At 37.9% G+C, this 72,089-nt stretch overlaps 2 protein-coding genes, 1 long non-coding RNA gene, 5 other non-coding genes and 1 pseudogene across 11 annotated transcripts; 3 read left to right on the top strand and 6 right to left on the bottom strand.

Moving 5' to 3' along the window:
- Window positions 1-13,242: 13,242 nt before the first annotated feature.
- LOC125192295 lies at window positions 13,243-16,685 on the bottom strand. 3 transcript variants are annotated; one of them, XR_007171357.1, is made up of 6 exons: window positions 16,472-16,685; window positions 16,209-16,279; window positions 15,932-16,090; window positions 15,160-15,497; window positions 13,655-15,079; window positions 13,243-13,550 (listed from the first exon to the last, which is right to left on the bottom strand). It is a non-coding gene; the product is annotated as an uncharacterized LOC125192295 (long non-coding RNA). The 3 variants fall into 3 exon arrangements; XR_007171358.1 differs by having other exon boundaries at window positions 13,655-13,769; window positions 16,472-16,663; XR_007171356.1 differs by having other exon boundaries at window positions 13,655-15,497; window positions 16,472-16,684.
- Window positions 16,686-23,209: 6,524 nt separating this feature from the next.
- Window positions 23,210-23,283, top strand: TRNAI-AAU. Its single transcript has one exon. It is a non-coding gene; the product is annotated as a tRNA-Ile (tRNA).
- Window positions 23,284-23,799: 516 nt separating this feature from the next.
- Window positions 23,800-26,707, bottom strand: LOC125197020 (nuclear transcription factor Y subunit C-1-like). Of its 2 annotated transcripts, none has more exons than XM_048095710.1 (2): window positions 26,042-26,707; window positions 23,800-24,079 (listed from the first exon to the last, which is right to left on the bottom strand). In XM_048095710.1, exon 1 carries the CDS (start codon window positions 26,647-26,649, stop codon window positions 26,044-26,046), a length of 606 nt encoding a protein of 201 aa, XP_047951667.1. In that variant the 5' UTR covers window positions 26,650-26,707; the 3' UTR covers window positions 23,800-24,079; window positions 26,042-26,043. The 2 variants fall into 2 exon arrangements, with proteins under 2 accessions (XP_047951667.1, XP_047951666.1); XM_048095709.1 differs by having other exon boundaries at window positions 23,800-24,048; window positions 26,042-26,706.
- A 3,181-nt stretch (window positions 26,708-29,888) lies between these two features.
- On the bottom strand, window positions 29,889-30,008 carry LOC125197709. The gene has a single exon (XR_007172235.1). It is a non-coding gene; the product is annotated as a U5 spliceosomal RNA (small nuclear RNA).
- Window positions 30,009-30,152: 144 nt separating this feature from the next.
- LOC125197708 lies at window positions 30,153-30,272 on the bottom strand. Its single transcript, XR_007172234.1, has one exon. It is a non-coding gene; the product is annotated as a U5 spliceosomal RNA (small nuclear RNA).
- A 143-nt stretch (window positions 30,273-30,415) lies between these two features.
- Window positions 30,416-30,535, bottom strand: LOC125197705. Its single transcript, XR_007172232.1, has one exon. It is a non-coding gene; the product is annotated as a U5 spliceosomal RNA (small nuclear RNA).
- A 1,614-nt stretch (window positions 30,536-32,149) lies between these two features.
- Window positions 32,150-32,231, top strand: TRNAS-UGA. The gene has a single exon. It is a non-coding gene; the product is annotated as a tRNA-Ser (tRNA).
- Window positions 32,232-32,300: 69 nt separating this feature from the next.
- Window positions 32,301-35,041, bottom strand: LOC125197407 (CBS domain-containing protein CBSCBSPB5-like). Its single transcript, XM_048096144.1, has 13 exons — window positions 34,883-35,041; window positions 34,673-34,805; window positions 34,424-34,594; window positions 34,279-34,354; window positions 34,063-34,176; window positions 33,907-33,973; window positions 33,729-33,834; window positions 33,604-33,662; window positions 33,441-33,544; window positions 33,239-33,372; window positions 33,061-33,146; window positions 32,710-32,799; window positions 32,301-32,601 (listed from the first exon to the last, which is right to left on the bottom strand). The coding sequence occupies exons 1-13, from the start codon at window positions 35,012-35,014 to the stop codon at window positions 32,425-32,427; spliced, it is 1,449 nt and encodes a 482-aa protein (XP_047952101.1). The 5' UTR covers window positions 35,015-35,041; the 3' UTR covers window positions 32,301-32,424.
- Window positions 35,042-49,618: 14,577 nt separating this feature from the next.
- The window catches only part of LOC125195046, a 31,587-nt pseudogene continuing 9,116 nt past the window's right edge, over window positions 49,619-72,089 (top strand).

Raw genomic sequence — 72,089 nt, forward strand, 5'->3', positions numbered from 1 at the left:
AAAGTACCGGGGGCGTTGCATAGGCCAAATGGCATACGCCTATACGCATAGGTTCCAAATGGGCACGTGAACGTGGTCTTATCCTAGTCCTCCGGGTTCACATAAATTTGAAAGTATCCACTGTAGCCATCCAAAAAGCAGAAGTACTTCCTCCCAGCCAGTCGCTCCAGCATTTGATCGATGAATGGCAAGGGGGAAGTGGTCCTTCCTGGTTGCAGCGTTCAGCTTTCGGTAATCTATGCACATTCGCCAACCAGTAACTAGTCCGGGTGGGCACTAGCTCATTCCTCTCATTCTTAATTACCTGGATCCCCTGACTTCTTGGGGACCATATGGATTGGGCTAACCCATTCACTATCTGGTACCGAGTATATAATGCCCAGTGAGAGTAACTTCAAGATTTCCTTCAGTATCTCTTCCCGCATGTTTGGGTTCACCTTTCTTTGAGAATCTCTATGTGCCTTGGCTCCATCCTCCAGCCTAATGTGGTGCATGCAGATGTCCGGGCTTATACCTAATGTGGTCCATCCAATAGCCTTCTTGTTTTTTCTCAGCACAGTTAGTAGTCTTGCCTCTTGCTCTTCAGTCAGCCCGCTATTGATGATTACAGGGAACGAGTCTTCCTCCCCAAGGTAGGCATACTTAAGGTTCGCTGGCAACTTTTTCAACTCCACTTGCGGGGGTAGTGTGTCCGTGGGTAGAGGGTTCTTCTTTGAATCCTCCTCTTGCTCTTGTTCAAGCATCTGATTTTTCCTCCATACTGGCCGGTAGCACGGCCCCTACGGATCATGCCAGTTCCGACTTCTGACAAAATTCCGTAATTGCTTCTTCGATCTCCTCGTCAGTCAACCCTCGGCTACTGATCAGATCACACCATGCAGCTGCTTCCACATCAGCCTGGGCATACACATCCAAGGCTTGGAGTTTTTCCCGCAATAATTCGGTCTCAAGAAATTCTTGGACTAAGGGGTCAATTACATCAACATAACATAGATTTTCAGAATCTATTGATTTTTTCATGGCTTCATTGATGTCAAAGACAAATTTTTCACCATTAAAGTCAATGCAGATTGTCCCCTCAGCCATATCCACAATTGTCTTAGCCGTTCTTAAAAATGGTCTTCCTAACAATATCCCGCTAGACTCCCTAGCTTCTGGTTCACTCATTTTTATGACATAAAAATCAGCGGGATAAGTAAAGTTTTGTATCCTGACCAACATATTTTCTAACACACCCTCAGGATTTATACATGACCTATCAGCCAGTTGGATCAACACCCTAGTATTTGACAATTTTACCCTTTTAACCGATTATAAATGGATAACGGCATAACATTGATAGATGCTCCTAAATCACACATTGCATGCTCGATTTTCACATCTCCAATTGTTATTGGTAAAGTAAACATACCTGGGTCGGCTCTCTTGGGTGGTAGTTTCTCCTGTACAATGGCTGACGCTATTCCTTCCACCATGATTTTTCCATCCTCCTGGGCCTTTCCGGCTATAAACTCCTTTATAAACTTCCCCAGAGGGGGCAGTCTCACGGCTTGGAGGAATGGTATGGTGACATCCAGCTTTCCAAAGATCGACATGATATCCACAGGGTTTTCCTTCTTCCTCTTCGTCACAAACCGATATGGAAACGGTTTTTCTCCTTTAGCCTCTCCAGTTAGTCCTTGTGGACTTTCCCTTGGTGCCTCCCGGGTTTGAGGTTCCGATGTGGGCATTGCTCCTTCCGGTTGCTCATTTCCAGGTTGTGTTTCTCCCTCCTTTCCTTCCGCAGTAGGCTTCTCGTTTAGAGAGAACGGATCCTCCATCTGAGGCAGAGGCCTCTTGAGTTCTTCCGCTAAGATGGTGTCACTCAGCATCCTTTCCTTACTAGATTCCCCAATAGGGTTCTTGAGTTGAGGTCCATTATAGGCTGTTTCGGACCGCAGTGTAATCTTACTCACATTTGCCTTTTCAGGTACATGGACTGTAGATGGGAGTTTCCCCGAGTTCCCTTTCATTTCGCCCACCGAGTTAGCGAGCTGGGCCAACTGCCTGTTCATCATATCCATATTTGCCCTATGCTCCTTCTGGGCACTTTGCATTCCTTGCATTGTTTCATTACTGGACTGCAAGTTGTTTTTAATGCTTTGCTGCGAGGCAAGCATCTCTCCCATCATGTCCTCCATGGACCTCCTCGACCTGTTTGGGTGATGGAATTGGTTCGAGCCCTGGTGCTTGGTTATACTTTGGGGTGGTATGTTTGACCGGTAGCCCGAGAAGTTCTGTTGGTTTTGGTTGTGTGGGTACTGGTTATACTGGGCGGGAGGGTTGTACTGGTCGTGGTTGTGGCTGGTACTGATTTTGGTTTTGGTTGTGGGTGTTGTGTTGAGACCCTGGTTAAATTGGTTCTGGTTTTGGTTCTGGTTGTTTCGCTGATGGGGTGGCACATAGGCGGGGTTCGGGTTACTGGTTTTGAGGGTTTTGGTTACGAGGATGCTGATTTCTTCCTACCCGGTTAGACTGGTAGTCAGGGTTTGTTGGGCCACGGTTGGGATTTTGGTTCGGGTGGGGGTTGGGTTGATTTGGAGCCTGATTTTGGTTCGATTCTGATTTCCATCTCCCCATCGAAAATTTTGGTGGTCCCTCCACGGTGCATCCCTCTACCTTCCCGGAATCCAATGAGTTGTCCCAGTGATCATATGGTAGTTCTGGGGCCTCTTTGCCTCTAGTCGGAGAAGGTGGTGGAGTGTTCTGATTGATTGCGATCAGAAATTCCTTCTTTATTTCCTCCATCTTCAAATCCATCCGCTCCTCCCTGGTCAGTAGCCGAAGCACTTGCTACCCTTTCTCTGCTGTACCCATCCCTCGCGTTGTCGTACGTCTTCTTCGCATTCAACAGCTTGCGTAACACCTTTTTGGCTTCACTGACTCTCAACTGGGTGAAATCGTCTCCGGATGATGAATTCGCCAGATCCTTGGTTTCCTTGTTCATCCCCTCATAGAAAGTGTGGTGCACCTCTATCTCTTTCATGCGATGGTTGGGGTATGACTCCAGAAGACTCATGTACTTCCCAGTACTCGCTCAGGGTTTCATCATATTCTTGCCTTATGCACGATATTTTCCTCTTCAATGCACTTGTCTTTGAAGACGGGAAAAACTCGGCTAGGAAAACTGACTTGAAATCGGCCCATGTATTGATAGAGTCGAGGCTGGCAGGCGCATGAACCAAGTGTTGGCCTCTCCCTTTAGGACGAAAGGTAGGGCCTTCAGTCTATAATCGTCCTCGCTTGCTCCCGCTGGCCGCCTCTGCGCCTTACAGATTTTGCAGAACTCATTTAAGAATTCGTATGGTTCTTCGTAACTCTTCCCACAGTACGTCGGTAGGATTGCAATCACGTGGGGTTTCACATCACAGGCGGTCTGGCCTGGGTGACCACTATGGCTTGTGGGGGATCTCCGTCGGCGTGTGCGGTAAGTGTTGCGAGCTCGGGATCGTCCTCACCTTGGTCAGCCATCCTCACTAGTGTTCTTACTGGTTGGGGTGGGAGCTCTTGGAGTTGGTACTCTAGATCGTCTTTCTCCTCGTCGCTGCTCGTGCCTAGGTCGGACAGTGCTGTCGACAGGCCAGAACGAGTGGTAACGAGTATTGTTCCTCGGGGAAGTATCCTTGGTCTCCACTGGCCAGGAGCCGAGCCACTTCTCATAAACTGAAAACAAAAAGAAAAGGAAAATTATAAACAGTATGTACACCAAAAAGATCACACACAATAACAGGTATGAACGCCATCCATCCCCGGCAACGGCGCCATTTTTGAAAGTGCCTCCTGGTCTATTCTTTATATTCGGTTTTCGTATGTAATTTGGAGTGTATCTAACTGATCAGGAAGAGATTCCCGACCCAGCTGAGTCGTTGGTACGAAAACCGGGATCCTGGCTTCAAACAAGTTTCCTCAACCCACTTCTACTGATTAGTATAGTGGAGGTAAGGGTCGAATCCCACAAGGATGGACACGTTTAGATAACTGCGGTGACTTTCCTGGGTGTTTTTGGTTAACTACCACGCTTGGGTTGAGATTTTACCTAGGCAAGAAATAAAGGTGGTACTCTACTGACTAGTAGGCGTGAAAAAAACAGGCATGTGATGGTGTTCGTGAAAATAGGGGACAAGGTGTCTCAGAGGCATATGAAAAGTAGACAGTTACTAAAAGAGGAAATCTAGACAACAAGGTATATCTGGTGGCTGGGTGGCTCTCTGACAGGTCTGGACAGTACAACTGAAAAGTAGGGAACAAAAGCAAAAGTAACTTAAAAGTAAAGTGGTTCAAACTAAAGTTGATTTTGACGTTTTCTTCTTCACCAATCATTAACAAAAATCAGATGAACTCAAACACCATAACTAAACTCAGATTCATAACCTCAAACTTACGATCCATTGATTAAAATGCTCAAACTCAAAATAAACGTGAAACTGCAATTTTACTTCTACTGACTAACATGCAAGGCGTTGATTATAATGCAACACGAAGACTCAAGCACGAAGATTAGACTAGAACATAACTACAACTTCAGATCGACAACTACAGATAAGAAAACACTTAGAAATTAAAAGCAACAACTAGATCTAACTTTCCTAAGCAGAATGAAGCAAACTTGAACCAAAGCGACATACGAAATAGAAACTTCATAATTAAAAAGTTGGAACTTCGCAAAGTACTTCAAAAGGCAACAGCGATGAGTGTTTGCAACAAAACCAACGACGAAAACAAGTAAAGATTAAACTAGAAAGCAAAATAACGATTGTTTGGCCACTCCGGGTGATGATACTGCTATACTACTACGAGCAATCTGGCTGGAACGGTGGATCGATGACTTCTCCGGCAGACTCTTGGACGTCAAGTGACCATAGCTGTGGCGAGGAATTAGAGGTTGGACAATGCTGAAGGACTGATCTTCTAGAGAGAATTCTACTAAGTGTATTTGAGAACCGAGAACCAAACGCCGAACTCCTTCTCTCTCTCCAAGTGGCTTCTTTTATAGGGAGGCTTGCCCTTGCTTTTAGGGTAGACTTCCTTCAAGTTTTGACTTTTATGCCCTTGTTAATGATCATCCCAGCTATCCTTCTTCTCCATCTCGAGCCTTTTCTCTGGCATGCATCCTGGTCAGTATTGCACCCTTCTAGCGCCCTTTTCACTTGCGTCACCTGAATCGTCTCCTACTGACTGGGATTCTTTAATCCTGCACACTTGAGCAACTGTTTTGCAGATAATACATGCAATTCACGACATACTGACCAGTAACCAAGGCTTAGAATACGACTTATCACTGACCGATGGGAACTAAATCGACAAAGAGGAAAGAGAAGGGGAAGACCGCTACGAGTTACCCCACTATGCCTGTGACACCCAACCCTATCTGACATAGCTACTTATAGTAAATAAATTTAAAATTTTAAAAATAAATAAACCACTCGTCATGTAAATAAAACACACATATTATATAATTTCAAAAACCAACATTTAAAAAGTACATATTTCAAAACATTCTAAATCGTAGTCGGACATTCTCACCACTCTATATGTTATACATTTATCTACATGCAAAAAATGATGAGAAGGAGAAGGTTGCCAAAACGTGTCAGCCGCTGACCCTTATAATAATTGTAACTCACATCAACCCAAGTATCATTGATATCTTATTCCTGAAAAATATTAGTGGTTTATATGAGTCACAACTCAGTGTATATAAATTTCACCTTTAATTTCACGTCACAGAAATATCAAGCATATTCTTTAAAGATAATGTCTATAATTAGAAACAATAAATATCATAAACAATTTCATATTCATATGCATGTGCCTTTATGATCCTTTTTAATATTATGTGACTAATCAAGTCTGGTATCTGCCCGAGATTTCCATTCTATACGACCCGTAGGTCCCTTAAATTTATTTGACCTTTCCACGAAGGCCCCTTTTTGTATTGACCTTCCCACGAAGGCCCTTCTTTGCATTTTGACCTTCTTTGCACATTTTCTTTGACCCGTAGGTCCTTTATCATTGAATATGACTCGTAGAACCCCGGGCAAGACTGTCACATATCCTCTTTAATCCAACGATTCAAGATATTCTAATGCCATATAAAAACATATTAAAAACACCACTCACATGTCCATATCATATTCCACCATCAATATCAAATAACATATAGCCATTTAATCTCGCATCATATAATTCAAATATTCATTCCAATTTAACATATGGGAATCAATCACATAAAATATGTAAAATTAAAAGTGTGATTTATACACACTTGATTACGACAAGGTAATTTTCTAGCTGAGCACTTGTTCATGCTTCCCATCCACAATCTTCGATTCTAAAAGTGTGAGTGTGTGCGCGAATTAATTCCATAAAAATAAGCTCATCTTTTGTTTCTGAGCATTACCCGTTAATTTTCTTTTCCTTTCCCCAAAACTTCCTATCTTATTTTCTTCCTTTTTTTTCTTATACCTCATCTCCCCCCACAATAAATACATCTATAACAATTTATATATATGTACACGATAGAAACTAAAGTCGGCTAAACCGACTAGTCACTATTAAAGCACCTAAGCATCAATCACATGTATCACATCTCGTAATTGCACGTGTACTCCTTTTCACATGCATGAAAATCACTTATAGCATTCTAATCCAAAATCAAGACCAAATCTCCACCCTTAAATTTTAAAATGAGTAGATGAGATTAAATCTTACGAATCTCAATAAATAGTAGACAAAATATCAACAAAAGGGTAATATCGACATTATGTTATCATATGATAATTTCTCGTGAATGTTTTTTTATATCAACATAGTGTATTACAAATATCAACAATATGACATAAGAATATCAACACTAGTACAAGAAAATATCAACACATATTTATTGAGATTTTTACATGGTTTTATTGAGATTTTTTGATGTATTTGTTGATAAAAATTTGGTTATCAACATTTACGAAAATCAAATAAAAAACATCAAATTTCATCATCCGAACGTCGTCGAAACATATGCAATTGAGATCTCGTTGGAATCCTTATAAAATTATCTTTAATTTGTTATATTTTTTGCGAAAAAATAATTTAAATCGAGAGAGTTACGTAAATTTAAAGTTTCAAGATGATTTTAATGAGAGAGAATTGACATTAATACCCATACACTAGATCTTCTAATCTAACGGCTAAAATTTAGTCTTAATTTTAGATTGCTAATTAGTTAGCAATTGATCACTCCCCTACGTAATATTACTCATTCATTATGATATATTACAATAAATTCTTAAGTTATATATAATTTTATTGCCATGCATATGTATACTTCATATTATATTGAAGTATATAATTATATTTTTATGCAAAAATTATGTATTTATTAGGTTAGGGATGTTACAATGCCGCCACAATCATCCAATCCTTCTATGGATAGGATATCTAACTCTATATCGGATATGAGTGGTACCTTGCGGATGGCCGACTAACAGAATTGACATCAAGGGATACCTCGACAATGTCGGAGTTCAAGCTCCAGTTGCACCATGTGACGATCGCCTAATTTCGCGCACAAATGAATTTTTCTAGGACTTGTATTTTTTAATTTCTAGGATTTGTAATTTTTAATTTTTTTTATTTTCAACAGAAAAATTAATTTTTCGTGTTTTAATTGTTCAGCGTTTTTTTATGTCACGCGTAAAATAGGTGGTTAACTGTGAATAATGAAATTTAATAGTTGTGGCCTGGATGAGGCATGGATGGGGACTGGAGGGTTATAGGAGTTGTGAGCTGGGCCTGAAAATTAGAGGAATGATGACGTGGGGGAGGGGGGAGGGGAGGGGACTTGGGGCCTGAATTCGGGCCGGGGTTAAGAGCATCCACAATAGAAATAGGCTAGCCATAGGCTAGCCACAAACTCTTCCTGCCACATCATCAGCACTAAAATTCCTCATGCCACATCATCAGGACAAGCAATAGACTAGCCATAGGCCAACAAAATTATAAAATATAAATAAATTAAAATGACGCAAAATACGAAATTAAATTTATGACACAGATATGGGAAAGTGCAATAATTTTATTTAAATTATAAAAAAGTACATTAAAAAAATTATATAATTAAAAAAAAACCCCTCCAGCTTCCACACACGAGCCCCGCATCACTCCTCGTCGCCGCCGTCGCCGCTACGTGCGCTAGCCGCTATTGTGGCCCGCATACTCTGGAGGAAATAAAAAAGAAGCCCCTTCTTCACAGGGTCAGTTGCCACCTTCCATTCACCTATGATTTTTCACATGTCCACCTGCGTTTGTAGACGCGCGTGGCGGCAGAGCTTGGCTGGAGGAGAGTCGTTGTTGTTCTCCATATCGCGATATTGGTCTTGTACAGAAATTCAGACAGAGAGAAAACTCGTTAAAACAAGTGACAAACACGGATTTTGCATGTTTTTAAGGGCTAGATTTGACTCGTTTTAAATTTCAATCATGCAAATTATGTTCTTAAATTGCATATGTTATACATTTGATATTTTTGATGTGTTTGTTGATAAATGATAGAAAAAGATAGAAAAAAGGTGCAAAAAGGCCAAGGTGCAGCAGCTTCTATTCGAGCCCATTCTGCCATCAGATTTGGAGTCCAATAAGTGATTTATTCATATCATTCTCTTCCTCTTCGAAAGATCTTCGCGTGGATATCTCGCACGTCTCAATCGGAGTTCTGTGGAGAAAGTTATGACTATTCTACGAACGTTGCGCAGTGCAGTCAAAGCTGGCGGAAATTTAGGCGGAAATTCACGGAAGAAAATAAATTATTATATTGTGAAGCCAAATCTCTCCCATATCTTGAAGGCCACGAAAATTAACCTTTTTCCAGCCTATAAATACCTCTAAACCTAATTTTAATCTCCATCTCAGAGCCTCCAATCCCTCTCCATCTCTACCCATTCTTCCATCTCATATACCACACATAATCATCCATCTTCCATTGGAGCGGAGCTCTGCAGATCCAGGCAAGAGAAGACTAAAGATTGAAGATTCAACCTTGGGTTTTATCTATTTCTTTCATGTCTCGTACTTTATTTGTAGTTTTTACTTGTCTATGAGTAGAACAACTTTTGTGGATTTTTTGGTGAAGATATTAAATTGATTTTCCTTGTTAGCTCTTGCAGTTATTTGATTTATCCTTGTGCCTTCTATATTCAATTGATTAGCTACCTCTTGAATACATGTTAGAGTTGATTAGAGTACTCGGGAGACGAAATAGTTGACTTGGAAAAGGGATAATTCACACTTTAATTCAATAGAACTCGGGAGAGTTGAGGTTTCACGTGAGGTCATTGGTCTTTACAATCTTTTAGGAGTTAGGTCTAAGAATTAGAAGGGGACTTCAATTATTACACCTAATCTACGGATTTCTCACCTCGGGAGGGGGTTTAATCTAGTTAAGTGACCGACTTAATAACTCTAGAGACCGTAATTCAAGGAAGTCAATTGTGTTTTGAATCCTAAAATTCTACTTTCTTACGCCTGTTTTGTATCATATGTTTTTATGCTTTCTTTTATTTGTTTATTTATTTTCTGTCTAGTTTAATAAACCAAACCCAAAATCTCCGTGTCTCTAGATAGTATATGATGCTTAGTATATGGTAGTCAGTTGCAATCTTATTCTCTGTGTTCGATATCCCGGTACTGACCTTTAGCTATACTAGATCTACCATGTATACTTGCAGGTATTTTTAGTGCTAATAAATAGTGCATCAAGTTTTTGGCGCCGTTGCCGGGGAATATTATTGCTTTAAGCTGATATTGTAGAACGGTTGATAATACTAATTTAGAGTGTAATATTTTGTATAGTTTTATTTTGATTTTTTTTCTTTGTTTTGCGAGGGCTGCAATCTAAGGAAAGCACTGAGAAGAATACGGAGCACAATAATGGATTATTCTACTCTCCAATAAGCTCCGTCGAGTTCGAATGAGGTACAAATATACATGTGTTTTCTTATTAGATTGTGGATCTGTGGTAGTTTTTATTTTTTTATTTTTTATTTTTTTTATTTATTTTTTCCTTCTCTCTGTACGTATTTTGTATTCTTCTTTTTTCTTTTAGTTTTTAGTTTGTCTATGTTAGTATTGTACGTAAATGTTTATATGTATATATATATATATTCTTTTCCTTTTTCTTAGTTTTAAAAAAAAAAAAAATTCAAACCTCATATTTTCTCTGAATGTGCGTACACCCTCACTTCAAGTTCACCAACTCCATCCAAAGTTCTAGGATTTCTATTGATTGTTTTTGAGCTAAATCGTTCTCCAACACAAGGTACGTTCCAATTATAATTTCTAAGCATTGTTCTTGAATTCTTCCATGGGATTATCTTGTTGTTGATTTATGTCAGTAGAATGAATCGGAATTTGACGGTGGTGATGCTTTTCTTTTGTTAATTCATGGTGAATTTGTGAGTATTGGACTTTTGGAATTGATTATTTTTGGGTGTGCTTGAGTATGTTTGATTTTTGTTGCTAAAAATTGAATATCATTTTGGCTTGATTGTTGATACACATAATTCATGTTCATAGCATTGTGAGGCTATTTTATCTTGCATGAATTGTGTATATTTAGAGTTTAAGTGTTTTGCTTGATCTTGGTCTATTTTTGAAAATTCTTGCAATTGATTGGGGATAGAGATATGGGGGATGAAAATGATCATGTTAAGGTAGATAATTTGGTTTGCATATTTTATACCTTAATGTGATTAAAGTTTGGGGGATTGCCACTATGCATTGTACTCTACTATAATTTTCTGCATTCTATACTCACATTGTGAAATTGTAGGTACAAAAGGCATCCCAAAGAAAGTCCCGAGAATGGGGACTAACTTATGAGCTTCAAAGAACGTCAAGCTAAAGATGTTAACCAAGCGCTTGTTGGGAGGCAACCCAACATTGGTATCATTTTTTTTCCTTGCTTTTTTTCTTTTTTGTTTACTCACGTCCCTACCGACTTTTCAAACTTATTCTTAACGTAGTTTTGAATAAGTTTGGGGGAATGAAGTGGAGGACCGTGAGTTTAGTTGTTTTTGCTTGTTTTTGTTAGTTTTAGATTAGTTTGTTTTTGTTAGTTTTTTTTTATTTTATTTTTTATAGTAAACCCGAGGTGAATCTTGTCATAAGCATAACACAAAAAACTTAGAAATACTCATGTTTAGGGACATCAGACCGAGTTGCCTGTGATAAAAAGTTTCTTTTATGTGGTGGTTGAGTTGACTTGATGCATTGATTTGAAGGTTTAGTGAAAATATGCACAATTAATGAATTGCTTGTTTGCCTTTAATCATGCTTATAACTTGTGAGACTTGAGCTGTAAATTTCTTTCTTGTGTGATTTATCTGCATTCATGTATTTGTTTCTAGAACTTGCTCCTGGTCTGCCTAAGTCTACATAGTGTTTAAATGATAAAAGAGGACGTCAGACCATCCTTCTTAGCTACTTTCTATATCCTAATTATTGACCGTACTCAAAACATTTTTTCCCTAGCTAGCCACTTTGAGCCTTTAAAGCCTTTTTCTTTGGAAGCTAAATAAAGGGGAATATCCATATACTCTTGGGGAATTTTAGTTTATATATTTTGAAAAAGGAGTTGGAGAGATAAGGTAGAAAGAAAAGTAGTGTGCTTACTTGTAAAAAGTGCATAGATATATATGGTTTGAATGAGATATTTGGTTGTGCATAAAAAAAAAAGAAGAAGAAAAAGAAAGGATGTAAAAAAAATGAAAAGAAAAGAAAAAAAAAATCAAAGGAATTTGGGTAGTGAGAAGAAATTTTAGACAATGTCTAGAATTTACTGAGATTCGAATTGTAGGTGGGTGTTGAGTTTGATGTAGTAGAAACTGATCACTTTTGCTATGTTGGGTTTAGTCACTTTTTAGCCATATTTCCTCACCTTACCAAAGAGCCTACATTATAACCTAATATAAAGACCTTTCGGATTTTTTATTTTAATCACATCAAGTAGAGGAGGGATTAGATTTCGGCAAACCTATGGTAAACTTTGCATGTTGCATTATCTGAGAACATATATTATTTACTTTATACACTTTGAGAGCGAGTGATAAACACACTTCTAAACACTTGTGAGCGCATGTACTTCAAGGTGATCAACGAGCTAGTAATGAAAATGCACTAATAAGCTTTGCATGATTTGATATGTATTCTTGTCGAACTCTTTATTTCTTGTTACAATTTTTGAGGCAACTATGAAGTCTAGTTCTTAGCATCCGTGTTTCTTTATTAGTTTTTCTCTTGTTTTGTTTGAGGACAAACAAATAATTAAGTTTGGGGGCTCTTGCAGTTATTTGATTTATCCTTGTGCCTTCTATATTCAATTGATTAGCTACCTCTTGAACACATGTTAGAGTTGATTAGAGTATTCGGGAGACGAAATAGTTGACTTGGAAAAGGGATAACTCACACTTTAATGCAATAGAACTCGGGAGAGTTGAAGTTTCACGTGAGGTCATTGGTCTTAACGATCTTTTAGGAGTTAGGTCTAAGAATTAGAAGGGGACTTCAATTATTACACCTAATCTACAGATTTCTCACCTCGGGAGGGGGTTTAATCTAGTTAAGTGACGGACTTAATAACTCTAAAGACCGTAATTCAAGGAAGTCAATTGTGTTTTGAATCCTAAAATTCTACATTCACTCGCCTGCTTTGTATCATTGTTTTTATGCTTCCTTTTATTTGTTTATTTATTTCTGTCTAGTTTAATAAATCAACCTAAAACCTCCGTGTCTCTAGATAGTATATGATGCTTAGTATATGGTAGTCAGTTGCAATCTTATTCTCACGTGTTCGATATCCCGGTACTAGCCTTTAGCTATACTAGATCTACCATGTATACTTGCAGGTATTTTTAGTGCTAATAAATAGTGCATCAACAAGCGGTGCAAATGAAAATGACGTTCAAATCGCGTATATATAGTGTTTCAGAAATTTTAAAAAAAAAAGCCGCTGGCCGATCGCCAGCTTACAATGTCGGTGAGCCAATCGGCGAGCGACCAATAATCGGCCAGCGCTCGCCTATATTCTCGCCGAATTAGCGCTCGCCTCCCACAATGGTTCGGCGAGCAGACCGGCCAGCGCCGAGAATCGGCTAGCCGGCCCGCTCGCCGCCATTGTGGATGCTCTAATGAGGGGATAACATCTTCGTCGGTGGGGGAGACAAAACAAAGGCGGAGCGAGCCGCCACTAATTTTAACTTACAACAAGGCTATTCTAACCTTTCACATCTCAACAAAAAACTATCACAATGTACAAGGTATACAATTGATGTGGCTTCCACACCAAATCCAGAATAAAAAATCGTTCGGTTGAGAGAGATGATACAGTTGAAGAAGAGAGAAGCGCCATTTCTACAAATGTCAGTTGTAATCACATGAAGTAGCTGAGGGATTGCTTCCTTCACCATAATTCATAAAGCTCATTCCACTGAAGAAGCTCGGTCATGTTTATCGACACTTGCACAAACCTTTTTTTGCCAAAATGGTTGAATGTTAAAAGATTAATTCACGGAACCATCACCAAGACTAGGTACACTGCGAGTAGTATTAGCTTCGATAATTTTTTACTCACCCGCTCATGTGCAAATTTGAAGTCTTCTGTATTAAGTGAGCGTATATCAGTGCTCTCACTCAATGCTGGTGGAGGTCTACCTTCAGCAAGAGCAGCTTCTTGATCTTGTTATAGACTAATTATAACTCGACAGTAGAATTTCCAGAAATGGGAATGGTTAATAATCCAACATATCTACTTTGGTTAAACTTTTTCGACAACATATATACACACAGAAATTTTGGTATGGCTAGCATGGGCAATCTGCATTTGGAAACTGGTTGTGTACATAAATAGGATAGTTGTTAACTTATTCCCTCAAATAATTGATACTCTCTCCGTCTCATAGGAGTATGCACTTTTAGTTGGTCACAGATTTTAATGCATAATTGTTTAAGTAAGAAAGAGGTAGAAAGAAAAAGTAATTAAAGTATTGTTAGGGGAGAATGAGTCTCACCTTATTAGAGAGAATAGAGTTTACAAAAATTGGAAAGTGTATACTCTTGTGGGACAGGCTAAAAAAGAAAAAGTACATACACTAGTATCAAGAACAAAACCCTTAGTATATTAAACCCAATGTTTTAAAAACCGGACCGGACCGGCCGGTTCGACCGGTCGGACCGCGAACCGGTAGGTAGTCCGGTCCGGTTCACTCCTTTAAACCACCAATGCATTGAACCGCTGTGAACCGGTAGAACCGGCCGGCCGGACCGATTGGACCGTGAATCGGAAACCGGTTTAATATTGTTTTGTTTAAAAATTTTTAAAATTTGTTGTTGGTAGGGGTTGAACTCATGACCTCTCTTCTACATAAGAAGACCTCTACCACTCCACCACATGAGCTCATTGAACAATTTGAACATCAAATATTTTTATACATTAACCATTAAATTTTTATCTAAAAAAACTAATAATTCATTTTAATTTTATATTCTTTAATATAATTGTTAATTATAATATAAATAATTATCATCCTCTATATTTTAATGATGCTCTACTTACCATCTATATTATTATTAGTACCATATAAGATTCATTATTTACTATAAATAAATTTTTTATATTACATGCTTAATTTATATACCCTAGCTATTGACATCAATGGATATTTTTATCTAAACTTAATACCTAATTCGTATTTAATTATAATATTAATTTATGAAATAAATTTTCTTAAATTAATAAACATCATCTATTTTAATACATAAAAATATTAAATTTCTTAATAATATATAATATATGTGTTTATTATATATTCCGGTTCAACCAATGGTTCGACCAGTGAACCGGTTGAACCAGTGAACCAGTAACGACGCCGGTTCGTCGGCCGATCCGATTTTTAAAACATTGGTTAAACCCTTATGTGCCAATGAATGTGTATCTTAGCTTTTTATCCTTTTCCAAAATCTCTCTAATTGGTCGATGTGCTGCCGTCACACACAAATTCTAAAAGGAAAAACAGAAATATTATCGATAGGCAGCCGAGTTCTACAAAGAATTCATCAAGAAAAAGACCGAACCCTAACCTTAAGATCACTTCCTGCAAACTGAATCGAGATCCACATCTGGAAGTCTTTTTTTGCTAGTATCACTCTTAGTATCTTTGCTCTGTTGGTAGCATATATATCTGGCAAGTTCACCATCAATCTATGGAGAAGTACGTGGTACAATATCCAAACATCAACGATAACTTATAATATTTGTGTCCATTACCACATGTTCAAAAGATAGCTGAACCTGCTTTGCCTGCGTGCCTAATCACAGCCTCATCAATTGTGGCAGCAAGTACCAAAACACGTTCTTTATCTTTTGTCCGCAGCCCATCCCAGTTTACCACAAATTCATTTTTCATTTTCCCAGCATGCTATCAACAGGAAGAGAATAAAAAGGCCACGAGTAAACAAAATTAGAGAACTGGTATTGAATGTGGAGAGAAAGATTAAACAAAAATTGACGAGCCATACTTCATCAACAAATATGACACTAGGAGCAATTTTACTAGCCATCGACAAACGTATTTATCAGTAACTCAAACATATTCCAGACAGGGAAGAGAGACAATATTTGAGAAGATCAAAGATAAGTTAATGAGCAAATGTTTACTGTCCTGTACCTAAGCCTGTTGTTACATATCCAGAATACAGTAGAAATAGACCACATTGTCATTCAGATGTGAAAATCAGTATAACACCATGAATTTAAAGTCACAACGAATCCTCAAGTGGAAGTAATGAAAAGGTTTTGTGAGGACAAAAAATCACACCAATTTTCGTAACCCAAAATCAATAGAGATGGTACCTTTGCAAGTTGGCCCTTGCAAAAAAGTTCAGGTCGCTGTATCACCAAGTCTTCCGGTGTATCTTTGACATTTTCAAGTGCTCCAATATCATCATAAGTCACACCAGGGATTACATCAGCTACAAGTCTCTTCTCAAACTCATTCTCAGTCGCAACATCCTGGCAATCCCAAAACATGACACTGTAATAACTAAAGATATAATCAAGCATTCAGACGAATAAATAAAAAGATAGCTTTACTGAATGTATCATCTAATATCAAGAAGCATAGTAGGACCTTCAGGGATTTCTTTGAACTTTTGGAATCATTCTGGATTGCATTTTAGAATTCCGATTCCGTACTGGATGCTGATACAAAAGGTTTCATTAACAGTTGGCAATTGAAACTAAAAAAATATATTACAATTATCCCACATCGGTGTACAAAGTGAACTGAAATTACTATATAAGTCTCCTGAGCCCCTCCTCCTATAACCAATTGGTTTTAGGATGGAACCCATGGATTTCTATCATTAACAATTTAGTTCAACTTGCTATTACCTCTCTATAGACAAAACAACCCTAGAATCTGTGGAATCTGCTTCAGCTCCAGGACTTAAAGCCCATCCAACCACCTTCTCTGCACCTTCAAAATATTTCAGAAACTCTTCAACTATTCACTATTGTCAACAAGTCTTTGTTCATTATGTATAGAATCATAGTGCGTTGATGGAAACATATTACTAAAATGTTATGTGTCGTGACAGGGGAAGTAAAAGATAAGCTTAATCTCATTTGTAAGTGTTTGGTCTTTAATGTTCCAAGTGTCAAGCCCATCAAACTCTAGGCTATATTATGAGATACCCTATATAAAATGAAAAAAGCTACTACCATTTACAGTACTCTAATTGTGAGAAATTAACTGGCTAAAAAGTAAAGTGCTTTCTTAGTATGAGGGGGGAAAATACAAACTTCTTGTTTTTTCTATACCATCTGCTATTAGAAAAACCATAGTATCATTTTTTATTTTTACCAACATACCGTTTCTTCAATTTGTGCTCTTACTACCTAATAATGATAATCAGCACATTTTGTCTCTGCATATTTTTTATTCTACTATTACATCAAGGAACCGTACATAATACAAGCAGTTAGTATTTTGTTGACAATTTTCAACGCTTGTGAATTCAGTTATGGTTGTTAGGTGGTGCTAGTTTATTTATTTTTTATTCAGAAAAGGTTACAAAGGTATTTTAACATTTCTTGATAGGATATTATGATGCTAGAGTATGACGTCCCAAATGCATCAAAATCCTCTAACAATTGATGATATAAATGAGATAGAGACTGTGACCAGTCATGGAAAGGGCAAGTAGACGGCGACTGATGCTACCGAGCCTCATAAATCTAGCACTGAGGACACGTTGTTCTTGGTGAAGCTCTTTATCGATGTCTCTGAGGACCCTGTCATCGGCAACTCCCATAAGTATCAAGTGTTATGGTATCGGGTCACCGAAAAGTACAGCGCTCAAAAGCCAAATGGCACGATCGAGTGTGAGTACGAAATGCTCCGGAAGAAGGTTATCAATTACTACGATGTCTGGAAGCTTCTCCAGATGAGCCCCTAATTCAGCGGTGGAACCGAACTCCATCCGTCGACCTCAACATGACAGAGAAGGATCCTGCACTCAAAGCTGCCTGATGGGGACTAAAGCGACGAAGGGAAAGGCTACTACGACTCAGTGTAGTATGCCACCACCGCCACCCAGCCCTTCGCTCGATAAGATGTCTAACTCTATGAGCTTCATGAGTATCACATAGTATATTTAAATTTGATGCTAATTTAGAAAATATTGTAATGGGAACGTTCAAAAATTTACAAGAATACCTAAAACCAAGCAAATTTTATCAACTAATATCATATATTTATAGTCCAAACAAATGAATTGGATGCTTTTCTAAAGCCTTTCAATTTCATCCATTTATGATAAGAAATTTAATTTTTTAATGAATTCAAATGGACACTGGACATGTAACGGCTCATGCAATTGCGTCACTTATAAAATAGTTGGCTCATTAATTTGTGATTTAGTTGTAATTCCTGTCTTAATTCATTTTAGTAGTGGTAATAGTATCTTATTTGGTCAAAATCGAAAGGATTTTCCACCGTAACTACCTATGAACATGAAGGACATCAATTTGTAATGCTCATGCATTCTCACAATAAATAAATTATCATTATTATTAAAAAACTAAATTCTAACCAATATTTGCATTAAAGTTGGAATCTCTATAAAAATTTAAATTCATATCCAGAATTTATAAATATTCAAATTAAGACAAAAATTCGCCTTTTATATAGTTATAGATTTGTATAATGTAAATATAAAAATAGATATTGAGGTGAAAGATAATTTTTTGTTATAACCTTTTTATTTGATTTTAACTTTTGTTGCTAGTTTGGTCATAGTTTGAAATTGAAAGAGGATTAGATTTTTCCCCCTATAAATATCCCATTGAGCAATAACCAATCCAAAATATAGAATTTGTGGAATCAAATGTATTCAAAATTATATGGAGTGTATAATTATTATATATACATATAATAATTATTTTATTATATATAATTTTTAAATTTTAAATGATCTTTCATAGATTTAAATAAGATTTTCTAAAAAAAGAACAATGATTTAAAATGTTTAAAAAAACTAATCCAACTCATTCATGAAGGGCTAAATGCAAAATAACCATATAATATGAATGTTATTTACAATACCCAACCTCAATTTAAGTTTAATTTAACAAGCGCCCCTTCTTCTCTAAAATTCTGTTCGCAGAATCCTCCAAGCTCCCATCTTCATATCCACTAGATTAGTGGCGGATCCTGAAATTTTAGATGTGGTGCGATAAATAATTTAATCAACTTGAAGATATAAAATTTGATGTTTCTCAGTTTTTAATTTTCTAGTGTGTCATTTAATTCTATATACAAAATAGATTATTTTTAATGTTATTAGTTGAAACTTTTTCACTATTTAAAATGGAAGTTCTTGAATCGTTCAAAAAATCAACTCACGAAAATACCCTATGTTGACAAAATACATGCTTTTATTAAGATAGAAAATCTACGAAATATTAACCACAGATCTATAATAATTAGTGGCTAGAATTAAAGTTTTGAGTTTGTATTAGATATATGGTTTGCATTTAGGGGTGGCAAATCGTGCGTGTCGGGTCGTTATCGTGTCGACACGATAACGACACGAACACGATAACAACAAACACGAACACGACCCGTTAAGAAAACCTCAAACACGAACACGAACACGACCCGCTACTCTCAGACACGAACACGACACTAACACGACACGAACCCATTAACGACACGAACCGTTTCGGGTCAACACGACACGAACCCATTAATGACACGAAAATAAGTATTGAAAAATGAAAATAATAAGAATAATAATATTAAAATATTATGTGTTAATAAGAATAATAATATTAAAATATTATGTGTTAACGGATAACACGAACACGCATTGTTAACGGATAACACGAACCCGACACGAACACGACATGAAATTTTCGTGTCCTTAATGGGTCGACCCGATAAGAACACGAACACGATAAGCTCTGACCCCAACCCATTAATTTCGTGTCGGTTCGTGTCGTGTTATCGTGTCGTGTCAAAAATTGTCAGCCCTATTTGCATTTGATCACATCCCATAGAAAATTTATATAAAAAGAGTTTTCAATATTTAAAATAAAACAAAATTTATCGTCTTTTCTATAAAATTTCAAATATGATCATAATTTAAAACCAAAATTATTAAAGATTATATCCAATTATACATGTTTTTTTTTGTGTAACAACAAACAGGAGAACAAATAATAAGTTATTATCTTTAATCATACAAGCTTAGATACCATAAATAATAAGTTATTATCTTATAATTTATTACCATTTGATCTAACACGAGTTTTAAGAAATGTAATAGAAAGTGCATTGAAAAAGTTAGTGGGATGTGGATCCTACTTTTATATATTACTAGTTTTATGATAAAATGTGAGTAAGAATAAGTTTATGGAACGTGAGATCTACTACAAAAAATGGTAAAAGTGAAAGGTGATTGTTGGTGCGTTGTTCGGGATGATTGAGTAACGAGAAGAAGAGAACCGCGAACAATAGGTGAAAGAGGAATCTTGTTTATTGCTATTTCTGGTGAATATTTCGATACAATTTGGGGAAAGATTGAAGAAGATTTATATCACTCACGGTGATAACAAACACACAACAGAAAAAGGTAATCAACGGCTACTTCTAAAGCAACGGCTAGGATTCAATTCCCCTAACTAATTCTCAATCCAACGGCCGAGATTAAAACTTGTGGCAAGAGCCAAAAACGTGTTTCAGTTCACGCCTTTTCCGCGCTTGAACCAGAATTTCCTTAGCTCACACCTGAGCTCGAATCGGCAGTTAACTCAGCTCACAATGACAAATTTTTAGAGACGGGCGAAAACGGAAATAAGTAATAAATTTTTAGGGACGAAAAGAGTAATAAATGGTGATATTCTATGTTATATAATAAACGTAAAACAATTAACAAAGTATAAGAAAAATACAAGAAAGAAACTTAGAAATATTAGTAAATGATTAAATTCTATCATATAGTAGTAAAACAATTAACAAATAGTATTCAAAAATGCAATAACGAATAGCCAAAAACACGCCTAGGACGATTCGAACTTGCGTCTTACACTATCACAAGTAAGCATTTCTTCATTAGGCTATTCATAGTTTGGGGAATATAGTTGTACCCTCTTGTTTTTATTTTTTCTGCCATTGCTTCCAAATTTCCAACCTTGATATTTCTAATCTAGTTCATTCTTTCTCAATGAAGTTGATGATTTATGTGTATTTCTTTCTATGTTCACTCCTGTGTTTATCTACGTTTGAGGCACTGCTATGGGGTGTCACGAACCAATTAAAAGTATTTTTCAGCAGCATTCATGAACCGATGAGGTGATGATGGTGGGATCGGCCGATCCCGCCTGACCGTTGTCTTCATTGAGCATCTTAATTTAGTATGCCTAATTTGAGTCTGGCCAAATTTGATAGTATATGTATAGTTTGAATTGGTCGAATCTATCTATACATATATATATATATATAAAAGACGAGTTTTAACCTTCTTTTTTAACCTTCTTTTAAAGTATTTATTAAGTTATGGGATAATTTGAATATTTTTAAATTATTAAAATAGATTAAAATAGAGGTTACCAAAAATTATGATTATAAGAGGACTATGATTTGTAACTTTTAATAATATCTGTTAATTTATTTTCAAATGCGAAACTGAAAAAAAAAAAAATTGTAAGTTATTGAGGACAATAAAGGTAAACTATAATATAAAAACAGTGGCATGTTTATTTCTTTAATATATTTATAACACGAGAATTAGTCAACTGTACATGACTTCATGCATGCCCACTAATGAAAGTAAATTGAAAAAGTTAATGGCACATGAGTCTAGTTTTATAATAAAATATGAGTGAGAATGAGTTAGTGGAATATGAAGTCCACTATCAAAAATGGTAAAACAAAAAGAAAGATGTCAAATTTTTAGGGACGAATAGAAATGAAAATAAGTGACAAATTTTCAGAGACGAATAGAGTAATAAAAATGACATTTATTATAGCTATGAAAATAACATAAAGTTAATAGTATACAAATCTATCAATTTTCAAAGTAAATTGAAGACGGTCAATCATCTTATAATTGCATCAATTTATTACTCTTTATCAATAATAGTATACAAATCAATCAATTTTCAAAGTAAATTGAAGATGGTCAATCATCTTATAATTACATCAATTTATTACTCTTTTTCGATAAGCATGCATTCATATGAGTCTATTGTATACTTCGATATTGTTATTATTACTCCCTCCGTCCTAGATAATTTGCCCTATTATTCCATTTCGGTCCGTCCCATATAATTTGTCTCACTTCACTTTTACTATTTTTGGTAGTGGAGCTTATATTCCACTAACTCATTCCTACTCACATTTTATTATAAAACTAATACTTTAAAAGTAGGACTCACATCCCACCAATTTTTTCAACTCACTCTTCAGTAGATTTCTTAAAACCCGTACCGAATCAAAGTGTCCCAAAGTATCTAAAACGGAGGGAGTATTATTTATTAACATTGTATCCGCTTTTATTTTTTAGATATCATTGGTCTTATCATAGACCCTAGCAAGATTATTACAAAATCTAATTATCAGTTCATTGATATTAAATTGTTGATTTGCAGTTAATGTTGAATTGTTATTTTATTTTTATTTTCTACTCCTATTCAACGTTATCAAGTTGATTGAAAATGTAGTTGATGAGGCACTAGTTGGCATTTTTTATATGTTACTCTCAATTAAGTTTAAATAAAAGAAAATGGGTTGTGCATCACACGTGGGTGATACTCCCTCCGTCTGCGAATAGGAGTCCCATTTTTCCATTTTAGTCCGTCCGCGAATAAGAGTCCCGGTTCATTTTTACCATAAATGGTAATAGGGTCCCACCTTCCACTAACTCATTCCTCTCACATTTCATTTAAAACTAATATATACAAGTGGGACACTTATTCCACTAACTTTTTTTCACCCACTTTTCTTAACATTTCTTAAAACCCGTGCCCGTCCATGAATGAGACTCCTAATGGCGGACGGAGGGAGTACTAGTTAGTCTAAATTCGGAGCTAAGTTGTTGGTTTTATTAAGAATAAAAATATGGGATCGGTTTAAAGGAAAACTAAAAATGGCATTTCATATCTGCATTGAATTTTTAGAATATAAATATACATACTCCCTCTGTCCCTAAAGAATATGCATTTTGGGTTTGACACTGGTTTTAACGTAAAATTGATAAAATAAGAGAGAAGGTAGAGAGAAAAAGTAATTAAAGTATTGTTAGTGGAGAATGAGTCTCACCTTATTAGAGAAAAAAGACTTTTCAAAATTAGAAAATGCATATTCTTGTGAGATGGATTAAAAAGGAAATAGTGAATATTCTTGTGGGACCGTGGGAGTAAAATGTAAATCGATATAGGACAACTATTAGGTTCTTTTGAGCCTAAAATAAATGAAGAAATATCTTGTGCTAGTTTGAAGTAAAAATGTTATTTATATAAATGCTTGTTCAGAGTAATTTGAAATTGGAATTACGTGGTTGGCAATCAATAAACAAGGAAAACATAAAGTTATATAAAAGTAGCCATTAAATATCGTAACAAGATGGCCTATTAGCTCAGTTGGTTAGAGCGTCGTGCTAATAACGCGAAGGTCGCAGGTTCGAAACCTGCATGGGCCAATTGTTATTTAAATTTCAATTTTCATTTCATTTGCAATTATTAGTAGTATAATTTTATTTTTGCACTTTTCCATTGCATGTTTATACATAGCCTGTTTTCCATAGTCTGAATTTCATAAATTTGATCATTCCTTCTATTAGCTAGCTAGCCGCCTATAAAGTGTAAATTTTCTTGATTTTGTTTCTTTTATGGTTACGTGTAATTTAATATCATAAGGATGCAATACTATTGAAAGCTGTGTGACAATTCACAATTCTAATGTGATGGAAATGAAGCCCCAACTACGATCACGGATTAAATCATCAATCCAAAACATCAAAATTTCTAAAACAAATGCACTAATTTCGGTCAACATGTTAACTTGACAAAGTGTTTAAAATTAAATGGAGAATAACTTTTTGAAATTTTGCCAAACTTTTGGTGCAGTTTGATGTTGAATTAATACTTGCTGTATAAATCCACAATAGTGTGTGGAGTGGAGTCTGAGATAAAACAAGATATAAGAGAAAGCCATATGATAGGTAGAGAAAAGTGGCGACTTTAACCAAAAAAAATAAGAATCAGCTCAGTGTATCGATGAAAATCACTGGAAACATTCTGCACATGCTCTTTGATGGCATTAGTAGGCAAGATTTCAAGTTTTATACAAATTCCTACAACCAACAATACATCTTCTTTCACCTTATCCTCACCAAGAATTCAAGCCCCAATCATAGATGACAATCAAATTCCTGACTTCACCACTTCAACATCACTTCTTTCAACTGCATGAAACAAGAGCACCATCGTTGATGTCTGCGCATCATTCATGCGAGAAAAATACGAGTAAAGAAAACAACTTCGATATGGTTAATAGGCTACACTAACACTACTCTACCATAGTAGAGACATTCGCAAACATTCTAATTTAAAGCAAGCAACAACAATCACACCAACACAATAAACTACAGGAATCTTAGGGATGAGGGTGCCATCTGTTAACATCCAGTCAATAAAAGAATAGAACAAAATAATTCTATTGTACAAGTTTCTAGAACAGCAAACGGTGCCAAAAAAATTGCATGTTTTGTAACTCATGTTTACTATGTATGGTCGATCCACCCACATCCTTCTTCTTTGTGAGTATCAGTTCCTGATAAAAATTCTCCAATCACTATTTGGAAATTTCAGATGAAAAATGATTTCCATTTACTATGGAAACAAATCAATTACCGATCGACAACACCTTAATGTTTCTTATCCCCACATAATGATACATCGCATTTAGTTTCTTCAAATGAATATGACGAATTTAGAGGAAGACACAAAGAAGGTGGTAGAAAGATCTCGAGGGTGGTAGCCTGCCTATGCAAATAGGGAAAACCAGGAATCTGATTACAAAGATGGTTTAGGAAAACTACCAACAGACATTATAGCTTAGCTTCCCATCGGGTTCATTCTTCTAGTATATCTTTCAGATTGATCATGCAATGCAAATGGATTACAGCATACAGGTAGAGAAAGGTGACTGAGACAGCACAGTTTGTATAACGCTACTCTGAAAGTTGAAACATAGCATGGGTGGAGTGAAAAACTGAATGAGGAATGAAGGCATGGATATAATACATGCAAAAGAACTAAATTATATGCAGACAAAGCTGTGAGACAGTTGAGAGTTTTGCATGAAGAAATTGATTCCATAATGCCTAAGCATCCAGGAATGAGAGAAACACACCTACGGAAAAGAGGAAGTTCACCAGAAGCCTCTTGAATGACAGTTGGATCATGTAAATATTAATAACATCAAATGGACAATTTTGATTCAGGAAGCTACAGTACACATAGCAATGCATAAGCTTAGTCCACAACAAGATATTTATGGGGAAATGTGAAATAATGTGGAGATTTAGAGACTAGTATGTGCTTCAAAGTTCAAGGAAACAGTTACTATCAAACCGATATACTATAATTTCTTGCAAGTCTATGGCTAACAGCTTCCAGTTTAGAAGTATTAAGTTCGTAAGCTGACTTGCTTGTCACTAAATTAGCCTAAATAGGCTGGTCAATGTATATGTAATGAAAGTTCATGACCAACGAGCCTCTGATAATTTTCAGTGTTTTATGGAGAACACCAACTCCATAGTCCATACAATCAAAGAATGTTTACAGAGTAGCTACACATACAGCAACATGTATAAATCCATATAAAAAATTCAAAATTGAATAATAATCGCATCAGGATGGCATTGAAGCAAGCAAAATGGAAGCTCAAAAAACAGAGTATAACAGAAGCCATAACAATTCTGCAACCCAGATAAGTTGTGTCTGGATTTGACTGCAATAGCTTAAGGAGACCTGCTTAAGACTTCATTCACAACTAGTCGACAAAACTTACCAACCAATTCTAACTAACAAAACTTATCCTACTTACGGAGATGACACGAGTATACAGAACCCTCTAAGATATACTCCGATGTTAAGCAATTAAAAGGTCAACATGTTTCATCTCCATTAGTAATGTTGATCATCTTATGCATTTATGTTTAATGTTGTTTTATGCAGAATGCTCAGAAATCAGAATAATTGAATAACTTTAGGAAACGAATTCAGGAAAGCAGTGAAATCTCCATTAGTAAATTATTCACATATAAAACTAGCATACAGAAATCAAATTAGGGGAAAAAATGACCAAATTTGACCTTAACATCAGGAAGTAAAAACCGATTGAATCAGAATCACCAGATCTACATAAAAACTTAATAAAATAGAGCAAATTACCCTCAACCGTCGAGGTTTCCACTGGCACCACCACCACCACTCCCGTACGAGCCATCCTCAGGCCCCGTCTGCCACACCGACTGCCACGCGTGCGACGGCGGCTGCGCGTAGACCGCGGGATCGACCGGCTGCCCCATCGGCGGATAGAAGTAGGGCACACCGGTGACTCCAGCAGGGGAGGCAACGAGCGCGGCGGAGTCATCCTTAATCTCGTCCCTGGGAACAATGTCGACGAGGAAGTCGAAGATGTCGGTGCGCGTGATGGCGGCGGCGATGTCGTTCTTCTGGAGGGTGCGGCGCTTGTTCTCCTCGGCGTGGAGCCAGGAGCGGATGGTGAGCTCGAGGATGAAAAGCTCGCAGGCCTTGGCGAAGAGGATCGGCGCCTCGGCGGAGATCATGCGGACGTCCTCGTCGGCCTTCATGATTTTTTTTATCCGCGCCAAGGGCAGCTGGTGGTTTTTGAAATCGTTCACCCCCTCGATCTCCTGCCGCTGGTACGACCAGAACATCTGCAATTGCTGCTGCTGCTGCTGTAGGAGGTGTTGGTACGGCGCTTGCGACGGATATCCCGGCGCCGGCGCGCCGCTCTGCTGCGGGTTGTTTTCCATTTTGCCTCTTTCAGATTGGGAATTTCTTCTTCTTTTTTTAATTGGATTTAATAATGAAAAAGGGAGGTGTATTAATGGGTGTAATTTCCTTCGTCCAAGAAGATGTACATTTCCTGATGCGAATGGTACAATGGTTACGATTGAAAGGGAGTGGGGATAGTGTTTTTCTTCTTCTTTTTTGGGTATTCTTTCAGATAGTATATTTAAATTCGATTTTTGTCAGGTTATGTATTTAGATATTGTTTAAAATTCAACTGTTAGATTCTTTAGTCCCAATATTTTAATTTTTTTACTTTTTGTTATATGCAATAAAAAAAGAGAAAAATGTGAGCCAATGGTTTATACCTTATCTATGAAGGTGGAGTATGATTGGTAGGAGTTTACTGGGATGCCCTCGTAGTACTCCATGCGTAACCCCATTAATTGATATTGTTTTTAGTGCCACAAGTTTTAATAAATATAGTGAAAAATAAATAGAAAAAGTAGTATAATGATTTTATATTTTTATATATTATTAATTTTATAGTAATTAATAAAATATAAGTGTGATGAGTTAATGGAAGAAGTAAAATATAACACTTTTCCAACATCAAAGATCAAGTCAAGAATGTTATAGCCCGAGGCGTGACCTTTCAGACTTTTTGGCATTGGACACTCTGATTGGCTGACGGCGAAATTTGCCAGTATCGCGACCCTGTGGATTTGCCAGTTGTACCACTGAATTTGGACCTCCCATTGGACTCGTTGAAACCGTCCAAACCTCTCGTCATTGCCACTGACGACGTTGCAAAGATCAAGTTCAAGATGGAAGCAAGGCTGTGTGCATTGCATAAGTGAATGAAGTTGGTGATCACATGAGAGTGCAAGGAGCACGAAATATGGTATGAAAATTCAAATTGAAGAGACATGAAGGTAAATACAGAAACAGAAAATAAGGGATCATCAATACAATTGACAAACTAAATCAATCGAGATGCATAACAATGGAAGATAAGAGCAGCCACAGCGGTCGTCCTTGCCGACGGACGCCGTCCGTGCCGCTGGCAAGGCGACGCTGCTCGCCGCTACACGTTGTCGTCTGTGCCGCTAAGTAGGCTTACGTGGCGGGCTGCGATTAGCCAACGGCTTAGCCGTTGGCATTTTCGGTTTTTATTTATATATTTTTTTTAAAAAAATTGAAATTTAATATAAAAAAATCATTTTTAAATAAAAAAAAAAAAAGATTTTTCCACTTCCCAATAAATTATATCCGTTATCTACACAATTTTAATTTATTTTTCAAATTTTTTTCCCAAAAATTCACATTTTCATCTATAAATACCTCCACTTCAACACAAAAAAATTCCCACCACACTACACAATTCTCATCTATTCTCTCATCTAAATTCTCTCATCAATTCTCAATCTTTCACTCTTACAAAAACAATGTCCAGCTCCGACGATCACCCCTTCGACTCCCGCGGTTGGAACCACGAATGGTTCGGCTCACAACCATTCCCTAGTCCGGAAACGCAATTCAAAGCCCCTCTTCAAACCCAAGGTTCTCAAGTTCCGGGTGGCTACCGGCCTTACCCGGTGGACGACCAAGATGCCCCCAATGGGCGATACGAGTGGGCACCCAAATCCGGCTTGGGAGGGAGCGACAGCTCTACTCCTACTCCTACTTCTACTTCTCTTACTCGTGATACCCGCACCCCATACACTCCGACGGAGATGAGTCAGTTATTCAAAGCCTACCTGGCAGTCTCTGAAGATCCGGAGGTTGGCACGAACCAAAGCGAGGAAAGATTTTGGTTCCACGCCACTCGTATGTACAATGAAATTAGGCCAGGGGGAACAGGGGAACCATCTATCGCAATGATAGTATGGTGCGCAATTCCATCTTCAGAGCCAACGACACAATCTGTAAGTTCCAGGGGTATCACCTCCAGAAAGAGCGGTCGGCGGGGAGCGGCAAGAGCGAGCTCGACATCATCCCGCCTTGGCGACCTACCGATCCTTGAATTTCAAACCGTTCAAGTACATCATCTGTTGGCAGGAGGTGCACTTGAGAAGTATAGAAGCGGCGTAGTAACATCCTCCTCCAGCTCCTCCAGCAAACGGTCGAGGTCGGTAGTCTTATCCGACGGCGCCTGCGATGAGGTGGCTACCCAGCTTGTCGGAACTAACTTGGGTAGCCCCGACGCTGGCCCGAGCAGTTCCCGCCGGCCGCAAGGAAGGAAGAAGGCGACGGCCAACCGCCGTCGCGCCCCGACTCCATCCGCCCCCGATCCCTCTCCCGCTCTCTTTGTGCCACCTCAACCCCCGACCAACTCGTTGTGGACCCTCTTGGGTCAACTCAATATGGCCGATAGGTCTAACATGACTCCCGACCAATTTGCAACACATGTGGCAACAATACGGGGTCTCCGAAGAACATTGGAGATAGATGACCAGTCTTCCACGGGGGTATTTTTCAGTCTTTAATTATGTAATTTTTAATTTGTAGGATTTTACTTATGTGTTTTTTTATTTTCTAGGATTTTAATTATGTATTTTTATTTTTTAGGATTTCAATTACGCAATTTTTATTTTTTAGGATTTAATTATGTATTTTTTATATTTTAATGTATCTTTATATTGTAGAAATGTTTTTAGTAATTGAAGTATTTACATTGAATAATAGAATGGTGGGATCCATGAGCTTGTCCTTGCGGAAGAGCATGAATGTGGGTATTGTGCTTCCTGAAAATATCATAAGAATGGGAAGATGAACTTAAAGGTTATTTTCTTGTTAATTTTTGAAATTTTAAATTTAACAATGTGACTGTTAGACAAGCCTTTTGAGCTGATTAGTTGTGAACTGATTTTCTTCTTATATTTATAGATTTTTGTTGGCATTGACAAAAGATTAAAAAAGATTTGAATAAGTCTTTAAAGAATATTAATAAGATAAGAAAGATTTGAATAAGTGTTTAAAGAATATTAATAAGGTCACTATCGTGATTAATATTGATTTTAACATTTAATCTATATTATCAAATTCGGGCATCTTTTGAATTTGAATTTATTTTTTGTGTTTAAGATATTATATTCTATGTCCAGTATTTGAGCTTCTTGTTATCTCTATATGAATTATTTTCCAAATATATTATTGTTTGACCATATTTAATGCACTGAAATAAATCGAATTAGACTTGATTAGAACATTGTTTTTAGATAATGGCAATTCCGTCAAAGCAAGGACACTATTTTTAGACGGCCTCCTTGAAAGAAGACACCCCTCCAAAAAGTGGCGTCTGCCGCTTATAAGCAACAAGCACACGATATTCCTTAGTAAAAGGCGAAAGATTAGTTCGTTATCTGCTCGACGCGCAACTGCATGTTTACGACCAACATAGACACAATATGCTCAGTGTTAGTTGTATAGATTTAATGCACTGAAATAAATCGAATTAGACTTGATTAGAACATTTTTTTTAGATAATGGCAATTCCGTCAAAGCAAGGACACTATTTTTAGACGGACTCCTTGAAAGAAGACACCCCTCCAAAAAGTGGCGTATGCCGCTTATAAGCAACAAGCACACGATATTCCTTAGTAAAAGGCGAAAGATTAGTTCGTTATCTGCTCGACGCGCAACTGCATGTTTACGACCAACATAGACACAGCATGCTCAGTGTTACTTGTATAGATTTAATGCACTGAAATAAATCGAATTAGTCTTGATTAGAACTTTTTTTTAGATAATGGTAATTCCGTTAAAGCAAGGACACTATTTTTAGACGGCCTCCTTGAAAGAAGACACCCCTCCAAAAAGTGGCGTATGCCGCTTATAAGCAACAAGCACACGATATTCCTTAGTAAAAGGCGAAAGATTAGTTCGTTATCTGCTCGACGCGCAACTGCATGTTTACGACCAACACAGACACAGTATGCTCAGTGTTACTTGTATAGATTTAAAAAATAAATGAACATCAAAATCTCGTTCTTGGTTTAACCAGCAAACAATACTTATTTCGACATGATCCATTCAATGCTATCACAGTCTATTGTCAGCAGTTTTCTAAGATAGAAAGTGACTTCGAATCGATACTTCCAACAATCCGCTACAGATACTCTACACCTATATTGGTTGAGAATATCTATAACTTATTTCTACTAAAGTATCGACTGAAAGATCTCCTATAACCATCAGTGTACCGACATATCTACAATGTAAAAGAATGACTTATTTATTTTTTTATATCCAATTATCCATGTATTAAATTAATAAATAATAATATGTGATAAGTTATGTGATAAATTATTATTTTCATTAATTGTGGTATGTGGATAATAAAATTTGTAAATGCAAACAGCGGAAAACAAATACTATATCATAATGATTCTATTAGTAGTGTACTATTTATAAAAATTCGTACATGTCTTTGAGATGGTGGGAGAATATAGTATAATGCTAGTACCTGATGTGGCGTTCGGTTGCCATGACTAATTATTATGAGACAATCCATTTAAGATTAACTTTTGGAATTATTTTAATTGGAGGGGGAAGGGGTATGACTAATTATCATGAGACTATCCATCTAGGATTAAATTGTGGAGGACAATCTTATGAACCAAACATGATACATATTTAATTATGAGATTTAGTCTTATCAATCGAACACCCAACTTCGTAACTTTTTAAAGATAAAAGTCTAGGAGTACACAAATCATCGCCAATAAATTCTGTCGTCCACTGTGTGATTATATAATTGGAATTTGATGCCTAACGATTTAATTTTCTTTCTTTTCAGTAACTTTTTATTGGTATAAGTTAGAATATTTTAGTTTTCAACGTAATCAAATCAAATTCGAAATTTCCATTTTCAAAGTGCATAGATGCATTTGTATCTTCACGATTGGGTTTTATTGGCTGAGCAAGAAATCAATACCCATAAGTCCATTTAATGATTCATGATTGAGAAGCTAGTTATCACAATTCCCTGTTTAGAGTGAATAATATTTTGACTAGAGATGCTAGGAAAAATGATCAAACTAGGGATACATTGTGGAGGTGCATTACTATTTAAATAATCTTAATTTTGGTGGATATGGTTCATTTAATAACTACTATATCTTAAAATCGAACTCTGAGAATTATCTATTGATAGTTCAAAATATATTAATTGAACTAAAATATTTTATACTGACAACTGATATGGTTTGTACCATCAACTGATATATCAATTGAACTCGTTCACTCCAAATGAAAATTACTAAATCATTACATTTCAACTTAAAAGATACCCCGCGTAAAAAAAAATATCAATTCATTATAAAACTACAACTAATTTGTTTTGAATACTATCATTGTATTCATTAAAAAAATGTATCATATTGTGTGAAGTTAATATCGATTTGTGGATTGAGAACATATATGGAATATCACTATAGTTGTGGCACAAAATTTTCTAATTGTGAGCATGTGTATTAAAGAATTAAGGAATACAATGTGCAGCACTCCTAAGTCAAATTAGTCGATATGTCCGAGTGGTTAAGGAGACAGACTTGAAATCTATTGGGCTTCGCCCGCGCAGGTTCGAACCCTGCTGTCGACGACCTCATTTTTAATCCAATTTTGTTTGTTTCACATTTTATACAGTATTATGCATCTAACTAAGTCCAAATTTTCAATTACAATGAGGCTGCATATATAAGCTCGGTTTAAATTATGTATCAATTGATCACATATAGATATAAATCTATGCTTCCAGCAAGTAGATATCTTCATACAAAAACAAATCAATTTTATCAGTTCCGATTTCGCTTCAACACCGCATAGACGCCTAAAACGGTGACTAGCACTGCCCCGGCTGCAAGGCTGCCGGTGTATGATTGAGACGATGCATCGTGTTGAGTATACTGCATGCTTCTTGACTTGGACGCCCTCTGCAGTGTTCCCGAGTAGTCTAAATATAGCCTCAATCCCTGCCATCAACAATGTGGTGTTCATTAGGAGCAGTATATATTACTAAAAATACACTCTACAGTTTAGCTGCGTTGTCGCTAAATTATCTTTTTGTGACAAGGTGCTACCTTCCAGCCGAGTAGCCTTGCATGGTGCACGGCTGCAATGAGGTCGCTGTCGGATGCAAGGACGATTTTGTCCTTGTCTTCATCCTCGTACTGCCATAGATGAGAAATGTAACACACTATTTATTTTGATGAATTGATTAAATTTTCATTCGTTTGACCATCTTATTCTTCAAATAGTGAATGAAATGGGGTGCAAACTGCAAACCATATATCCCACATCGGAGAATGATTAAGAATTGCAAGCATATATAACAGCTACCCCAACTCGATTCATATGAGGCCTTTTGAGGAATACTCCAATATCAAAACCGTCACTTAAAGTAAACACCACTCGAGAAATGAAGAGTTTACCAGAATCTGTGGAAGGTTGTTGCGATTAATCTCAGCTCCAACTCTCTGAAGGATAGCCGTCATGAGTTCCGACATGTGGGAATCATCTGTAAGACGACGATCCGACTAGTTCACTTGCCATTAAGCCGAATCCTCTATACATCATCATGCAATCATTTTCTAGTTTTGAAAAACTCACCGGAAATGAACCTATGCATCCTTCCTTTCTTGTCTTGGATCTTGAAAGCGAAAACGTTGGCCGCTGAAGAATTTTGCTGAAAGAAGAGAGCAGTCTCACCTCCCTCAGATTGCAGCCTCATCGTCGAAGCCACACTTGCGAAAATCATAGGAAAAAATCAGCAACAGATAATCAATCCGCAAGAATGATACAACGCACCTACCTCCGGATCTCATCATCGTCCTCAGGGCCTAACGCCATCGCAGAGTCCCAGAAGCTCTGAATCATGCTGCTTGCACCTTCATTGTTAAATCCAGCACTACCAACCTAAAAATACGCAAAAGTGTCAAGTTCGTTGTAGTTTTTGGCAATAGTAAAATTCAAACCTGAGTCACGGCCGCATGAGTTATATTGAGCACATCAATCACAGTTACAAGCAGTCCATCTGTAGTAATGAGATTATTTAGTCTACAAACAATGTTAATTTTGGGTGATTAATTTGGATATTTACCTTTATCAACTACTATTAGGTGCATATACTTCCCATCATGCATGCTATGAAGAGCCTCAACTATAGTAGAATCAATTGATGAACATTCTGGATTTGCAGTCATCACCTATACCTCAAGAATAGCAACTCAAATTGCTAGTCGGTAAATCCAAATGTTGCGAAATATTTAAAGTCTTACCTGCTCAACTAGAGTGGTTTCTACCGGAAGATTGAGCGCGACGACTCTCCTCACTATATCTCTTGAACTAAGAGAAAATGCCAAGTACAAGAAAGAGTAAAATCCACATAGTTTATAATGCATATTCTATGTTAATTAATCTCATTATTAGCTCACGTTAGTATTCCTTGAGGTTTGTTATCGACTGATACGACAACGCAGCCTGCTCGTTGCTCCTGCATCCTTTTTGCAGCAGCTACCACCGTGTCAGTTGAGTCGACTGTAGCAATCCTAAACATCACAAAATAAGTAGAAAAATTATCTTTGTTACATATAGTATAAGACTGACATAAGGAATTAACAAATAGTACTACAAGTGAAGATATTACCTACTTTCTATTCTCAGAAATTATGGTAGACAAGGAGGGTTTAAAGCGCTCTCGAAGTGTGTCAACGAACGTGTTGGGAGCTGCAAATTGCAGAAGCAACATCAATAAAAAATCTCGTATCTCGTTGATGACATAGAAGAAGGACTAACCAGAGGCTGAGGGTCCCCATTGCTTCCCGACACCTTCAACAGCTGCTGCAATGGCCTTCCCCTTCTCAGCTGCACGCTCCAAGCGGGCAATGGCATCGTACAAGCATTTTGTAATGTCGAGCAGCGCAATCACCTCGCCATTTTCCACAACAGGTAAGTGCCTAAACTTTCCTGTCAACAAACATCAGGAGAAAGGAATATTGAGGCAGCATGATTTTGCAAATGGCAATGCATAGAGTAGCTAGCTACCTTGAACCATCTTTTGGAGGGCTTCGACAGCAAGAGTGTCGGAGAGGACAAAGACGGGGTTCTTGGTCATAACCTTGGAAGCCGGTGTTTCTTCCAAGTTGAGGTCTCGAGCGATGACCTTTTTAGCTATATCCTTCATTGACACAAACATTACGATTAAGAAAGGAAATAAGAAGAAACATTAATAACATTATAAACGAACGTTGATACCGTATCTGTGAGGATTCCGCAGAGCAATGCATTGGAATCAGTGAGCAACAATGCATCAACTCTTCTTGAAGCCATCCTCTGACAGATTTCTTTGATACTTGTAGTTTCAGGCACTGTCACAGCTCTCGACATACGCAGCCTCTTCACCGTCCTCTCCCCTGACAATGCCCTGTTTCTGTCAATCACAATACTTTAGTACTTTCACTAGCACTAAAACTATTGCTTCTCTTCAATTTGTAGCTAAAGCATAAAAAGTTGTAATGGGAGATGAAGAAAAAATTGAGTATATTCTAAACTTATTGCTAGGACCGTCAACAACACATTAATTTGATACTGTCTGATGTGGTACGTGTTTGCAATTATGAACACATAATTATTTCATCATTCACAAATTTTATAAATTGGCATTTTGTGGCAAAACACAAATAACATGCAAAAAGAGAAATAATTAGAGAAGATACATGGAGCGGGGAGTGGATAGGGAAAGAGATTGAGATCTGCGGTGAGAGGGAGAGCCCAAGAAGGCTCCGGTGCCTTCAGAGGCGGCGAGGGATTTCTTGCGGGGAGGTGGATGCATAGTCAAGGACGTCGACAAGGTTCTCTTGGTGGACGATGGCAATCCCCCTTGACTCGTCATCATTTACTCCGATTAACAACTCCTCCTGTATTGATTGATTAATAAAATCAAATTGAAAAAAGAAATAAAAAATGAAATCCGGATGCATGCATGCAAAATGGATTGAAATTACCAGGGGTGAGCAAGCTCTATTAACCGTGAAAATGGCTATTGCTACGAGCCAAAGAGGCAGGATTGATGTTGAATATTCCTTTTCTTTTATTTTCTCTTTTTTTTTTTTTCTGGGAAATTTGTTTTGTTTATGGGGTTGGAATTTGTTGGGATGGAGAAGGAATGGAGAAACTCAAGCCTTGGAATGATTTTTTCTTTCTTTGGGAGGGGCATGCATTGTTTTGTTTCTTCATGGATACAAAGGAGTAGGATTTTCTTTTTATTAAAACAATGATTTTTTCTTCTAAAACTCTGCTAAATAGAAATGTAGTACTCCACTACTTAACTTATTAAATGGAAGAATAAATCATTAATAACTAGTTGTACTAGTATAATATACATGTATGGAAATAGAAATGAAATTTTCATTTGCTAAAATAGTGAAATTGAAATATGAACAATAGTAGTAATACAGACAATTAATTATAAATGGGACAGTGATAATTAAAAGATGATCACAAGTAGCTTGTACAAGTTGTAGCTTGTAAAAGTAAATACTGTTAACAATTCATACCAAGTGTATCTAGTTAACTAACACTATCTTCATGTGCTAGAATTTATTATGAATATAGAATTTATAAACATATGGATAACATTTGATTTTAGTTATGGATTTTGCATATATATATATATATATATAGGGATGTATTCAGGTTAGAACGCTAAGTATAAGTAAAACTCAAAGCACTTGCAGTCCATTGGATCATATGATCTAATGGTTAGATTAATGCCACGTGTCATCTAATAATGTAGAATTTTAGACTAATAATGTAGCTCGGATAATAATGTAGCATTTTAGTTTAATAATGTAGCATTTTAGTTTAGAAATGTACAGTTTTAGTCTTACAATGTACATTTCTAGTCTAATAATGTACCTCGCCTAATAATGTAGATTTTTAGTATCATAATGTAACAAATCACAGCCATCCAATCTAATAATCCAAGGGCTGTGATTTGTGCTGTGTTTTACGCTAAGATGCTGTAAGGACCCTAACACACCCCTATATATATATATATATAGGGTCTTGTTAGGTTGAGATTTTTGGGCCTAATTGAGAACTAAGATGCATTTTCAGCCACTCATTAACAATTTTCGCGCAATATCAACTACTGAGACATTATGTCAACTAGGGGGTATAATTGTCATTTTCGCACGATGTCAACTACAGAGACATTATGTCAACTACGATGTCAACAACAAACGTTATTTATGTCAACTACGATGTCAACAACAAACTTTATTTATGTCAACTACGATATCAACAATAACATTTTACAAATAATTAATGTCAACAACAAATATTTTCATGTCAACGACGTATATTATTTATGTTCAACAACAACGTTTTACATATAATTCATGTCAACAACATTTTTCATAAAATTTATGCCAACACCCTATATAATTCATGTCAACCACAAACGTTATTATATCAACGAGCTATATAATTCATGCCAAAAATAAACATTTTCATGTCAACAATAATATTTTAGGCAATATCACAAACACCTTATCTACGCAACTTAAAAATTCCAGCAACACAATCAATTAAAAACTGCATCCATATATTTCACAAATTAATTGTAATTTGCTTTCGATTTTAGAGAAATCGAACCCACATAATTAACAAATGAATTCACAAATCAAATCAACCATTTTTTGCTTTCAAATTGAAGAGAAAACGAAGTAATTACTAATTGCAATTTTAGTCAACCGAAACAGAACGGACATATTGAGAATCGTGCTACAGGAGCAGCGGCGGCAGACGGCGCTCCTGGTGAGGAGTTACGATTCGAAGATCCAGTCTCTGCTGAAGCAGAGAGACGACGAGATCTCGAGAGCGGGGAGGAGGAAAATGGAGCTGGAGGAGTGTGTGAGGAGGATGGAGATGGAGAACGTGACGTGGCAGAGAGTGACGCAGGAGAGCGAGGCGATGGCGGTGTTGCTGAGGGCGCGGATGAAGGAGGCGGCGGCGGAGGACGCGACCAAAATTGCCTTCTTATTCGCGGTGAGGTCGGTGATTGAGACGGTCTGGAGCTCGTCGGAGGCGTCGAGGTAGGATAGGGTGGCATTGGGGAGCTTGTCACCAACGGAGATTGTGGCAGAGATTTTGGGGGCGGCGCTGGGATGGAAATCAGCGACAGTATTTGGGAAGGAGAGTGAGTACACAAGCTGAAGAATCCAATTTAAATATGAAATTACCATTCTACCCTTTCATAATTAATTAATCTAAAAATATTTTTTGTGTGGCAAAATCTGGACCACTCATTTAATAAAAATGAGTGACTGATATTGCATCTCATTTATCAATTACCCTACAAAATCTCAATTGATCATGGACCTATATATATATATATATATATATATATATATATATACTAAGGGCAGAGCTAAAGGAGTTGGGTTGGCCGACCCCACCGCCAGCTCCAGAGAAACGCCGTTCGGCGGAGCCGGCCGCCGACCACACACCATCCACAAGCATCGGGGTTGATTCTTTCATGTTTAGGAAGCATCGTGTTTATGATTTATTCTGAACTAAAGTCTGTATTTAGTCCTTTACATTATAGGTGAAAAAATATTATAAATTTTAGTATTAAATTGATTAGATTAATCTGACAAATTAAATTTATAATTAAGTCACTAATTTGGTCAAATCATGTTTGACCGTGAAGCTTAACGGAAAATGTTAACTTTAGACCAAAGCATATTATTTGAGACTAAAAGTTAACAAACATAATGCAAATGACCTAAGAGTTTTCTAGAGCAAATGTAAATACCAAATTTGGACTTTAGTCTTTATTCTACTAGGACTTCAAATTTTGAGCCTCAACTTCTTGATTACTCCATCCGTCCACAAAAAATAGATAAGTTTTACCATTTTTGGCCGTCTACCAAAATTAGACTAATTCTAAAAATGAAAAGTTTTAAACCAATACTAATCATACACATCATTCGAAATGTGAACTTACAATCTACTAACACTACTTCCACTATATTTTTCCTCATTCTCTCTTGTTTTACCAATTATGCATTAAAATTCGTGTCATTTATAACTTTGCCTATTTTTTTTTGAATGGAGGGTATATTAATTAAAAATTTCCCATACAAGTCTATGTCTCCCTAAACCCTATTTCTATATTCTGATCGAACTTCAAGTTTGGGCCTTGGTTTCTTGGTTATTAATTAAAATAGCCCACTATTCCATCCTCTTGGAGTAGTACTTAGTAGAATAAAAATAAATGAATTTTACCAATGTGAGGGTTCATTTGATTGGTATGATGGGGCTGGGTCAGATAAGGTTCTTTCAATCAGACTTTCCATGATTGTTGTTTAAAACCCAAATCTCATGTGAGGTTTGGTTGTCCTGATTCACAAGCTAATATAACTTATACGTGCTTTGATTCAGCTTATACAAACCTCTGATAGCAACTTCATTGGACAAACCTGTCCTCATTAAAATTGCTTATTGCAAACTTTGTCCTAAGCAACCTTATTTCATTTCAATCCCAAATTAAAACACCCGCCCACAAATTGAAGAGCGCGCCACTCCCAGATTGAATTTCACACAACACCGCCGCTGGGGATCGATAACCACAAATCAAATTCCGATAACGTACTTTGTGTGAATCTACACATGTTAGTTTTCTATTCATTAGTTTCGAGCATACCTCACTTCAGATAGGTGGATTATTTCGGTTTATGTCGTGTGTATTTGTCATCTGTGAAACCCTATCTGAAATTATGTTGTGTTTGATGTCATTGCAACCGGTAATTGAATGGTGTTTTGTTGCACAATGCAATAGTTTCATCATCTATGTAAACTCATTACTCATAATTCCAAACAGATGGGGAGTTAGATGTGTTATTTGAGATGAGATGTGTTATTTGAATAATTTTTTGAATGCAGTATTTGGGTTCAACTGTCATTACTCATTACTCATAATACCAATCAACTGTCAAGTTTTGTCGAAGATGAGGTGTGTTATTTGAATATTTTTTTTGGCTGCAGTATCTGGGTTGAATCTCTTCAAAGCTTGTTTTTTAAATGGCATCTCAAAAGATAGGAGATAGGAGTTAACGAGGAAGATGGTAGCCCTATACTAGATGGTAATGCTGTTTTACATTATATTTTGTTGGTCAAAACTTCACCCGCATCGATTGCTTGTTATTTTGTTAATGGGTTGCAATCCGGTTGCAGGCAGCAATGACTTGGGCACCACAAAGAATATGAAAACCGACGTGTCCAAGCGTATTTGGTCAGTTTACGAGGAAAAGATCCTTATGGCTACGTTGAAGGACTTGGCAGCGAACGAGTGGAGGGGAGATAATGATTACCGAGCAGGTTATCTAACACGTATCAAGGAGGCGATAAAGCGTGAATTTTCCAAAACGGACATCCTCCCTCACCCCCACATTTATTTGAAGATAACAACTTGGAAGAGGAATTGCGGGTCGCTTATGGTGATGCTTAACCACAATGGTATTGGCTTCAACTCGGATGGTAATTACGAAATTGAGTGTGATGATGACCAGTGGGCTCAATTTGTTAAGGTATGTGATACTTTCGTGTAGTCAAATAAAATTTTTTCCCTTAACCTGACATTACCTCTACGGTTATTTGTATCTGTATATTTGAAAACAATGATTATCAATAACTTATCTATTTGCATTTGGTATTCACTATTTGTTTCTGCATATTTAAAGATAAATACTTAGCTACTTGTATCTGCTAATGTCTATAAGTTGGACTATTAATATCCATACAAAGATAGTCATGGAAAGTACATGAGGAACAAGTCATGGCCTCAAATAGAAGATTGGAAGGAGATATTCGTCAAGGACCGTGCCGAGGATGTAAAGACGGTAGACGTTGGGGATGCAATTGGAAGAATCTACGGTACTAATGAGTACCAACCTGACGATGCTGGTACATCCCACCCCATGACGTTCGAAGAGCTATTTCCTGGCGAAGTCTTCCCAGATGGTGTTCTCCCGGAGATGATAGATGAGAGCCAGTCCGTTACTGGTTTTGGGGCAAGATCTGCTGCTGGGGTTGGGGCTGAAGCAGGGTCTGGGACTGGGTCTGGGTCTCGGGCTGGGGTGAAGGTGGCAAAGAAAGTTGTGAAGAAAAGGAAAATAGAAGACAAGATGGACTGAGTCCTTCATCTCATGAGTCAGATCCACACCGACACAAATGAGCGACTTAAAGTGATTTCAACTAGGATTGGGTACGAATTCGATCTCAGTACCAAGAGGTCTGAAGTGTTTGATCAACTGAAAGATATTGCGAGCTTAACTCATAAACAACAATTCTATACTTCTAAGAAGCTAGTTATGGAGCCCGAGCTTATGGATCTCTCTCAAGGGTTGCCTGAGGTTGCTCGTGCAGCATTTGTTTTTGACCTTTTGGAAGGTGATGAGATGCTTTACGTGCTTAAAGCATCAAGCACTTGTTCCCCGGTTTCTTCTTTTTGTGGTTCTAAATGAAGCTGTTATTTTAGATGTTTTACCTTAATGTATATCAATTGAGGGAACTAATCTGTAGGGTTAGAACTACTTGAGTTGTCGATGCATTTACATCCGATGATGGTATATGAATCGACACAACTCTAATCTTTTGTAGTTTTTTTTTGGAATTTGTTCATACCGTGTCACGATTATGTATAATGGGATTGTGTATGCTATGCCTCCCAAGCATGCTAGCTTTGTTTATGTATTCTGGCTTTCTAGCAATTCATGAGCACGTGTCGATATGCCAACAGCCTTTGTTCTCGTTGTGGTTGACTTCTTCAGTTACCACGATGACCATGTTGCCTTTAGCATGTTTGATGAAGTTGGCTCCACCAAGCTTCTTGGCTGGTGGCTTCATATTGAAGACATTTTTCTCTCGACACCTGGACGGGTGCAAAATGTCTTCCGCATCTCCCATGGAATGGGCGAGTGCAAAATGTCTCCTGACATTTTCCAAGGGATTAGCGTGTGTCAAATGTCTCTCGACATATTCTAAGGCACGGATGATACGCCCGGATTTTGCACTATTTTAAGGCCATTATTTGGTCCGTTTTTGTTATCAAAATCACTCTACATGTCCATTATTTGCATATTCTATATATTTTGGTATTTTGACGTGTTTTGTGAGAAATGTGCATATTTGAGCCGAAAAGGGGAGTAAAAACGCATAGTCTGGAAATCTGAAGTCGAGACGGCGACCGGCGACCGCCGCGAAGTTGTACGCCCGTCTCGGAAATTTACGCTAGGAGAAGAGTCTCGCCCGGCGACCGCCGGAGGACATGTGGCGGTCCGCCACCGAAGGGTCGATTCTCTGGACTCCGGCGCGGCGACCGCCGGCCAAGGTGCGGCGGCCCGCCGGAGAAAGGCGGCGAATCCGACCAGCCCTAGATTTGCTCCAAGATTTACCAAATTTTGAAGTTCTTTTCCTTCTATGATGAGGAATAATCTTCCCCTATAAATAGGACCTCAAGCTTCATCAAAAAAGAAGTTTTTTTTTTTGGACACACAACAAGAACACATTCATAGAGATCAAAAGCTAGAGTACTTCAATTGTGCAAGGAGTTGAAGAAGGATTTCAAGAACATCAAGAACGACAAGGATTCAACCTACGGATTTTATTTGCTTTAGTTTTATGTTCAGATTGCTTTCCCTTCAATCTATGTTTTTAGTTTATTCAGTCATGTGTAACTAAACTCATAGGATTCTAGGGATGTGTTAGTAGCAACTTTGGTTATACAATTCCGTTTTCTATTTAATATCCGTTTTGTTTTTACTTTGTTTCTTCCCTAAGTTAATCATGATGCTTCATAATTGAGTGACACAATTATGTATGATTCAATACAACTTGCTTCATAACTGTGACAGAGTTCTAGCGAGTTAGATCCACTTAGTAGACACTACAGTTAGCTTCCTTTAATACGGCACTGTTAATTGAGAATGAGGACTTTTCAAGGGTCTTAGGAGCTTTTTGGAGTTACGTGTTAGGATTGACAACCCTAATGTTAGTAATCAACGTTTGTATCGCATGAGCATAAGCTAGGTGACTCGTCCTTTCAAAGTATTAACTGTTAGGGTATTGTAGTTTGGAATTTGTATAACCATAAAAGTGAACGCACATCCCTGGAATTCCCCTTATCTCTATACTTTTCTCTCCGTGATTTGCTTGCATTTAGTTGTTTACTGTTTTTAATATTTACTGTTTTCAAAAGTTTCCAAAAATTCTTGTTTCTCCAGATAGTAATTGAGTTCTAGTAGAAGATAGACACTTTGTGTACATCTTCCCCGTGTTCGATACCCGGTACTAACCTTTTGCTATACTATACCTACTCTGTATACTTGCAGGTATTTATAGTGCAAATAAAAAGTGCATCAACGGACGAGAGCCAAATGTCTCCCGATGAGCGGTAGATGTCCCTTGGGACTAATGGGACACGCCCAAGGACCTTTTCCATGGGACGACGAGAGATGTCCAGTAGGACTTCCCGTCCATTGACCTTCATGAGGTCTCTCCCCCACATTGGAGTCAGTCGTGTTGATCCCAAATGCATCAACTCTCGTGTTGGACCCGACGGTTCTAACACTCAATCCATTAGAGGATTCTATGGAGGCACTAAACGTGGAACCACAAGTTCTTGTGTTGGCCCCTAAGGCGCCAACACTTGATCCATTGGAGGGTGGTCTCACAGGACCACTAATAGTGGAGCCGTCAGTTTTGTGTTGGCCCCGAAGGCCCTACCACCCGTGTTGACCCTGAAGGGTCCAACACTCGATCCTATCAAGGATCTCATGGAACCACTTAATGTGGAACCATCGGTGCCACCCAAGGTGGATGCACCAGTCGACCCAAATGGGTTCGCTAGTGCCCATGGCGTTTGTGTGTTCAAGGATAACGTCGTAGACCCGACGGGGGTTTTTGGACACAGCAGGGACCCAACGAGGAACAGTGGGCACGTCGGTGTTAGAGTCGAGAAAAGCAGCGATGTGATCCATCTCCACGTTAAGGTATTAGTTTCGAAAGTTTTAGATTCAGCTTAAAGTCCAAACTCCTTCTTCAACGGCAAGTATATCTCGTCTTGCGATTGTTGGTTTTTCTTGAAATTATTGACTGTGATACAAAGTTACACTAACCGGGCATAATACAACCCAAATGAAGAACGAAGATAAAAGTACAATAAACTGAATTGAAATAACAAAACAATAATCGAAACTGTAAACTATAAAGATGTAAGCCGAGTCGAGGAGTCTTCTTTCCGCAAGACGAGATACGCTCCGGTAGTGCTCTCGGATTAGCGTGTCGTCCCCAAAGATAAAACAACTTCGTCTTGTTCATTGCAGCACCGCAAACAGAACAAGCTCTAGTGAACTTAATGATGGCAAGGGCAGAGCTTCGCCGGAAGACTATGCGCAGAAAGGGACAGAGCTATGCAAATAATATGCTTGGTTTGCAATATGGTTCTGTGGAATGTAAAGGATGCATGCCTATTTATAGGCCAAGTCCACTCATTGGTATTGATGGAGTCAACACCCATTATGTGTGACATGATCTGTAACTGCCGGTAGTTACAAGCCGTTACTGACGTTACAAACGTCAATCATGGAGCATGAACCTTGACGGATGTATCTAGACACCTCTCACGCAGTTGTCCATTTCAGAAATGTATCGGGATGACACGATCAATGTGCACGCATTCTGCGAAGCTTTGTCCGTGTGCTAATTTGCCACATTGTTTTGTCTACGTGTCCAAAATAGATAAATTAATAAGTTAATTAATTAATTTCATATCTCCATATATCGTGACATATTTTAATATATTATTTCTCACTCACCGGGAATCAGTTTAGAAAAAATGAATATACCACAACCATCTACTCGGAGCGTAGATCGATTATAAATTATTTAATTGTTTCAAAATTAAATAATCTGTCACTTGTACAACTCTGTTTAATTGCATTGACTGACCATGATTTCAATAGAACCGTACATGTATAACCTGTCATCCCTTCACGACAAAGTGCAAACAGACTTTATTTACACAACAAAAATAAAAAAATTATAGTGTAATTTTTTTTTTGAAGTGAGTCAAATATTCCAACACATCCAATCCTACATCCCATCAATCATTCAGACTGTAGAGACGTGTCGAAATGCTTGGGCCTCTTATTTACCCAATTCGCAATGTTTCGACTTGTCATTGCTGCACCTTCTTCATCATTCGATTTTTAAGTGATTAAGTCCAGAGTAAAAGATTCTAATATGAACTTTGTAGTGGTTTAAACTTTAGGTTGTGTTATATTTGATAAATTAGCAAATATGTGGAGTATATTTTGTTAACTGTAGTTTTAACATTTTAAATTCCAACTTATTTAGTTTATATAACTCTCTACAAATTTGAAGTAATAAACTGTAATATTATCATTCTCTATTTGAGCCGTTGAAAGATCAATCTTGTTATCCTCAAATTTAAAATATGGTATGTAATCCATTAGCTAGTAGCTTAATCATATCATTAACTCATTTTATTAATTGAAGTAACAAAGATAACTAGGTTAAAATATTCATCACTTAAGTTTAAAAGTGTTGGAATCGTGTTTGGTCAATGGACTTTGACCAATATAAATGTGACGAGACATTTAATTTTATAAAATTAAATGCAATAGCGACGATCTACTTTTGAATTAGATGTCCGTGGTATATTCATTCTCTCTAAACCAATTCCCGGTGAGTGAGAAATTATGAATTAAAGTTTGTCACAGTGGTGTGCTATAAAGGAGCTATGAGATAAACCAAGGGATTAATTAAAAGATTTAATTATCCCACATTGGTGGAGAGAACGTTATTAAACATTGATTTAATAAGATGAATTATTACGTGTAATAATTATAGTGGACCCAAGTGCACAACGGGTGCTAAAGTTCCACGACGTACCCCGACATATAGCGGGTCCCAAGAGGTCCACGACGGACCCCGACGCATAGCGGGTGACAAAAGGTCCCCATGGACCCCGATGTATTGTGTTACCAAAAGGTTCATGATGAACCCTGTCGTGATGCATCAGTCTCATCTAGCTCCCGTAACGGCTAGTAACCCCCCGGCGGTTCAGTCAAAGCCATCATGGCACACATAATGGCCGTTGAATCCATCAATGCACATGAGTGGACTTGGCCTATAAATAGACATGCATCCATTGTATTCTCTACACAACATTAGACACAACAAGAAAACATATCATTTGCATAGCTCTCTCCCTCTCTTTGCATAGTCTTCCATTGAAGCTCTGCCCTCGCCATCATCCAGTTCGCCGGAGCTTGTTATGTTTGCAGTGCTGCAACGAACAAGACGAAGCCGTTTTATCTTTGGGGACGACGCACCAATCCGAGAGCACTACCGGGGCGTATCTCGTCTTGCGGAAAGAGGACTCCTCGACTCGGCTTATATCTTTACGGTTTATAGTTTTGATTATTGTTTTTGTTATTTCAATTCAGTTTATTGTACTTTTATCTTCGTTCTTCATTTGGGTTGTATTACGCCCGGTTAGTGTATCTTTGTATCACAATTAATACATCAAAGAAATCCAACAAAAATTAAATAAACAAGAAGATCATGATTTTGCTCGGTTGTTGACTAGCACATGAAGTCTTTCTGTTGCCAGTGTGTTTTTGTTTATTGTCCTAGACCTAATGTACAACATAATTTCTACGTGTAGAACGTGTTCGTGCATTTCATATTCGAGTGAAATGTAAATTCGAATTTCATTGTGAAGCACCTTAGGTGGAGTTGTTATACAATATGTCAACTTATTTCCACTCCAACATCTATACATGCCGGTACACTCAATGACGACAATGGAGGCAAGGGGCCCACTACTTTCGATTTTCAAAAAATACAAACATCTAAAAATAATACAAACAAAGGGCAGTTAATTTGTAAATGAACATTTAATTCTATACAAATTAATACTACTATAATTTAATTGAACTCGAAGCGCCCTGATAGGGACTCCAAGGTACATACTACAAAGGTTATGGCAGAGACGGCAATCAATTGGCCCGGACACAATGCCGAGACAACTGCACCTATGAGTCAACCTGAAACGGTAGCAGCCAAGGACGCGGGCCCAAGAGAAGAAGGGCCGAAGAGGAAGACATCGAGGCCCGCTTGTTACCGCGATTATAGTTTGCGTTAGATTTAGTCGATCTCTCTTTTATTTTGTTATTATTATGTTTCATTATTGTTGAGGTATTCGCGTTTTGGTTAAGATTAGATATTATTAAATCTTTTTGGTCATGTTTGGTTGTCAGGATTCTGTCTGAGAAAGTAATCTGATTCCTTAAATTTTAGAGTGAACTATAAAAATAGTCCCTGGACTATGCGTTTATCTCGCCAATGAACCATGGACTTTAAAAATATTCCCAGACAACCCTGCACTAAGTGTTTATCTCGAAAATGGTCCTTTTCCACTGTTTCGTGACGAAAATACCCTTTTGGAGGGTTTTGGGGTGTTTGGGCAATTTGGTCTTTTTACATTTTAAATCTGATATTATTTCAGTGATGTACTAAATATGATATTATTTCAAAATTATCATTCTTCTTCCCTTTTGCCATCCTTCAATTTGTTTCTTTATTTCAATATTAGATTGAATTTTATAAAATTAAATTTTAACTTTTGATTTTTAAATATCAATAAATTTTTTAATTATTAAAATTACTATTAAAACAAATTAATAATTTGAATCAATATTTGATAGTGTCTATTATTTAATCAATAAGGTACGACAGACGCCTTAGTTTTAATCAATATTTAATAGTTTAATCATAAATAGATCATATAACACGATTTATTCTGAAATAAATATGCATCCAATGTATAGAAGAATTTGACTAAAAATATTATGAAGTTGATTAAAAATTTGATATAAGAGAATTTTTGTTGAAATTTTCTAGTTAATTTTGATTGTTTTCAAATTAATAAACGATACTTATATTAGTTTTACATTAGATGCATATTTATTTCAGAATAAATCGTGTTATATGATCTATTTATGATTAAAACTATTAAATATTGATTAAAACTAAGGCATCTGTCGTATCTTATTGATTAAATAATAGACACTATCAAATAGTATTGATTAAAACTATTAATTTGTAATTTAATAGTAATTTTAATAATTAAATTTTTTTATTGATATTTAAAAATCAAAATTTAAAAATTAATTTTATAAAAATGAAATCTTATTGAAATAAAGAAACAAAGTGAAGGATGGCAAAAGAGAAGAAGAATGATAATTTTGAAATAATATCAGATTTAGTACATCACTGAAATAATATCAGATTTAGTATATCACTGAAATAATATCAGATTTAAAATGTAAAATGTCAAAATCGCCCAAACCCTTCAAAACCCCCCCAAAAGGGTATTTTCGTCTCGAAACAGTGAAAAGAGATCATTTTTTAGATAAACGCTTAGTCCAAGGTTGTCTGGGGATATTTTTAAAGTCCAAGGTTCATTAACGAGATAAACGCATAGTTCAGGGACTATTTTTGTAGTTCACTCTAAATTTTAAATTCATGTGTTTGTTTCGGTTTTTAATCAAACTGGGAAAGTAATCAGAATCCCGGAACCAGGAGAGTACAACTTTCCTGGATTTTGAATCCTAACTTTTCTTAGGTATTCTTTTTTCCAATTTTAGGATGCTTATGTTTTTAATGCAATATAGTATAGTTTAATTATTATTATATTAATTAATTTTTTAAAAATAATTTTAAATTATAAATCTTACTTAATTTCAGTATAATAAATATTATAATTAAAATTATCATAATTATAACTATATGATTCTAATATTTATATATAATTGTTATTATCATAATAATAAATAATACTTTATTAATTAATTAAAATATAATTATATAATATAAATCATACAATAATAAATTATTATTATTATTTTTATTATTATTTTATAAATTAAAAATTAAACAATAAAATTGTACTGAAATTTTAAAATATAAATTTTAAAAATTATATCTATAAATATTTTAGTTATAATAATAATAATTATTATATTATTATAGTCATTTGTGATTATAATATAATACTCTATGTTACTATAAATACAATTATATTATTATATATTATGATGGATAGTTCATATTTAAACTATCTATCGTAATAATAAATATAATAATATAATTATTATCATTTATAATTAATAATTTATTAAAAAATTATATTATTATTATTTTTTTATAAATAATAATAATAATATGTTTATTTTTAGTTAGTGTTTAAATCATATATAAAATTTAATATTTTGATATATTTCAAACACAGGAAAGTAAAGTTATTAGGAATCATTTCCCTAGATTCATTTTCCAGGTAATCATTTTCCTTGCCAACTTTACTTTCCCGTCAACTTTTCTTCTTTATTCTTCCACGATTCGTAAGTCAAATCAAGTAGGGTCCGGACTAAATAATAATGAAGTCCATTAGAACCTCAACTAGGATTTTTATCATTTATGTTCATCTTCTATTTTCATGTGCTCTTTGATTTTCCGCAATAGACCATTGAAGGTCTATCATCCCCCCACCGTCCCTCTCCCTCTATATCACATATCAGAATCATTATCTTCAATTTTTCCGTTTGTTGTTTGTTGGATGGTTCGACAGAGTAGATAACTCGTGATTTGAAGCAATTAACTTTTTATAGTACTAAATTAAAATAGTTTTACACAAAAAAGTGAACACATGATGCTATCTCTCGATTCTATAGTCTATATATAACTTGCATGGGACATTGGGACTAGAATATCATGTCATATCTAGACATGCTCTGTTTTTGCTTTCTTTTTTGTTTAGTAGTATACCAAACCAAGTGAATAACATTGATTCGTTATTTTGGTGAGGAATTAGAAAAAAGTAAGATTGCAAAAGGAAAAATGAGGAGAGGGAAAGTAGTGTTGAAGAGGATAGAGAATCCATCAAATAGGCAGGTCAAATTCTCAAAGAGGAGAAATGGGCTATTGAAGAAAACTTTCGAACTTTCTGTGCTGTGCGATACTGAGGTTGCTCCATCGTCTTCTCACCTTCTGGAAAGGCTTGCCAGTTTTCGACTCACGAGTAGTTTTTCTTCCTATATTCATTTTTACTATTCAACTTTATATTCAGATTCTGATTACGTTTTTTGCTGCAGTATAAAAAGGACAATTACAAGGTACAAGATTAAATTAGGAATAACCCAAACTGATCGATGAACAAGGCATCACATCAATGGAGGTATGATTTGAGAAGAGTCATGTAACATATTGATATAATCGGGGTAAAACTAATGTACTTTAATTAAAGAAATCAACCCAAGTTTAATTTTATATCATTTGTTTAAAGCTTTTTATTTGCAATTAATTTCTCTTTATAAAAGAAATTATGGTAAAAGACAATGCTCTAATTAAATATATATGCAGGTGTGGAGAAACGAAATTGAGGAGATGAGTAGAACAATTGATGAGCTAGAAGCAAAAGAGAAGTACGAATTCCTACCCTCTCTGATACGTGCATATCTATAGGTAGATCCCCATATCTTTATTAATTAGTTAATTAGTGATTTGTATCTTTTTCATATATGTGTAGCATTATAAATAGGTGTCATTGTTATTCCTTTCCTTCAACGAATCAATGAATATATGAATTTACGTTTCTTTCTATTTTAGTTTAGTACTTTGTTTAAAGTTCGAGTTGTCGACGGGATTCCGCCTCCCATGACTTCTCTTTTATCTCTTCTATCGTCTCCGGCATCATGATAAGGGAAATACCCTTATCAAATTGGTGCTTTCATCCTCGAACTCATGGCCGAAGCCAATCTTCGTTCATGGCCGGAGATATCGCAAGCATCCGAAGGCTTGCAACTGAATTCAATAGCCGCAGCGTTGGAGTATATCCTCGCTTGGCATGCCCGACTTGAGACCCGGTTGATTGAACATGAGCGTAGGGCAGGAGCCACGTTCCCTCAGTTGCGCCCAGATCCTGACCCACCCGACGGCAATGGATCAGCCCCGACTTATGAGCGAGAACCCTACCCACAGCCACGTCAACCTACGTGCTGGGATTCACCTGGACGACCGATTCAGCAAGGAATTTCGGCATACGATTGGAAGCCCCCGACCGGCTGGCCACCGCCACCACCGCCTACATACGAGCTTAATCCCTACCGCCAGCCGTATTCGGAACCACCTGAACACCTGACCTATTTTGGCCAGAGTTGTTACGTGCAGCAGCAAGGTTCAGCCACAGAATACCACTCATGGCTCAACCAGCAGCTACCACCGCAGCCCGTGCTCTATCAGCCGCCGCCACAGCAGGAATACCAGCCCTTTCGACAAGTACCACCGCCACAGAGTCATTGTTGCTCAGCAGCGCCAATGCTTGCTGCACTGCCGCCGCCACCACCACCACCACGACAGCCCTCCTGCTCAGCAACAACAACACTGCCTGTTGTCCCGCCTCCCCCAGTCGCGATCTCTCCGTTGTGCAGCCCCGATATCTGTGGAATTAGATTAAATGAGTCGGATAATGAATGGAACTTGGATGGGAGCTTGAATGTTTCGGTCGTAGTCTCGGGAGTTGCTGATTTGGACGAGTCAGAGAGTAAAGCTGAAGGTCAAGTCATCATCTTCAAGAAGCCAAAGTCGACTATGGCAGATGATCGTTTCTTGCTAAACACCTTAACTTTGAAAACATGGGATATATATTCACTAGAGTTATATAAACCTCAGTTAGCAGATTTGATTGCTTTATCAGATATTACAACTAAGTGTGTTAGTGATTTGGATATGCATAATTCACCATTCATTCTCGATTTACCCATTCCGGTTGCAAAGTTGTACGAAGTGAGAAAATCATCTGTTCTCTGCCCATTTGACCCGGAGGGATGCCTCGCAAAGCTTCTGTTGTCGACGTTTTGCATTGCTTTTTGGTTTCCACCTTCAGGACAGGGTGGATTTTAACCGCGGGGGAGTTGATACGTGCATATCTATATGTAGATCCCCATATCTTTATTAATTAATTAATTAGTGATTTGTCATATCTTTTCCATATATGTTTAGGATATTTTCTTGTTCATTAAGTTAAGGGTATTTAGCATTCTAAATAGGTGTCATTGTTATTCCTTTCATTCAACGAATCAATGAATATATGAATTTACGTTTCTTTCTGTTTTAATTTAGTACTTTATTTAAAGCTCGAGTTGTGACGGGATTCCGCCTCCCGGGACTTCTCTTTTATCTCTTTTATCGTCTCCGACATCGTGATAAGGGAAATACCCTTATCACTCTCTTTCTCTGTTAAACTCCATTTTAGTATATGGTTGAATGTAAAATTCTTTTCTTCTGATGCACAAAACTACTATTCTAGTTCCAAATAAATGGAATCGTAACCGACCTCGCTAGGTAATAGGTGGTTTTGGTCCAAAACTTTTGGCTAATTTTGGATATTTTTATAGAGTAAAGGCCAAAATTGGTCCTGAACATATGGTCATTTTACGTTTTTTGTCCTAAACATTATCTTTTGGATTTTGTGGTCCTGAACATATGGAAATTTGATCATTTTGGTCCTCCGTCAACAATTCCGTTAAAAACTAACGGTCAACGAGTTTAATCCCGATTTTGACCACATTAAACATTTAATTTTGACTTTTTACTACCTAATTAATTCCCTAATTATTTTTTATAAATATTCTTTTAAAATTAGAATTAAATATTCTCAATCCTCTTTCTCTTCCCCTCATCCTTCGCCATTTTCAATTTTCACATTTCACACCACGTAATTCTCACTGCAAACGGTTAAAACAGTCTGAATTCGCATCAAAGTTTGCGCCTTTATTGGGGAAGCTTCCACTTCTCGTCTCCTTTTGCTGCAGTAGCTGCCATTCTTGATCTGGGTTTTTGCTGATGGAGGGCGGCGGCGGTAGGGGACAAGGGAGCGGCGTGGTCGGAATGGAGAGCCCGCGGATGAAGCTGCGGGCCCATCGAGCATTCGGGTTGGATCCCGACGAGGCGGTGTCTTCGCCGATGACAAGGCAGAAGGCGGCAGCGGCGAAGCAGATTATTGAGAATCACTACAAGAATTACATGCTGGGGTTGCAAGATCGAATGGAAAGGTGAAATCTTGTTACATTTTAGATTTGATTTGCTGTGTTTGTAATTGCTCGTTGAAGGTTTATTCTTGATTGGATTTTTACTTGATTTGGTGAAATTGAAGTAGATTAATTATAATTATTTTATGTATTAAAAATAATTAGGAGTAAAAAATCAGAATTAAAAGTTTAATGTGGTCAAAATCGGAATTACATTAGTTTTTAACGAAAATGTTGACGGAGGACCAAAATTATCAAATTTCCATATGTTCAGGACCACAAAATCCAAAAGATAATGTTTAGGACCAAAAACGTAAAATAGCCATATGTTAGGATCAATTTTGGCATTTACTCTATTTTTATGTAAATTTTGTGAATAGTTTTTTCATGACTTTTCTTGGTTATGTCCTCTCGAAACAAATGTCGTTCACGATTTCAAAATCTGAATTCAAATGGGACATGTAGAACTCAAAAGTCATTTTCGATTATGTTCGACATAGCTGGTTATAATTCTAAAATTTGAACTGAAAATCTGATTCCTAACCGAATTGGCAGTTTGGTTAAAACTGAGCATCTTTCTGCATAAGTGTTCGGTTAAAACCGATATCTTTATGCACAAGTGCACGATTGTCGGAACATCATATAGTATGTCGTGCGTTTGCGTACTAGCTAGTCAAAAATTGAACATACACATCCATCTATGCAAACAGTGGCAGACGCAGGGTTTTAACGTTGGGGGTCCAATATATTGATAACAATTGTTGGTTTTTTTTTAATGTCGGCGTAGCCGAAAGTTAAGACAAAGATGCTGAAGAGCCTTAAGTCAGCGAGGTATGTTTAAATCAAAAATCTCCCGATCCAGAGAATCCACTAGACACCGAGTCTAGGAACTCAGAGAACCTTTGGGTTACCTGTCGTAGGGAACACAATCACTTCCTTAGCTTTTCAAAACCCTCAACCCGCTATGCTATAAAGGTTAGTACAGAGAAGCAGGGATCGAATCCACAGAGACAAATGCGTAAGTAAACATGCTAAAAGATCTGGAAACTATTTTTTGGCTGCTGCCACGTAATTTTTTTCGGGGTTGAGATTTAATTCCTAGGCTTGGGAAATGAAATGTTCTATTCTAACAGCTAGATCTAGGCAGAGACAACATAACATGCATAATAACCAAAAGCATTCGAAACAACTACTGGACTTGGTAAACGACTTCCTAAATTAGACTAGACAGAGGAAAAACGAAACGTGGGGACCATTTCCCTAAACGGCATAGTACGACGGAAAAAAGCTGCAGATTAACCAACTAAAGGACTAACTAACAACGACATCATCTTCTCTAACTTTTATCATGAAATAACCGATGCAAAACAGAGCAAGCAAGGATCAAAACATGGCAAACGAAATTAAAACGATTAACACAAAGAACTACTGAAACTAAAACAGATCTACGATTACTAAACGAGGTAAACACACAAACAGAAATCAACTATCATATCCATGCATACGTGAACACATCCAGACATCGGACGCTTCATCCACTCCGGATCCAAGCCATCCACAACAATCAAACACCATTTTCATCTCCAATCTTCGCAGATCTAAACAAGCCAACCAATCAACTACTCCGCGCAATTCAAACTCCAACATCACATCAAACATCAACAAGCATCGAAAGCAAGAGGAAATATAAAGATGGCATAAAACAGAACATAAATGTAAATCCCATAATAAAATAGTGCGATATCCAACGAGATTATAACAAAATACGACCGAGCTTCGAACAGTGAAGACTCGGGAAATCCGAAATGTAAACAGAAAGCAAATGAACGATTGTATCTTCGCCTCCGTGGAGACGGTGTTACACCACAACTGAATCAGAAACGTGAACCCCCCAAGATGATTCCCCTAAAGGTGTGTAGAAAAATGGAAAAGCTAAGCTAAGAACCGATGTTGAGAAAAGATCCTTTTCATGTTGAACGCGTGCTCTTATTTATAGTGGGTAGAGCTTCTAGACTATTCTTGTGATTCTCATTTTGCTCTCCGTTTGGATGCTCCTTCCTCTAGCAACTCTTCCCTCTTCTGCTCACTTCTCCTGCCAACTTCTTCCTCCAGGTAATCTTCTTCTTCTTTCTGGGGCTGGCGGTTTCTCTACACACCTGGCTTATAAAATCTTGTTAGACCCAGGAAATCACAGAATTTATCCCCATAACCAATGCATGAAATTAGCCTTATCAAACTGCTCACACTTAAACCATACTTGTCCTCAAGTATAAAGACAAGAAAAAGAAATAAGGCAAATTTCAATGCATGGTTATTCCATGACCGACACACTAAAAACTCCTAGACCTAGACACCCTACTGACATACAAAAGAAAAGGAAAGAAAAACAAACACTTAAGAAAATAAAACACATAGGCATGAATTAGTTCAGATTTTTAAGCATCCGTCCCCACAAGTTTAAGGTCAATCCAATAGTCTACACTCTCCAAATCTTCCCATTCTCTTCTTCCACCTAGTTGGTTTGTCAGCTTGTTCAGATAGCCTTATATATATATATATATATATATATATTTTTTTTTCCCTCCTATTCTCCTTTCTATATTTTTCTCCCTAAGCATCAGGTGGCAGTCCCCTTTTTAAATTGTTAGCACTCGATGTTAAGGCTTATAACTCACTGATATTACGGGGCTTCACAACTAGATCCGCTAAGGAATCTTCTATCTTCTTCACTTCTTCCAAACCGATTTTAGCTTATTAAGGAAAGAGGCCTCAAAGTTGCAGTGCATCCTATTTTCAATTACTCTCCCTAAGGGAATCTTGCCTTATTAGCCTTGCTAATTCATGCTTAAAACACATAACCTAAAAAAAACTTACTAACTCCTAGACTTAGGGACTCTTACAAATGCTGAGCACAAACTGTACCAACTCTCCTACCCCCTCCCTCCCACTTCACTCCAGCTTGTCTCCAAGCTATCCTAGTGAAGGGGGAAATAAGGGAGTTGGTGCACATAATCAAAACAAAAAAAAAAGAAAACTTCTCACACTTAGACCGTACCACGGGCTAAGTGGGAGAAAACAATTACACAAAACAGAAACATCATGCTGAATATATACATAAACTTCTCACACTTAGACCAAGAATTGGGCTAAGTGGGAGAAAACCACATTATAACAGAAAAAAAGCATGCTTATTTAAATAAAACTTCTCACACTTAGATCAAAGATTGGGCTAAGTGGGAGAACACACAGAAAAACAACTATACATGCTCAACACAAACAAAACATAAACATATAAAACAAAAACTAAACAACTGAAAATAAAATTTACTCGGTCAATGGGGGTTTCAATTCTGAGTCTGGCTCCCTTGGGAGCCAGACCTGGGTGGTACGTTGGGGCGGTTCACTTTCAACTTCTTCTTTGACGGTGATGCCGGCGTTTCCTCCTCAGAGATCACAGGGGTTTTCGACATGGGCTTTCTTACTAAGACGGACGCAAAGGCTGGAGATGCATGTGAGGCTACCAAAGGCTTAGAGTGGGGTGGTAGCTGCTGTTGGGAGGAGCTTCCCTGACCGGGCTGCCTAATCACGTTACTTGGTCCAGAGGGCAGCTTCTGCTGGGTCTGGGGAAACATCTCCCCCAACCATTCTGCCATCTTCTTCATAATCCTGACCGCATCGGTCATCCTATCATTTTGGGCAGATGACCGCTCGGCTAGGGCATCCAGACTCCCCTTAATCCCCTGCAGCTCTTTCTTGACTCCACCGGTCTCCTCTCTCATCACAACCATCTCTTTCTGCGGCTCGTCCACGTCCACAGTGGTCACCTCCTCCATCAGGATCGGTTCACGCTTCACCTTGTCCACATTTGCCCCTACATCGTAGAAGCAGACCTCTTCTCCCTCCATGTACAACAACCCTTTGTTAAAGAAATAATCCAGACTAAACACCTCTGGTGGCTCACACATTGTCACATCTGGTTCCGCCTTCCCGAGCTTCAGGATGTAGTTACGTTGTATGTAGGCACCCAGCAAGTGACAAGTGTACATGTGGCGAGAGGTGTTTGCGGCCACTTGATGGCAGGCTTGTGCTAACCAGTATCCAAAGTGGACTTTAATACGTTTAGCCATGCACCATGTGAAGTATAACCCAGTGGTGATGAGGGCAGAGCTCGCGGTTCCCATCAAATTGTAGCCAATAAACTCTTGCGCAAATCTTAAGAGATGGTTTGTGATGTGTAAGCCTCTCGAAACACTTGTCTTGAATTTACCACTTCTTCCATGCGTGATGGACTCCCATGCGGTCTGAGGTGAGAATCCTGGGGTATGCTTTGGCGGTCCAAACATCCGCTCATTCCAGATCCCTTCATCATCTTCAGCAGTTGTGAACAATCCCATCCTCAGAGACCATTCCCTAATGCTCATCTCGTGCTCTATGTTGAAAAGGCGGAAAGAGATCACATCTGCATCCGGGTCAATGGTTGCCTTGATCTTGAATGTCGAGAAGAACTCCCTCGCTGCTATGAGCGGTACCTCCTGATCACTATGATTTAGCAACCATTCGAAGCCAATGTCCTTGATGTAAGACAGGAATTCCTCTTCTAACTCGATGTACTCCAGAACCTTCAGATCAAAGCGCTTCCCTGACTTGGCCAACTTGCCCACTGCACTCTTGTCCTTGTATGTCTGTGCTCGCTTGGGTCATCAAACTTCACCATGGACGTCGGGAGTTTTCTTGTTAACCAGATCTCTGTCCGCTCGAAATTAGGCACCTCTTTTTCTTCAGACTTTTCCTCTGACTCGGGCTCCTCTGCTGGACTGCCAGGTCTGGGAAATTTTGATGGTGCACAGGGCGGCGTCAGTGCTTCCTCCTTGATCGAGGAGATTCGCTGCAATTTCCTGGACTTAGGAGCAGCCACTGTCTTACCCTTCCTTTTGCGCTCCATGGCTTTCCGGTGCTCCTCTGCAGTATCCACCTCTCCTTCAGACCCACGATTCTCTCCTTCATCCACCTCATCCAGCAGACTCCTTCTCGTCCTTCTCTTGAACTTTGGTTTCACCGGTGAATATTCTGGCACCTCGTCCAGATCTACAACTTCCAATGGCCCATCATCCGTAGGCCCTTTTTCTTCAGCAATAACGGGGACCTCATCCCCTCCAGAATTTATAGGGATTTCTCCCTTGGCAGACATGGTCGGGGTTTCCCCCTTAGATAGTTTCGGAGTCTCCTCCTCAGGTTTTTCAGGGATTTCTCCCTCAGATACGATTGGGGTTTCCCCCTTAGATTTCCCAGGGATTTCTCCCTAAGTACACACGGTCGGAGTTGCCCCCTCAGATTCAAACGGGGTTCCCCCCTCAATATACAGACTTCAACACATGGGTTCCCCCTCCACAGACTTCACAATAGGGCTTTCCCCCTCAACAGACGGTAATACAAATATGTTACCTTCCCTCGCGGCTCCATTCACAGAGTAGTCCACCGCCATCCCATCAATCTCGTCCGCGAAACCGCTGACGCTCTCCTCTTCAGGTCCATCACCACCCTTTCCCTGCTCTCCGATGCCTGGGCTCGGCCCAGTTTCTGCATGTGATAGATCTTGGGGTTGGGCTCCTTCTGAGTGTGGAATAGGTGGTTGGGCCGTTGATTCGTGGTATCATCTGCGGTTGTTGGCGGATCGCCGAAAAGCGGGATAAGATTCTCATGGCCTCCTCTTTACTGCCAAATTTCTCCTCCAACTCTTTAAAAACGCCTCCTCCTCGGGATTTCCGACGGTAGGGGGTTCTGGAATGGGAGTTGGGCGTCACTCCGAGCATATATCGAGGACTGGAAAGGTCGCCAGAACCGGCGGCTGTTTGGACGAATCGCCGGACGGTAGTTTGGTGGAGGGGTCCTCCTTCCTCGCAATAGGATTCTGGGCCTTCTCCATGGTTTCTTCCTGCACACACTTGCAAAACTAGGGTAAAATTTGGGTTAGGGTTTGGGAGAAATTTGGGGAAAATAGAGAAGAGAATTGTGAGAGTAGAGAGAGAAAAGTTGGTTGAAATTTTTTATGTGAAAAGAAAAGGCGATGGGCTTTTCAGGGTGGGCAGGCGAACGGTTTCTCGGTGATGTAAGCAACCGTACGACCACTAGAAAAACGGAATTTGAAATTCAAAAAGTAACTGCCTTCCCTCCAAATTCTCACTGTGAAAACTCTTCCTCCCCTAGCAACTCACAATTCCAAAAAAAAAAATGAAACACCAAATTTTCGAGTCGAGGATCATGAGTGACAGAACAATTTCCCCAAAGAGTTTGGTGCTTCAAAAATATTTTTGGAAGATTAAATTTTTAATTTGTTTGGATTTTTCTTATATTAGAAAGCACTTAAACTATTTACACTAGCAAACGAGTATTCTCAAGACTTCCTAGGTTAGTGTACAGATAAACTTCTATTCCCCATTTTACCTGACCTAGGAGTTCATTGAGAATATCCATTTGCCTGACCAATTAGGAAATAAAAGCAGATGCATGCAGTGGCCTTTCTTCCACCACATGCAGATCTGCATTATCCCTATACCTTCACCCTGTGTCCATTGACTAGGAAAGGAACCGAGTTTGGGGCGCTTCCTTGGATCTCCACTGGTCCATTTGCTCGAAGGCCAATGATCGTGTATGGTCCTATCCATTTGGATTTCAACTTCCCAGGCATAAGTTTGAGCCGAGATTGAAAAAGAAGTACTTTCTGCCCTACTCGTAGTTCCTTGACCCGGAGATTCTTATCATACCACAGCTTAGTTCTTTCTTTATACCACATGGCTGAGTCAAATGGCTCCAGTTCTTGTAGTTGCAGCTTCCGTTCTTCTTCACAGGCCGACGCCCTCATATTCATCTCTTTTAAGGCCCAGTATGCCTTGTGTTCCACTTCCACGGACAGATGACACATCTTACCGAACACCAACCTATAAGGTGACATCCCGATCGGTGTTTTGTAAGCAGTCTTGTATGCCCATAGAGCATCGTCAATGCGCTTACTCCAATCTTTCCTCGTGGTATTCACCGTTTTTTCCAGAATGCTTTTGATTTCCCTATTCAAGACTTCAGCTTGACCATTTGACTGGGGGTGATATGGTGAAGACAGCCGATGATGCACACTGTATTTTCTCATCAAAGCCTCTATGGTGCAGTTGCAGAAATGCGTTCCCTGGTCTGAGATAATAGCTCTGGGTACCCCATACCTGTTGAAAATATTGGCCTTCAGAAATTTAGCTACTTCCTTTGATTCACAGGTGGATGTAGCCTTTGCCTCTATCCATTTGGATACATAATCCACTGCAACCTAGATGTAAGTGTTACCATGAGAAGACGGGAACGGTCCCATGAAATTCATTCCCCAGACGTAAAAATTTTCACAAACTATTATTGGCACTTGAGGCATCTCATATCTCCTTGAAATCCCTCCTGTTTGTTGACATCTTTCGCAAACTTGACAGAATTCAAAAGAATCCTTGTTCAGGGTTGGCCAATAGAATCCGCTATCCAAGACCTTTCTGGCAGTTTTCCTGGTTTCGAAATGACCTCCATACGCCAGGGCGTGACGATGGTTGAGAACATCCCTCTGTTCCAACTCTGGAATGCATCGTCGAATTACTTGGTCTGAGCACATCTTCCAGAGATAAGGATCATCCCAGAAATAATATCTAGCCTCACTCCTTAGCTTCATCTTCTGGGCCCGGGAAATTTCTTGGGAAGCTGGCATTTCTCCTGTGACTAAGTAATTAGCCAGGTCAGCGAACCATGGCTCTGCATTCAACGGATGCTTCCCTTTGTCTGAAGTTCCTGGACCTGTTACCACCAACACTGCTTCCCAGTTGATAGGTCTAGCAGATTTCCATAGATAATAAAGATGTTCCTCGGGGAAGGCATCAAATATAGCTTCTTCTGTGTCTCCTTGGAATATTCGACTTAAATGATCTGCAACTTTGTTCTCCGTCCCCTTTTTATCCTTTACTTCCCAGACGAATTCTTGCAGTAATAGAACCCAACTAATCCACCTAGGTTTAGACTCTCTCTTGGCCAGGATATACTTAATGGTTGCGTGATCAGTGTAGACTATCACCTTCGACCCTAGTAAGTACGGCCGAAACTTCTCAAATGAGTATACCACTCCCAACATCTCCTTCTCTGTGGTATCATAGTTCTTTTGAGCCTAGTTGAGGGTCTTCGAGGCATAGAAAATGACATAACTTTTCCCGTCGATCTTCTGACCTAGGACCGCTCCTACCGCAAAATCACTCGCATCGCACATCATCTCAAAGGGGTGGTTCCAATATGGCGCTCTGATTATAGGGGCAGAGACAAGTCTATCCTTTAACAATTGGAAAACATTTTTGCAACCTTCATCAAAATCAAATTCCACATCATTGTGCAAGAGATGCGTAAGTGGCTGGGCAATTTTTGCGAAATCCTTGATGAATCTTCAATAAAACCCTGCATGACCAAGGAACCCTCTAACCTCCTTCTGATTCGTGGGGTAGGGTAGCTTCGAGATCACATCCACCTTGGCCTTATCCACTTGAATCCCTCCCTCAGAGACCACATGACCTAGGACTATTCCTTCTGGCACCATGAATTGACATTTCTCGAAATTTAGGACTAGATTCTTCTCCTGACACCTTCTCAGTACCAGATCTAAATTGGCCAAGCACGAATCAAAGGAATTTCCATACACCGTGAAATCATCCATAAAGATTTCAATACACACTTCCAGCAAATCTGAGAAGATGCTCATCATACAACGCTGGAATGTGCCCGGTGCATTGCGTAAACCAAATGACATTCTTCTGTATGCATAAGTGCTGAACGGACAGGTAAGGTTGTCTTCTCCTGGTCTTCAGGATCCACATATATCCGGAAGTATCCACTGTATCCGTCTAGGAAGCAAAAGTATTGCTTCCCAGCCAATCTTTCCAACATCTGGTCAATGAAGGATAGAGGAAAGTGGTCCTTCTTGGTGGCTTCATTAAGCTTCCGGTAATCAATGCACATCCTCCATCCAGTCACCAATCTAGTAGGTACCAATTCATTCTTATCGTTCTCTATCACTTGTATTCCTGACTTCTTTGGCACCATGTGAACTGGGCTGACCCATTCACTGTCTGGAATGGAGTAAATAATACCTAAGGACAGCAACTTCGGGACTTCCTTCAGAACTTCTTCCCCCATGTTTGGGTTCAGCTTACGCTGCCGGTCTCTACGAGCCTTTGTCCCTTCTTCCATTCTGATGTGATGCATACAAAGGTGGGGCTGATTCCCACTAGGTCGGAAAGAGTCCATCCTATGGCCTTCTTGTTTATCCGGATTACTTCCAGTAGATCATTCTCCTGCTCTGCTGTCAAGTGGCTGTTGATGATCACTGGGGGAATGTTTCATCTTCCCAAAGGTAGGCATACTTTAGGGTCTCGGGCAATTTCTTCAACTCCTTCTTTGGTGTGATGGCTTCATAGGGCAGGGGATTTTTCTCCAGGCCTCTGGTTGCCATTTCACCCAAGTCAGTTCCCTCGTCTGGGCTCCTCACTTGAACAGACCCCGTCGACTCGAATGACAGTGGTTGGTGGCAGAATGCCATGATCGCTTCATTGATCTGTTCGTCTGTCAGGTTCCGACTTAAAAGGGTTTCACACCACCCTGCCACCTCCTTGTCAACAGACTGACTCAACTCCGAATTGTTGAACTGTTCCTGCATTAATTCGGTCTCAAGGTATTCCTGGACCAGGGGGTTAATAACATCAACAACATGCAAATTTTCCACATCCAATGGTTTCTTCATGGCTTCATCAATGCTAAAGGTTTATTTCTCCCCATGGTAGTCTAGGCATATAGTACCGTCAAACACATCAATAATAGTCTTAGCGGTGCGTAGGAATGGTCTTCCTAAAAGCACTCTGCTAGACTCAGCAGATTCGTTATCACTCATTTTTATTACATGGAAATCAGCTGGGTACAGGAAATCATGCACTTTTACTATCACATTCTCCAGCACACCCTCGGGTGAAATGCATGTTCTATCGGCTAACTGAATTACTACTTTCGTAGCAACCAGACTTACCCCTATCAACTTCTTATATATCGAAAGTGGTAACACATTTATCGAGGCTCCTAGATCACATATTGCATGCTCAATTTTAATATCACACAGAGAAATGGGCAAAGTGAACATAACTGGGTCTGTACATTTTGAGGGCATCCTCCTTTTCTGTATCATAGCCAACACATTTTCTTCAATTACTATCTTCCTGTCGGGCTTGGTTTTTCCAGCTATGAACTCCTTGATGAATTTGCTAAATGTGGGCAGCTTCAGGGCCTGTAGGAACGGTAAATTGATTTCCAGTTTACTGAAGATCTCCATGAAGTCTTCAGTGTCATCCTTCTTCTTCTTAGCCTCCCCTCGGTGAGGAAATGGCTTCATGCACTTCAACGTTCCTGCTGGACCCCCGACTGAAGATTCTCCGATTTCTTTCCTTCCTTCCTCAATCTCCACTCCAGGCTCCGGGTCTAAGAAAAATGGATCAGCCATACGAGGTATTGGCTTCTCTAAATCACCTTTTTGAAGGCCATCTTCTACCCTGGTGTTCCTTATCTCAGTATCCCCTTGATCAGTGGTCAATTTCCCGTCTTCCTTACTTGTCATAGGAGGTACACTCTCATCATCTTTCATTACTGGACCCTCATAGCCCCGTCCTGACCTCAGAGTGATCTGACTGATATTTGCCCGGCCAGGTGGTTTCACTGAAGCCGGTATCCTACCTTCGTGTCCCCTCATCTCATTCAAGGAAGTGGCCAATTGCGACATTTGTTTGGCCAACATATCCATGGAAGAATTCTGCTCTTGTTGTGCATCTTGAATTTTGTGTACCACATTATTGTTTGCCTGCATATTGTTCTGCATATGTTGTTGAGAGCTGACTAGGTCGTGTACCATATCATCCAGATTCCTCTGAGGCTTATAGTTCGATTGATTGGAACTCGACCCTTGATTATGGCCCGGTCCACTCCCCTGATTTGGGCGATAGTTCCCTTGACTTCCTTGATTGTTGCTGAACTGACTCCCTGACCCTTGATTTCCCTGGTGTATATGCTGGAAATTCTAATTGTTTCCCGTGGCGTTCCTCTGGTGTGGTGGCACATAAGAACTCTCTTGATTACTCTGGTTCCTATTGTTCCAATTGGGTTGGTCCCCTTGATTGCGATAACCCCAGCTGTTTGGCCCTTCCTGGTTCTTCCCCGATCAGTTCGAATTATGCTGTGGTCCCTCTTAACTGCGGTTAGGCCAATTCTGCTGGGCTTTTGCTGGACCTGGGTACTTTAGCTGTGGCTGTTGGTGTTAGGATTGGTACACTGAAAAGCATATTTAGAGCATGTTGCACGAATAGAATTGCTTGTGTACAATATATTCTACAATCCACTTTTAACCCAAGGCGAGAAGAAGTAATTTTATCGCATTGATGTTTGCTTGTGCATTTATAAGATGTTTCTCAAACATTTAAATGTATAAGAAGCAAATAAGTCTAATTCTTCTACATATTAGACTGGTCATGAACGACATTCACAGAAGGTGACGCAGTTGATTCTTTGTAGAAGAGAAATAAAATTTCACAACCTAGATAGGCTTTGGCTACCTATCGTGAAAGGTTGCAGTGTCAGTCCGCATGTTCCTTACCTTAGGAAATAAACGACACTGGTGTGGTATTGCACTAAAGGATCTAACAGTTGAGATAAGTCTTTCTTGCTATTTACTGAAAGATGAGGTCTCGGTGATTGTTATTTCTTAATCATTGTTGATATAACATTGAGCATACGATATTGATTATGCACTACTTTGATTTATCAAAATGGTGCGATTTTTCGCAATCCAAGAATCCTGATATCTTGGGTAGTGGTGATCAATGTCTAGAGGTGCTAGTATTGTTATTGCAATGAATCGTGTGCTGGGTGAGTCCAGTTTGATAATATCCTCAAGAGGTGTTCGAAAAAGGTGTTATTATTAAAAAACTCGGCCGGTTGTAATTTATTCCAGAATAATAAATAAAGATTTTGAACTAGACAACTCTTGGAAAAAGATATTAATTAATTAAAGTCAAATAAGCAGACTTAAATTAATTAATGGGTATTTATATCTTAAACACGGGAGATAATAAATTAAAGAGGTAAAGCCCGGATTACTCGTAATTTGGGATTGGACGGGCAGTCAATATTATTATACTATAGTGGATGATAATAATATTCTGTTTGGACTTGTATTAAATTGGGGCTCAATTTAATTAGTAAAAGTCCAACAGGTTTGGCCCAAGTCCAACCTCCATGGATCCCTAATCTGGCCCATCATAACTCAATATAAAAGGAGATTAGAAAGGAGATTTAATGTGATTTAACACATAAATTTCGTTCTCCCCTCTCTGGAGTGAACGGTTTTCTTAGTTCTTCATAGAACTGAAGTTCTGTCTTCTTTCTAATCAAGCCCTTTTCGATTCTGACAAGCTTTGCCCACCCAAAGGTCATTATATGAGTTCGGGATACAGATTAGAAGATTCGTGGTTGAGTACGAAGAACATCACGTGGAGAAGGCGCAAGCAATCGTCGATTCTTTGGAGAATCAGATCGGTAATTCTAAACCGTAGGAAATTCATGAATTAGGGTTTTAATTCCTTTTACATGAATTATTTGTGTTCTTGAATACAATTTGATTGTTTAACATGTATTTAATTAATCCCATAATCGTTCAAATAGATCCGTGTGTATGATTTATTTGTGTAAGCATGACTTCCGCTGTGAAAGGGGTACCAATCCCCAACAGTTGGTTCCCATCGGCCCACCTGAAATAGGGGTTGTCTCTCCATGGTGCCTCCTTAACCCTCCACTGATTCCAGCCTGTATTCTGATTATTTTGATTCCAATTCCCCACTGCATTCACTTGGGCTTGGAATTCTCCATCGGGCGGTGGACCATAATAGATATGGAGTTGATTTTCCTCTGGACCTGGCGGTTTCTCTTTCTCCTGCGAGGTAGGTGAATTCTTCTTCTCAATTGCACTTAGAAGTGCCTTCTCCAACCGATCTATCATGTCCCCGAATCCTTCTTCTTCTTGTTCCTTTATTGCATTAGCCGAACTTCTCCTCATGATACGTGGGTTATCGTACGCCTTCTTTGCATCAATCAGCCTTTCCAAAATCTCACGTGCTTCACTTGCCTTGTTCTTGGTAAAATTCTCCCACTCGAGGAATTCATTAAGTCCTTAGACTCGGGATTAGCTCCTTCATATAACAAGTAAAAAGTCTCAGCCTCCATCATCCTATGATTAGGACAAGCGTCGAGCAGCCCCTTAAACCGAGACCAGTATTGGCTCAAGGACTCAACGTAGTCCTGCTTACATTCCTAAATCTCATTCTTTAAGGCATTTGTTTTGTTGGACGGGAAGAAATAGTCCAGGAATTCCAGTTTGAAATCCTTCCATGTGTTGATCGAGTCGGGTGGAAGCCTCAGCAGCCAAGTATTGGCCTCCCCTTTAAGGGCAAATGGGACTGCACGCAGGCGATAGTCCTTCTCAGTGGCATCGTTGGGCCGCTTTTGGATGCTGCACAACTTACTAAACTCGTTTAGGAACTCGTAAGGACATTCATTCCTCCGTCTAGAAAATGTAGGTAAAACACCCAGCACGTTTTTCTTAATATCAATAGATCTCTGTCGCTGATTCGAGACTATGGCATGGGCGGGTTCACCATCGAGATGCGCGGTGAGTGAACCGATCTCCAGATCAGGGTCCTCCAGGTGTGCCATATCTGCGTCTGCCTCCTCCTCTTTTTCGGAGTGCTCTGTTTCTGTAGACGACTTCGAGTCCTCTCCTCCTGACGAATTCCACTCTTTTTCACTTTCTGATTCGAACGGAAATGGATCTACTGTCGTGAACCCTGATCTGGTGGTGACTGTGGATGTTGATTCCTTGACCTGCCACCTGACTTGAGCGTCCCTCGACCCAGACGGGTTATTCTAGTTCCCAAATCGTGAGCCCTTGCTCATAAACTGCCAGGAAAAACAAATAACAGAAATTAAAACTATATACACCAAATCTTTAAATATGTAAACAAACTACGCCATCCATCCCCATCAACGGCGCCATTTGAAGAGCCTTAAGTCAGCGAGGTGTGTTTAAATCAAAAATCTCCCGATCCAGATAATCCACTAGACACCGAGTCTAGGAACTCAGAGAACCTTTGGTTACCCGTCATTGGGCACACAATCACTTCCTTAGCTTTTCAAAACCCTCAACCCGCTATGCTAAAAAGGTTAGTACAGGAAAGCAAGGATCGAATCCACAGAAACAGATGCGTAAGTAAACATGCTAAAAGATCTGGAAACTATTTTTTGGTTGCTGCCACGCAATTTTCTCGGGGTTGAGATTTAATTCCTAGGCTTGGGAAATGAAATGTTCTATTCTAACATCTAGATCTAGGCAGAGACAACATAACATGCATAATAACCAAAAGCATTCAAAACAACTACTGGACTTGGTAAACGACTTCCTAAACTAGCCTAGACAGAGGAAAAATGAAACGTGGGGACCATTTCCCTAAACGGCATAGTACGATGGAAAAAAGCTGCAGATTAACCAACTAAAGGACTAACTAACAACGACATCATCTTCTCTAACTTTTATCACGAAATAACTGATGCAAAACAGAGCAAGCAAGGATCGAAACAGGGCAAACGAAATTAAACCGATTAACACAAAGAACTACTGAAACTAAAACAGATCTATGATTACTAGACGAGGTAAACACACAAACAGAAATTAACTATCATATCCATGCATATGTGAACAGATGCAGACATCGGACGCTTCATCCACTCCGGATCCAAGCCATCCAAAACAATCAAACACCATTTTCATCTCCAATCTTCGCAGATCCAAACAAGCCAACCAATCAACTACAATTCTCCGCGCAATTCAAACTCCAACATCACATCAAACATCAACAAGCATCGAAAGCAAGAGGAAATGTAAAGATAGCATAAAACAGAACAGAAATGTAAATCCCATAACAAAATAGTGCAATATCCAACGAGATTATAACAAACTACGACCAAGCTTCGAACAGCGAAGACTCGGGAAATCCGAAATGTAAACAGAAAGCAAATGAACGATTGTATCTTCGCCTCCGTGGAGACGGTGTTATACCACAACTGAATCAGAAACGTGAACCCCCAAGATGATTCCCCTAAAGGTGTGTATAGAAAAATGGAAACGCTAAGCTAAGAGCCGATGTTGAGAAAAGATCCTCTTCATGTTGAACGCGTGCTTTTATTTATAGTAGGTAGAGCTTCTAGACTATTCTTGTGATTCTCATTTTGCCCTTTATTTGGATGCTCCTTCGTCTAGCAACTCTTCCCTCTTCTGCTCACTTCTCCCGCCAACTTCTTCCTCTAGGTAATCTTCTTCTTTTTTCTGGGGCTGGCGGTTTCTCTACACACCTGGCTTATAAAATCTTGTTAGACCCAGGAAATCACAGAATTTATCCCCATAACTAATGCATGAAATTAGCCTTATCAGATGCGCATAAGATATGTATATATTTAATTTTTTTAATTATGAGTAAATTTTGAAATAAGTAAAGTAGTGAAGTATAAATATGAAATTTTTGTGTATAATAGTTGTAGAAAAATAGAAAAAACGTGACAAAAATAGCAAAAAAACTGAAATGATCAATTATGAATAAATTATGAAATAAGTTATGTTAGAGTTTGTATACTAGAAATCACGTTTCGAGTGATTGAATACTGTAAAACTCTTATTTTATTTTCTAAGGGTTAAAACAGATTATTTTGTCATAATGTTGTTATGTTTTACATTTAATGGATGTTATTACATGTTTAAATGTATAAGTTAACTTAACAAAGTCTAAGTCTTTGTTTAAGTCGATCGGTTGTGGGCGGCGTCCACTTTAAGGTAACACGGTCAGTCCTAAACAAAGAAAAAGAAGAATTTCACGACCTAGATGGAATTAGACTATCCATCGTGAAAGGTTGCAATGTCAGTCCGCATATTTCTAAGCCTTACTGAAATAAGATGACATTGGTGTGGTAAAGCACTGAACGGATCTAACAGCAAGTCTTGTCCTTGGGCTATCTACTGGAAGGCGAGGTCTTGATAAATATTTATTTCTTAATCAATGTAGGTTAGCATTGAGCATACGGTATTGATTATGCATTACTTTAACTTATCAAATGGTGCGGTTTTTTCGTAACCCAATAATCCCGATATATTGGGTAGTGGTGATTAATATCTAGCGGTGCTAGGATTGCTATTATATTGAATCGTGCGCGAGGTGAGTCTCGTTTGATAATGTCCTCAAGAGGAGCGCGAAACAAGGTATTATTATTCGGAACCTAGCTAGTTGGAGTTTGATTACTCTATGAATAATAAATAAGTGTTTCATGCTAAGTCCACTCTTGGAATTAATAAGAAGTTAATTAATTAAGTCCATAGCAGACATTAATTAATTAATGAACATTTTTATCTTAAGCACGAGAAATGAAAGTTAAAACGAAGACTCGGATTACTTATAATTTCGGATTTGGATGGGGAGAGTTCAATATTACTTCTAGTAGTGGCTGCTCGTAATATTCCAATTAAAGCTTATATTAAATTGTGGGTTCAATTTAATTAGTAAAAAGTAAATTGGATGAGCCCATATCCAAAACCTTCCATAGATCCCTGTCTGAGCCCAAAAGGAACTTAATGTAAATAGGAGAATAAAGGAGACAGAAAAATAACACAACACATTATTTTTCCTCTTAAAATTTTCGTCCCTCTCTCCTAGAAGGGTTCGAATTTTTCTTCTCCTCCGTGGAGTAGAATTTCTGTCTTCTTTATTTAAGTCCTAGTATTTCGGTGAGATCAGCCCACACAGATATTGGAGTACAGTTCGGGAACTAGAGAGAAGATCCGTGGTCTAGTATTCAAAGCGTCACGTGGAGAAGTCGCTAGCCATCATCAATTCTTTGAAGAATTAATTATGTATTATTTCTGCTCAGTAGAAAAGCATGTTTTGGGTTTCAATATTCTTAAAGCATGATTAATTCAAGTTATGAGCATGATACATGTGAAAATTACGCGAATAGCTTTTGTCTAAATAATCTGCTAAATAGATCTGATTATTATGTGATTTATTTGCTCGATTAATAATTATTAAATTATGATAATCTGAATTGCAACGCTTCCGCTGCCAGTTCCTTCAATTGTCAATGAATTATTATAAACAATAAAATGTTTTTTTGAATAATAGATAGCTACGAGAACATCACAAAAAATTGTAAAAATATAAGACTAACATATAATAGAATGAATTGTTGAGGGTTCCAAAGATCCCCCAAGATCCTTAATAGGTCCGCCACTATATGCAAAGGTAAATGGTAGGATTTAATCAGTTCTGTTGTTACCGTGATAAAAGTAGATTCCACTCTGACTCTTGTGAAAAATACGATTTATCCAAACATATTGAATCACTTTTTCCATTTTTATTTTGTCCACCTTTTCAAGATGTCCATTTAAAACTCTGTGCCACTCTTGTGAAAAATACGATTCCACCTCCGTCTCATTCAAGATGTCCACTTTTTCTTTTTAGTTTGTCTCATTCATTCAAGATGTCCATTTTCTTTATTTGGAATTAAATCATTTTTTTATCCTTTCTCCTCATTAAAATATTGAATCACTTTTTCCACTCTATTTTATCACAATTAACTATTCCATCTAAAACTCTGTGCCACTCAAAAATGTGGCTATTTTGAATGGGATGGAGGAAGTACTGGACAACTTAAGTAATGAACTAATGATTGATCAATTTCTATTTTATTTGTAGACATCTCGCTGGAGAAAATCTATCTGCATTAGGCATGAAAGAATTAAAGCAATTTGAGCGCCAATTAAGAGTTGGGATCGAACGAATTCGCTCTAAGAAGGTATAATCAAATAAATCTTTTAGGATATGTTGCCTATATTTCGTTGAAAATTAGTACTAAGTTTCTTTAACAGAGACGAATTAATATGCAACACATAAACTATCTGAAGAAAAAAGGTACGATTCTAAAAACTAATTCCAAATTTAATTTACAGATTTACTCAAAGATGTAATCACAAACGCACTTCTTGTATTACATGTGACAAATGAAATAGAGTGAACTACAAAAATAGTCCCTGAATTATGCGTTTATCTCGTTAATGAATCCTGGACTTTAAAAATATCCCCAGACAATCCTGGACTAAGCGTTTATTAAAAAAATGGTCTTTTTTCACTGTTTCGTGACGAAAGTACCCTTTTAGGGGGTTTTGGAGGGTTCGGGTAATTTGGTCTTTTTACATTTTAAATATGATGTTATTTCAGTTATGTACTAAATCTGATATTATTTCAAAATTATCATTTTTCTTCCCTTTTGTCATCCTTCACTTTGTTTCTTTATTTCAATGTTAGATTTAATTTTATAAAATTAAATTTTAAATTTTGATTTTTAAATATCAATAAATTTTTTTAATAATTAAAATTACTATTAAATAATAAATTAATAGTTTTAATCAATATTTGATAGTGTCTAATATTTAATCAATAAGGTACGACGACACCTTAGATTTAATCAATATTTAATAGTTTTAATCATAAATAGATCATATAACACGATTTATTCCGAAATAAATATGCATCTAATGTATAGGAGAATTTGACTAAAAATATTATGAAGTTGACTAAATCGTGTTATATGATCTATTTATGATTAAAACTATTAAATATTGATTAAAACTAAGGGTCGTCGTACCTTATTGATTAAATATTAGACACTATCAAATATGGATTAAAACTATTAATTTGTTATTTAATAGTAATTTTAATAATTAAAAAAATTTATTGATAGTTAAAAATTGAAATTTAAAATTTAATTTTTAAAATTAAATCTAATTTTGAAATAAAGAAACAAAGTGAAGGATGCCAAAAGGGAAGAAGAATGATAATTTTGAAATAATATCAGATTTAGTACATAACTGAAATAATATCAGATTTAAAATGTAAAAAGACCAAATTGCCCAAACCCCCCAAAACCCCCCAAAAGGGTATTTTCATCACGAAACAGTGAAAAAGGACCATTTTCGAGATAAACGCTTAGTCCAGGATTGTCCGGGGATATTTTTAAAATCCAGGGTTCATTGGCGAGATACACGCATAGCCCAGTGACTATTTTTGTAGTTCACTCAATAATATAATATACAG

Source organism: Salvia hispanica, chromosome 6 (assembly GCF_023119035.1).
Source record: "Salvia hispanica cultivar TCC Black 2014 chromosome 6, UniMelb_Shisp_WGS_1.0, whole genome shotgun sequence".
Classification (NCBI taxonomy): Eukaryota; Viridiplantae; Streptophyta; class Magnoliopsida; order Lamiales; family Lamiaceae; genus Salvia; species Salvia hispanica.

What these genes read in the sequence shown, in the direction of transcription:
- LOC125197407 (XM_048096144.1), bottom strand. Translation starts at nt 35,014, where the DNA reads ATGTCGAGAGCTGTGACAGTGCCTGAAACTACAAGTATCAAAGAAATC. An exon ending in CCTAATAGTAGTTGATAAAG is followed by an intron (nt 33,663 to 33,728) that starts GTAAATATCCAA and finishes TCATTACTACAG; the next exon opens with ATGGACTGCTTGTAACTGTG. An exon ending in ACAACCTTCCACAGATTCTG is followed by an intron (nt 32,800 to 33,060) that starts GTAAACTCTTCA and finishes CATCTATGGCAG; the next exon opens with TACGAGGATGAAGACAAGGA.
- LOC125197020 (XM_048095710.1), bottom strand. Translation starts at nt 26,649, where the DNA reads ATGGAAAACAACCCGCAGCAGAGCGGCGCGCCGGCGCCGGGATATCCG.